The sequence below is a fragment of the Atractosteus spatula genome (genome assembly GCF_055471065.1).
Source record: "Atractosteus spatula isolate fAtrSpa1 chromosome 17 unlocalized genomic scaffold, fAtrSpa1.hap1 SUPER_17_unloc_5, whole genome shotgun sequence".
NCBI classification, from domain to species: domain Eukaryota; kingdom Metazoa; phylum Chordata; class Actinopteri; order Semionotiformes; family Lepisosteidae; genus Atractosteus; species Atractosteus spatula.
In genome coordinates, this window is record NW_028296637.1 from 8,566 (window position 1) to 80,654 (window position 72,089).

Below are 72,089 nucleotides of genomic sequence, written 5' to 3' on the forward strand. Positions count from 1 at the left end.
ACCCCCACACACCGCCCAGCGCCCACACACCCCCGAGAAACCCCACACACCGCCCAATGCCCACACCCCACAGCCCCCTAAACCCCCACACACCGCCCAACGCCCACACACCCCCGAGAACCCCCACACACCGCCCGGCGCCCACACACCACCGAGAACCCCCACACACCCCCCGGCGCCCACACACCCCCGAGAACCCCCACACACCGCCCAGCGCCCACAAACCCCACAGCCCCAAAAACCCCCACACACCGCCCAACGCCCACACACCCCCGAGAACCCCCACACACCGCCCAACGCCCACACACCCCCCAGAACCCCCACACACCGCCCAGAGCCCACACACCCCCGAGAACCCACACACACCGCCCAACGCCCACAAACCCCACAGCCCCCAAAACCCCCACACACCGCCCAACGCCCACACACCCCCGAGAACCCCCACACACCGCCCAACGCCCACACACCCCCCAGAACCCCCACACACCGCCCAGCTTCCACACACCCCCGAGAACCCCCACACACCGCCCAACGCCCACAAACCCCACAGCCCCCAAAACCCCCACACACCGCCCAACGCCCACAAACCCCACAGCCCCCAAAACCCCCACACACCGCCCAACGCCCACACAACCCCCAGAACCCCCATACACCGCCCAGCGCCCACACACCCCCCAGAACCCCCACACACCGCCCAACGCCCACACACCCCCCAGAACCCCCACACACCGCCTGGCGCCCACACACCCCCGAGAACCCCCACACACCGCCCGGCGCCCACACACCCCCGAGAACGCCCACACAACGCCCAACGCCCACAAACCCCACAACCCCCAAAACCCCCACACACCGCCCAACGCCCACACCCCACAGCCCCCAAAACCCCCATACACCGCCCAACGCCCACAGCCCCCAGAACCCCCACAGACCGCCCAATGCCCACACACCCCCCAGAACCCCCACACACCGCCCAACGCCCACAAACCCCACAGCCCCCAAAACCCCCACACACCGCCCAACGCCCACAAACCCCACAGCCCCCGAGAACCCCCACACACCGCCCAACGCCCACACACCCCCGAGAACCCCCACACACCGCCCAACGCCCACAAACCCCCCAGAACCCCCACACACCGCCCAGCGCCCACACACCCCCGAGAAACCCCACACACCGCCCAATGCCCACACCCCACAGCCCCCTAAACCCCCACACACCGCCCAACGCCCACACACCCCCGAGAACCCCCACACACCGCCCAACGCCCACACACCCCCAGAACCCCCACACACCGCCCGGCGCCCACACACCCCCGAGAACCCCCACACACCCCCCGGCGCCCACACACCCCCGAGAACCCCCACACACCGCCCAGCGCCAACAAACCCCACAGCCCCCAAAACCCCCACACACCGCCCAACGCCCACACACCCCCGAGAACCCCCACACACCGCCCAACGCCCACACACCCCCCAGAACCCCCACACACCGCCCAGAGCCCACACACCCCCGAGAACCCCCACACACCGCCCAACGCCCACAAACCCCACAGCCCCCGAGAACCCCCACACACCGCCCAACGCCCACACACCCCCCAGAACCCCCACACACCGCCCAACGCCCACACACCCCCCAGAACCCCCACACACCGCCCAGCTTCCACACACCCCCGAGAACCCCCACACACCGCCCAACGCCCACATCCCGCAGCCCCCTAAACCCCCACACACCGCCCAACGCCCACAAACCCCACAGCCCCCAAAACCCCAACACACCGCCCAACGCATACAAACCCCACACCCCCAAAACCTCCACACACCACCCAACGCCCACACCCCCCCCAAAACCCCAATACACCGCCCAACGCCCACACCCCACAGCCCCCAAAATCCCCACACACCGCCCAACGCCCACACAACCCCCCAACCCACACACACCGCCCAACGCCCGCACACCCCCCAGAACCCCCACACACCACCCAACGCCCACACACCCCCAAGAACCCCCACACACCGCCCAACGCCCACACACCCCCGAGAACCCCCATACACCGCCCAACGCCCACAAACCCCACAGCCCCCAAAACCCCCACACACCGCCCAACGCCCACACCCCACAGCCCCCAAAACCCCCATATACCGCCCAACGCCCACAGCCCCCAGAACCCCCACAGACCGCCCAATGCCCACACACCCCCCAGAACCCCCACACACCGCCCAACGCCCACAAACCCCACAGCCCCCAAAACCCCCACACACCGCCCAACGCCCACAAACCCCACAGCCCCCGAGAACCCCCACACACCTCCCAACGCCCACACACCCCCGAGAACCCCCACACACCGCCCAACGCCCACAAACCCCCCAGAACCCCCACACACCGCCCAGCGCCCACACACCCCCGAGAAACCCCACACACCGCCCAATGCCCACACCCCACAGCCCCCTAAACCCCCACACACCGCCCAACGCCCACACACCCCCGAGAACCCCCACACACCGCCCAACGCCCACACACCCCCCAGAACCCCCACACACCGCCCGGCGCCCACACACCCCCGAGAACCCCCACACACCCCCCGGCGCCCACACACCCCCGAGAACCCCCACACACCGCCCAGCGCCAACAAACCCCACAGCCCCCAAAACCCCCACACACCGCCCAACGCCCACACACCCCCGAGAACCCCCACACACCGCCCAACGCCCACACACCCCCCAGAACCCCCACACACCGCCCAGAGCCCACACACCCCCGAGAACCCCCACACACCTCCCAACGCCCACACACCCCCGAGAACCCCCACACACCGCCCAACGCCCACAAACCCCCCAGAACCCCCACACACCGCCCAGCGCCCACACACCCCCGAGAAACCCCACACACCGCCCAATGCCCACACCCCACAGCCCCCTAAACCCCCACACACCGCCCAACGCCCACACACCCCCGAGAACCCCCACACACCGCCCAACGCCCACACACCCCCCAGAACCCCCACACACCGCCCGGCGCCCACACACCCCCGAGAACCCCCACACACCCCCCGGCGCCCACACATCCCCGAGAACCCCCACACACCGCCCAGCGCCAACAAACCCCACAGCCCCCAAAACCCCCACACACCGCCCAACGCCCACACACCCCCGAGAACCCCCACACACCGCCCAACGCCCACACACCCCCCAGAACCCCCACACACCGCCCAGAGCCCACACACCCCCGAGAACCCCCACACACCGCCCAACGCCCACAAACCCCACAGCCCCCGAGAACCCCCACACACCGCCCAACGCCCACACACCCCCCAGAACCCCCACACACCGCCCAACGCCCACACACCCCCGAGAACCCCCACACACCGCCCAACGCCCACAAACCCCACAGCCCCCAAGACCCCCACACACCGCCCAACGCCCACAAACCCCACAGTCCCCAAAACCGCGCAACGCCCACACACCCCCCAGAACCCCCACACACCCCCCAATGCCCACAAACCCCCAGAACCCCCACATACCGCCCAACGCCCACACACCCCCAGAACCCCAATACACCGCCCAACGCCCACACCCCACAGCCCCCAAAATCCCCACACACCGCCCAACGCCCACACAACCCCCCAACCCACACACACCGCCCAACGCCCGCACACCCCCCAGAACCCCCACACACCACCCAACGCCCACACACCCCCAAGAACCCCCACACACCGCCCAACGCCCACACACCCCCGAGAACCCCCATACACCGCCCAACGCCCACAAACCCCACAGCCCCCAAAACCCCCACACACCGCCCAACGCCCACACCCCACAGCCCCCAAAACCCCCATATACCGCCCAACGCCCACAGCCCCCAGAACCCCCACAGACCGCCCAATGCCCACACACCCCCCAGAACCCCCACACACCGCCCAACGCCCACAAACCCCACAGCCCCCAAAACCCCCACACACCGCCCAACGCCCACAAACCCCACAGCCCCCGAGAACCCCCACACACCTCCCAACGCCCACACACCCCCGAGAACCCCCACACACCGCCCAACGCCCACAAACCCCCCAGAACCCCCACACACCGCCCAGCGCCCACACACCCCCGAGAAACCCCACACACCGCCCAATGCCCACACCCCACAGCCCCCTAAACCCCCACACACCGCCCAACGCCCACACACCCCCGAGAACCCCCACACACCGCCCAACGCCCACACACCCCCCAGAACCCCCACACACCGCCCGGCGCCCACACACCCCCGAGAACCCCCACACACCCCCCGGCGCCCACACACCCCCGAGAACCCCCACACACCGCCCAGCGCCAACAAACCCCACAGCCCCCAAAACCCCCACACACCGCCCAACGCCCACACACCCCCGAGAACCCCCACACACCGCCCAACGCCCACACACCCCCCAGAACCCCCACACACCGCCCAGAGCCCACACACCCCCGAGAACCCCCACACACCTCCCAACGCCCACACACCCCCGAGAACCCCCACACACCGCCCAACGCCCACAAACCCCCCAGAACCCCCACACACCGCCCAGCGCCCACACACCCCCGAGAAACCCCACACACCGCCCAATGCCCACACCCCACAGCCCCCTAAACCCCCACACACCGCCCAACGCCCACACACCCCCGAGAACCCCCACACACCGCCCAACGCCCACACACCCCCCAGAACCCCCACACACCGCCCGGCGCCCACACACCCCCGAGAACCCCCACACACCCCCCGGCGCCCACACATCCCCGAGAACCCCCACACACCGCCCAGCGCCAACAAACCCCACAGCCCCCAAAACCCCCACACACCGCCCAACGCCCACACACCCCCGAGAACCCCCACACACCGCCCAACGCCCACACACCCCCCAGAACCCCCACACACCGCCCAGAGCCCACACACCCCCGAGAACCCCCACACACCGCCCAACGCCCACAAACCCCACAGCCCCCGAGAACCCCCACACACCGCCCAACGCCCACACACCCCCCAGAACCCCCACACACCGCCCAACGCCCACACACCCCCGAGAACCCCCACACACCGCCCAACGCCCACAAACCCCACAGCCCCCAAGACCCCCACACACCGCCCAACGCCCACAAACCCCACAGTCCCCAAAACCGCGCAACGCCCACACACCCCCCAGAACCCCCACACACCCCCCAATGCCCACAAACCCCCAGAACCCCCACATACCGCCCAACGCCCACACACCCCCAGAACCCCCACATACCGCCCAACGCCCACACACCCCCGAGATCCCCCACACACCGCCCAACGCCCACACAACCCCGAGAACCCCCACACACCGCCCAACGCCCACACACCCCCCAGAACCCCCACACACCGCCCAACGCCCAAACACCCCCAAGAACCCCCACACACCCCACAGCCCCCAGAACCCCCACACACCGCCCAACGGCCACAGCCCCCAGAACCCCCACACACCGCCCAACGCCCACAGCCCCCAGAACCCCCACACACCGCCCAAACGCCCACACACCCCCGAGAACCCCCACACAACGCCCAACACCCACAAACCCCACAGCCCCCAAAACCCTGACACACCGCCCAATGCCCACAATCCCCCAGAACCCCCACACACTGCCCAACGCCCACAGCCCCCAGAGCCCCCACACACCGCCCAACGCCCACACACCCACCACACACCCCCACAGCCCCATCCGCACACACCCCATTCTGGTAAGACCCGGCCCGGGCTTGACTGCTGTGGAACTGGAGCCCAGTAGGCCCCGGCGCTGCTCAGAATCTGGTAAAGGAATTTCTTCACGATCGATCAGGAAGAGAGAATCCAACCACATCATTGCAGCACTGAGGCAAAGACAGAGGTGCCAGCCCCCTGCACAGCGCCAGACCAGAGCCCACACCCGTCGGGCCAGACCAAGCCAAGACCCGCCGGGTCAGACCACAGCCCACACCCGCCGGGCCAGACCACAGCCCACACCCACCGGGCCAGACCGGAGCCCAAACCCGCCGGGCCAGACCACAGTCCGAACCCACCGGGGCAGACCACAGCCCAGACCCGCCGGGCAGACAAGAGCCCAGACCCGCCGGGCCAGACCACAGTCCGAACCAGCCGTGAAAAACCACAGCATGAAACCGTCCCACCAGGCCAGACCACAGACAGGACCCGCCGGGCCGGGCCAGACCAGAGCCCCATCTGCACACCCCAACTCCCACACACACAACACCACACACCGCCCAACGCCGACACACCCCCCCGAACCCACACACATCGCTCAACGCCCACACACCCCCCAGAACCCCCACACACCGCCCAACGCCCACACACCCACCAGAACCCCCACACACCGCCCAAACGCCCACACACCCCCCAGAACCCCCACACACTGCCCAACGCCCACACACCCACCAGAACCCCCACACACCGCCCAACGCCCACACACCCCCAGAACCCCCACGTACCGCCCAACGCCCACAGCCCCCAGAACCCCCACGTACCGCCCAACGCCCAAACACCCCCCAGAACCCCCACACACCGCCCAATGCCCACACACCCCACAGCCCCCACACACCGCCAATGCCCACACACCCCACAGCCCCCACAAACCCATCACACACCCCCAAAGCCCACAAGCCCCCTCAAACCCATCCGCACACACCCTCACTGCCACACAGCCAACGCACCTCCCACGCCCAGCCACCACTGCGTCACACAGCTGCCGGCACACCTCGCCCTGCCCGGCCACCACTGTGTCACACCCCGCAGCTGCCAGCGCACCTCACTGTGCCCGGCCACAACTGCGTCACACCTCGCCAGGCCCGGCCACCACTGCGTCACACCCCGCAGCTGCCAGCGCACCTCACCGTGCCCGGCCACAACTGCGTCACACCTCGCCAGGCCCGGCCACCACTGCGTCACACCCTGCAGCTGCCGGCGCACCTCACTGCGCCCGGCCACCACTGCGTCACACCCTGCAGCTGCCGGCGCACCTCACCGTGCCCGGTCACAACTGCGTCACACCCTGCAGCTGCCGGCGCACCTCACCGCGCCCGGCCACCACTGCGTCACACCTCGCCAGGCCCGGCCACCACTGCGTCACACCTCGCAGCTGCTGGCGCACCTCACCGTGCCCGGCCACAACTGCGTCACACCCTGCAGCTGCCGGCGCACCTCACCGCGCCCGGCCACCACTGCGTCACACCCTGCAGCTGCCGGCGCACCTCACCGTGCCCGGCCACAACTGCGTCACACCTCGCCAGGCCCGGCCACCACTGCGTCACACCCTGCAGCTGCCGGCGCACCTCACCGTGCCCGGCCACAACTGCGTCACACCCTGCAGCTGCCAGCGCACCTCACCATGCCCGGCCACAACTGCGTCACACCTCGCCAGGCCCGGCCACCACTGCGTCACACCTCACAGCTGCCGGCGCACCTCACCGTGCCCGGTCACAACTGTGTCACTCCCTGCAGCTGCCAGCGCACCTCACCGTGCCCGGCCACAACTGCGTCACACCTCGCCAGGCCTGGCCACCACTGCGTCATAACCCCACAGCCCCCAGAACCCCCACACACTGCCCAACGCTAACACATCGCATAGAACCCCCACACACCGCAAAAGCCCACACACCCCAGAACCCCCACACAAGGCCCAACACCCCCACAGCCCCCAGAACCACCACACACCGCCCAACGCCCACAGCCCCCAGAACCCCCACACACCGCCCAACGCCCACAGCCCCCAGAACCCCCACACACCGCCCCAATGCCCACACACACCACAGCCCCGAGAACCCTCACACACCGCCCAACGCCCACACATACCACAGCCCCCAGAACCCCCACACACCACCCAACGCCCACACTCCCCAGAACCCCCACACACCGCCCAATACCCACACATACCACAGCCCCCAGAACCCCCACACACCGCCCAACGCCCACAGCCCCCAGAACCCCCACACACCGCCCCAATGCCCACACACACCACAGCCCCGAGAACCCTCACACACCACCCAACGCCCACACATACCACAGCCCCCAGAACCCCCACACACCACCCAACGCCCACACTCCCCAGGACCCCCACACACCGCCCAATGCCCACACATACCACAGCCCCCAGAACCCCCACACACCGCCCAACGCCCACACCCCACAGCCCCCAGAACCCCCACATACCGCCCAACGCTCACAGCACCCAGAATCCCCACACACCGCCCAACGCCAACACACCCCCCAGAACCCCCACACACCGCCCAACGCCCACACCCCACAGCCCCCAGAACCCCCACACACCGCCCAACGCTCACTGCACCCAGAACCCCCACACACCGCCCAACGCCAACACACCCCCCAGAACCCCCACACACCGCCCATCGCCCACACACTCCCCAGAACCCCCACACACTGCCCAACGCCCACAGCACCCAGGAGCCCCACACACCGCCCAACACCCACACACCCACCACACACCCCCACAGCCCCATCCGCACACACCCCATTCTGGTAAGACCCGGCCTGGACTCGACTGCTGTGGAACTAGAGCCCAGTAGGCCTCGGCGCTGCTCAGAAGGAATTTCTTCACGATCGATCAGGAAGAGAGAATCCAACCACATCATTGCAGCACTGAGGCAAAGACCGCAGTCCGAACCCGCCGGGCCGGACCGCAGTCCGAACCCGCCGGGCCGGTCCGCAGTCCAAATCCGCCGGGCCAGACCGGAGCCTGAACCCGCCGGGCCGGACCGCAGTCCGAACCCGCCGGGCCGGTCCGCAGTCTGAATTCGCCGGGCCAGACCGGAGCCTGAACCCGCCGGGCCGGACCGCAGTCCGAACCCGCCGGGCCGGTCCGCAGTCCGAATTCGCCGGGCCAGACCGGAGCCTGAACCCGCCGGACCAGACCGTAGTCCGAATCCGCCGGGCCGGTCCGCAGTCCGAATTCGCCGGGCCAGACCGGAGCCTGAACCCGCCGGACCAGACCGCAGTCTGAACCCGCCGGGCCGGTCCGCAGTCTGAATTCGCTGGGCCAGACCGGAGCCTGAACCCGCCGGGCCGGACCGCAGTCCGAACCCGCCGGGCCGGTCCGCAGTCCGAATTCGCCGGGCCAGACCGGAGCCTGAACCCGCCGGACCAGACCGCAGTCTGAACCCGCCGGGCCGGTCCGCAGTCTGAATTCGCCGGGCCAGACCGGAGCCTGAACCCGCCGGACCGGACCGCAGTCCAAACCCGCCGGGCCGGACCGTAGTCCGAACCCGCCGGGCCGGTCCGCAGTCCGAATCCGCCGGGCCGGACCGGAGCCCGAACCCGCCGGGCCGGACCGAAGTCCGAACCCGCCGGGCCAGACCGGAGCCTGAACCCGCCGGACCGGACCGCAGTCCGAACCCGCCGGGCCGGACCGCAGTCTGAACCCGCCGGGCCGGTCCGCAATCCGAATCCGCCGGGCCAGACCGGAGCCTGAACCCGCTGGGCCGGACCGCAGTCCGAACCCGCCGGGCCAGACCGCAGTCTGAACCCGCCGGGCCGGACCGCAGTCCGAACCCACCGAACCGGACCGCAGTCCGAACCCGCCGGGCCGGACCGCAGTCTGAACCCGCCGGGCCGGACCGCAGTCCGAACCCACCGAACCGGACCGCAGTCCGAACCCGCCGGGCCAGACCGGAGCCTGAACCCGCCGGGCCGGACCGCAGTCCGAACCCACCGAACCGGACCGCAGTCCGAACCCGCCGGGCCAGACCGCAGTCTGAACCCGCCGGGCCGGACCGCAGTCCGAACCCACCGAACCGGACCGCAGTCCGAACCCGCCGGGCCAGACCGGAGCCTGAACCCGCCGGGCCGGACCGCAGTCCGAACCCACCGGACCGGACCGCAGTCCGAACCCGCCGGGCCAGACCGCAGTCTGAACCCGCCGGGCCGGACCGCAGTCCGAACCCACCGAACCGGACCGCAGTCCGAACCCGCCGGGCCAGACCGGAGCCTGAACCCGCCGGGCCGGACCGCAGTCCGAACCCACCGGACCGGACCGCAGTCCGAACCCGCCGGGCCAGACCGCAGTCTGAACCCGCCGGGCCGGTCCGCAATCCGAATCCGCCGGGCCAGACCGGAGCCTGAACCCGCTGGGCCTGACCGCAGTCCGAACCCGCCGGGCCAGACCGCAGTCTGAACCCGCCGGGCCGGACCGCAGTCCGAACCCACCGAACCGGACCGCAGTCCGAACCCGCCGGGCCAGACCGCAGTCCGAACCCGCCGGTCCGGACCGCAGTCCGAACCCACCGAACCCACCGAACCGGACCGCAGTCCGAACCCGCCGGGCCAGACCGCAGTCCGAACCCGCCGGGCCGGACCGCAGTCCGAACCCACCGAACCGGACCGCAGTCCGAACCCGCCGGGCCAGACCGCAGTCCGAACCCGCCGGGCCGGTCCGCAGTCCGAATCCGCCGGGCCGGACCGGAGCCGAACCCGCCGGACCGGACCGCAGTCCGAACCCGCCGGGCCGGCCCGCAGTCCGAACCCGCCGGGCCGGACCGGAGCCCGAACCCGCCGGGCCGGACCGCAGCCAAGACCCACTAGGCCAGACCACAACCAGAGTCCTCCGGGCCAGACCAGAGTTAAGACTCGCCGATCCAGACCAGAGCCTGAACCCGCCGGGCCCCACAGTCCCATCCGCACACACCCCCACAGCCCCATCCGCACACACCCCCACAGTCCCATCCGCACACACCCCCACAGCCCCATCCGCACACACCCCCACAGCCCCACAGCCCCATCTGCACACCCCCCCACCCCAGGGCTCCTGCCGGCGGTGTTGGAGACGATGTCCACACAAGTCTGGGCCACGTTGAGCCAGAACAGGCCGAGAGTGCGGCGGGCACTGTCACTGTGGGTCTTGAAGGTCTCCCACATTCCTGACTGGTCCTCCTCCTTCTCCTGCTGCTGCTTCGTGGGGGGGGGAGGGGGGCAAGCGTTATCGAGGCGTCACTGACTGAGGAGCCCCAGAGCACCGGAACCTGGGACGCACAATCCCAGGATCCAGCAGGATCCGGACCAATCGAGTTTAAAGGATGCTGATCATGTTTCTATCACTTCTAGCTTTCTAATTCGGCTTTTCTGTATCCCTCAGAAATTAAACTCAAACGTAAAATATATTGCTTTTGTTTACTGCCTCGTTAAACAACAATCGAGCACGTGCTGCTCCAGTGCATTGTGGGATACTTGCCTTCTCTCCCACCTGTGCTCCGCCGTCCTGGGTCTCCGCTCCCTCCTCCTCCTTCTTCGTGTCACTGTAGCAACGAGATTCGGGGGGGGTGAGTGGTGTGAACGAGCGCTATGTACAAAGGGGGCGCCCCCTACGGGGCGGGTGGTTTCCTACAGGGAGGTGGTTTCCACAGCAACAGACAAGAGGCTTCACAGGAGGGAAAGCAGGGCAGCCAAACAGAACAGATACCCCCCCACCCTCTCGCCGTCCCGGGTCAGAGGTGCTGGCGAGTCCCACATGCAAGAAGGGACGTGAGGATCCGAACTGGGGTCCTGCCTGCGCGGGTCTTACTCACGGGTAAGCAGGTGGGTCACAGATCAGAACATCAGGAACCTCCATCTGGGGCCTCAGTGGCTTCAGCTCGTTGATCTTGATCCGGGTCATGTTGCCCTGTAGCCTGTACAGTTCCGGCAGCAGCTTCACCTGGGAGACACAGCATGGGTCAACCGCAGCAACCTCCGTCCACAACACTGACCTGGTCACCTGCCTCACCGGTCAGTTCCTCCTCAGTGACCTCTGCCCACTCGACACTGACCAGGTCACCCGCCCAGTGACCTCTGCCCCCCCCGGCACTGACACTGACCAGCTCAGCCCCGGCACTGGCTGGGGTGACCTGCTCCTCACCTTGTTGTTCTCGTTGAGCAGTTGCAGGGAGAGTCTGGAATCGCTGAGCTGCTGGGTGTCCAGTAGGGCTCTGTAGAGGGACTGGCCAGGCTGGACAGCCCACTGGCACCTGGGACAGAGGGACAGCGTGAGCACAGGCGCACGTACATGCACATGCACACACCAGAGAGTCTCACTGGGTGGTCGCAGAGACGACACTGGGGCTCTTTCTGCTGACCAGCTCAGACTGGTGTGAGGATCTCAGCAGAGGCAGGAGAATGGACGAGTTCACACTCACTTGCAGAAGGAGCTCTGCTTGCAGGTCTTGAAGTTAGTGCGATGCACAGCCTGTACCAGCTGGAGCCAGAGGGCTGAGAGAGTCAGTCCTGCCAGACAGAAACGCAGTATCCTGCAATAAAGGGAGAGAGACAGGGGACTGACCACACGGTCCCAGAGCCACACAGAGAGAGAGAGACAGGGGACTGACCCCACAGTCCCAGAGGCAACACTGATTGGACCCATCGGTCATGCTAATAAAGCACCTTGAACTGACGGGCGAATGCAGAAACACAGAGAGGAGATTGCTCCATATTTTAATCTATGTAAGATGACCAGGGGAAGGGTCATCCAGGACAGGTATCTACTCGACGTAGACCTGACCAAGATGGCCGCTAAGAGAAACCAGCTGACCCGCAGATGGAAAGGGCTCAGTCCGAAAAACAACAAGACACAGGTGTGTCTCATCAGGAAACAAAATATATATGCCCTGGAAACAGTGAACCAGTGCAGAAGCCAGTAGGTGAATTTGGTTGGTGTTGGTACAGATTTAAGCATAATGGATTTATGGAAGAAATAAAGGATTACAGTTTACGGTTTGTGATTTGGATATGGCGCGGATTTGTGGAACCTTACGGACTTTGGAACTCGGACTGAATAAGGATTGAGAGAACGGATTGTGGACTGGCTTGGAAGACGGAGGAACTGGAGAAATGGAGAAAAACTCCACGAAAATTAAAGAAGAGAGTGTAGTGTGAGTACTTTTGTCTCTATTATATAATCCTTTCCCCCGGAGGCACCACATCTGGGATTAAAGCACAGCGCAGCTGGAGGCTCGGCCCTGCGTGTCCCCGGGAGACGGGTGCTGTGCTGTGCGCTTATTTTCAGCAGCCATATCACCCTGCAATTCACAGCTGGCAGCCCACTGAAGCTCAGCAGGTGTGAGCCTGGTCAGTACCAGGATGGGAGACCTCCTGGGAAAAACTAAGGTTGCTGCTGGAAATGGTGTTAGTGGGGCCAGCAGGGGGCGCTCACCCTGTGGTCCACGTGGGTCCTAATCCCCCACTAGCGATGGGAACACTATACTGTAAACAGGCACCGTTCTTCGGCTGAGACGTAAAACCGAGGTCCTGACTTGGTCCTGACACCACAGCTGATGTGTGGTGAGCGTTCTGGTGCACTGTGGCTGATGTCGCATCGTCAAGTTCAAGTTTGTCATTATACTCATATACAGGTACAGTGGTGTGAAAAAGTGTTTTCCCCCTTCCCGATTTCTTATTTTTTTGCATGTTTGTCACACTGAAATGTTTCAGATCATCTAACAAATTGAAATATTAGACAAAGAGAACACAAGTAAACACAAAATGCAGTTTTTAAATGAAGGTTTTTATTATTAAGGGAAAAAAAAATCCAAACCTACATGGCCCTGTGTGAAAAAGTGATTGCCCCCTAAACCTAATAACTGGTTGGGCCACCCTTAACAGCAACAACTGCAATCAAGCGTTTGCGATAACTGGCAATGAGTCTTTTACAGCGCTGTGGAGGAATTTTGGCCCACTCATCTTTGCAGAATTGTTGTAATTCAGCCACATTGGAGGGTTTTCGAGCCTTAACCGCTTTTTTAAGGTCATGCCACAACATCTCAATCGGATTCAGGTCAGGACTTTGACTAGGGCACTCCAAAGTCTTCATTTTGTTTTTCTTAAGCCATTCAGAGGTGGACTTGCTGGTGTGTTTTGGATCATTGTCCTGCTGCAGAACCCAAGTGCGCTTCAGCTTGAGGTCACGAACAGATGGCCGGACATTCTCCTTCAGGATTTTTTGGTAGACAGCAGAATTCATGGTTCCATTTACCACAGCAAGTCTTCCAGGTCCTGAATCAGCAAAACAGCCCCAGACCATCACACTACCACCACCATATTTTACTGTTGGTATGATGTTCCTTTTCTGAAATGCTGTGTTACTTTTACGCCAGATGTAATGGGACACACACCTTCCAAAAAGTTCAACTTTTGTCTCGTCAGTCCACAGAGTATTTTCCCCAAAAGTCTTGGGGATCATCAAGATGTTTTCTGGCAAAACTGAGACGAGCCTTTATGTTCTTTTTGCTCAGCAGTGGTTTTCGTCTTGGAACTCTGCCATGCAGGCCATTTTTGCCCAGTCTCTTTCTTATGGTGGAGTCGTGAACACTGACCTTAACTGAGGCAAGTGAAGCCTGCAGTTCTTTGGATGTTGTTGTGGGGTTTTTTGTGACCTCTTGGATGAGTCGTCGCTGCGCTCTTGGGGTAATTTTGGTCGGCCGGCCACTCCTGGGAAGGTTCACCACTGTTCCATGTTTTCGCCATTTGTGGATAATGGCTCTCACTGTGGTTCACTGGAGTCCCAAAGCTTTAGAAATGGCTTTATAACCTTTTCCAGACTGATAAATCTCAATTACTGTTTCTCATTTGTTCCTGAATTTGTTTGGATCGCAGCATGATGTCTAGCTTTTGAGGATCTTTTGGTCTACTTCACTTTGTCAGGCAGGTCCTATTTAAGTGATTTCTTGATTGAGAACAGGTGTGGCAGTAATCAGGCCTGGGTGTGGCTAGAGAAATTGAACTCAGCTTTCCAAAGAGGTGATAAACCACAGTTGATTTATGTTTTAACAGGGGGGGCAATCACTTTTTCACACAGGGCCATGTAGGTTTGGATTTTTTTTCCCTTAATAATAAAAACCTTCATGTAAAAACTGCATTTTGTGTTTACTTGTGTTCTCTTTGTCTAATATTTCAATTTGTTTGATGATCTGAAACATTTCAGTGTGACAAACATGCAAAAAAATAAGAAATCAGGAAGGGGGCAAACACTTTTTCACACCACTGTATATGGTATAACAAAATGCTATTTAGCTAGCTCTCGGACAATAAGTAGTACAAAAAAACAATTCAATTGTTTAACATAAGAAAGACAGGGACAACAGGCAGTGTGCAAAACAACAAAGGTAACAGGTTATGTGCAAGAACATGCATTAACGGAATGAAATTATGGGGAGTGAGCTTTTGACATGTATGGTAGAGGTAGATTTTCAATGTGTGTTTAAGTTTTTGGTAAGAAAGAAGGTACTGTGAGGTTCAGATCATAGGTGAGAGTGAGAGAGGCTGGGAGTTTAATAGTTCGATAGTGCGGGGGTAAAAACTGTCTCCGAGTCTGGTAGTCCGGGCCCGAATGGTCCGGTATCATCCAGGTGGGGCTGCACATTGGGGGTGGTGGAGGGGAGTCCCTATTACCTGTAAAGTGCTTTAAGTGGAGTGTCCAGAAAAGCGCTATAGAAGTGTAAGCAATTATTATTTTCAGAGCCGGGAAGCCCGCCGAGACCCCGGGCTGCGTGATGCAACCAGGCCCAACCCGACCTCCCCCTCGCCGGCTGGCGTCGCATAACACTGGCCGGGCCAGCGAAACTAAACCCCTGATCTGCGGCCTAACCGCCTCCTCCATCCCCCCAGACCCGGCGCCCAGGAGCCCCTCCACCCGGCACCGCCGGCTCGGGGAACCCGCAGACCTTGGAGGACAGAGAGCAGCACCGCCAGCTTCCCTGCACACTCCGTGGTCGGACAGACCCCCAGCCGCCGCAGCCTCGTCTAATCCAGCACAGGAGGCAGGTAAACGAGCCGCCGGCGCCGCTACACCGTACCTCATAGAGTAAGTCGCCATCTTGATTCAAACCTGAGCTTTGCTCTCCCGATTCCTTTTCTGTATTCCGGCTTCTCGCGAGGTTACGTCAGCCTCCCCTGATTGGCCGGCTCGCAGCCTCGGCTCATGAATATGCATGAGCAAGGCTGAGGGAGGGGGGCGCACATGGCGGGACGCGATAGGTGGTTACGCGTACAGGTGTTTGTGTTCAAGACGGATCTCTGTCTTTACTGTTGCAAGAGCGAAGCTGCCTCAGGGCGCAGGGTGGCAGTGTAGGACGTGCCGAGGAAGTGGCGTAATTCTCGCTTGTTTTTTAGTTTCACTGCGTTAAAACTTAACCTATGTAGGTTGTTGATTTGTAGATTCCAAGTGCGCAGCAGTCCGATCCAGGCCAGGTGTTCCCTGCGGCAGGGGACTGTGGTCCAGTGTACTGACCCCCCTGGACACCTCAGGGCAGTGTGACCCCCAGCACTGACCCCGCTGGACACCATCTGTTAACACCTGAAGAAGGCTCCACGGTCGAAACGTAGGTTTATTCCATGCTGGGGAAAAAAGAAAGAAAACAATTACTTGTTCCTTTGCAGCCTACGCATGCTGACGCAGCTACCCACCTGAACTACCATTTGTTTGTCTGTCTTACCACAATAAGTACCAAAACTGAGATAATCCAGCGCTGTTTGAGCACCAATGCTGACATGTGACACATCAATTTTACTTTTTTTTTGGTTACATCTGACTTATTATGTATTAAACTGCTGAGTGCTTCACATTTGTTCATTAAAGTGAACCCAGTTTTTAATGCCATGGCTTTAACATCACAATTTTCTGAGCAACACAGAAACCCTACAGATTCAGTATCTCTGTCATTCTGTGTCATACCTACACAAAGTTAAGCTGCTCAGTGCAAGCATCGCACTCCACCTTTGTTTTTTTTGGCTGTTGGGTGATTTAGATGCATAACGGTTTCTGCCTTTTCAAAACAGTGCCAGTCATCCACTCTGTGTCTAAGAACTGTTTTTTTATTGTACGCTTACTCCCTGTCACAGCTATGGTTTTGGTCGCAATACTATGATCTTCAGTGTCAGCATTACTTTGGATGGGATCACGGTTGTTGTTGACACTTTTCCCTGCCCATCACTGCACGGTCCCAGTCTGGGAACAGCAAGTGGTCTTATAAACCCCAGCAGCTTTAGCAGAGACACTTATCTGAGAAAACCATGGTGATGTACTAAATTAGCTGAGGATCTGTAGAGTAGATCTGAAATATTTTTGAAGAGGCACACATTTTTGTTTGGCTGGGAGGGGAGTGAGACTGCTCCCTGCCCATCGCTGCACAGTCCCAGTCTGGGAATAGGAGGTGCTCTATAAACCCCAGCAGTTTTGACAGAGACACCTAGCTGCCAAAAACAAGGTGATTTACTATTAGCTGAGGGTCTGTGCAATAGATTCCATCCACCTGTGGAGAGGCACAAATTTTCCCCATCCAATTCTGCACTGCAGTTTTTCTAGAGGTGATCCACCCAGACCAAAAATATTAATAAAGACTTAAAAGGGAATGAAGAAGGGTGATTTGCTATTGGCTGACTGTCTTAACATTGTATGTCTCACCACTTTTGGTGGTGCAAAAAAAGTTTTTGTCCCTGGTTATAGTTTAAAAAAACGATTGAATTTAAATATAATAATTTGATTTAATAACACATTTCAGATACAGCTCCTTTAAAAGCTTGCATCTTAAAACCCTTTTCACTGAACAGAAAAAAAAAACATTTCTAGGAAAAATATAGCGATGACAATTTTTACAGTAGTATAAATGGAAGAAAGGTGCTGTAAAATTCATAAAAAATGAATCATCTTAGATTTGTCAAACGTGGAGATTAGTGGAGGCGATTTAAAATGAAAAAAGGACCCTCTCAAATTTTAGCTGAATGTTCAAGGAATTACAGTTAACCATGAAGAAATAACAAAGCAGGTGTTTCAGCTGCTTGTCACTTCGCTTAATGTTGCTATACTCCTCATATGCTACTGTGGCAGCTGAAAGTCTTCTACTTTGATTGAAATTCGGCTATTTGCATACACTTCCGGATCATTCGTGACGCTTAGTGTAGCATTTCCGGGTTACGGACGAAGCACCAAGAGACAGAAGAGGGTGAATCGTACTTTATCTCGAACTTGATTTATCTGTCAGCTTCGTTCATACACCGGTGTTGCAGTAAAGTGTAGGCACTGCTGCCGTCCAGCCCGATGAGTTGCCCTTCAACCCTCTTTTTGCTGTGTTTGGGACAGTGGGGTGGGAAATCGGATCTGACAGCCTCTGTAAACATCAAGACATCACGCACCGGCATTTGCGGAAACTCCGGGAAACGAGCAAAAGTTGTCTGGGCTGATAGCAGTAAAACGCCGGAAAAAAAGACGACATGCATCTAGCAAAAAAAAACTCCAAGAAAAAACAGGCTGTTTTTCTCTTTAATTTGCATTTGAGATCCGGGGGAGAAAATGTCTGGGTTTGATCGATTTTATTTTCTAAGTTATTAAAAATGATTGTACAACAACAGGGCATCACTCACTTTCGGTGCCTAGGGCGGCGGATATAAAGCCTATTTGAAAACTAGTTAAATATGGAAAACTTAAATAAAGATAACTAGTCTAGTATATAACTCGTCTCCTACAACGAGATCGCATACGGGCGGCGATTGGTGTAATCTTAGCTTCAGCTTTGTGCAGGTAATTTACAACGAAAATATATTTTTTGAAGAGTATTTTATATCTTCGATTTTCGAACTTTTAGGAATTTTCGTTGAAGTAACGATTATACGCGTTGCTGTCTTTGTTCGTTGATGACTTTTATTGCATTAAGAAAATTGCATTGCTGACACGTTTCCAGAGTGCTGCCACTATCCAGAGATGAAACCCTTATCAACACTGATGTGCGGAGGAAAGGCGTTCAGAGATCAGTGCGGGCAGCTTTCCTTCACTGATTTATGAAAAATATGACGCAGCAGGTTAATTTGTGAAATTCAAAGTACTTGTAAGAGAGTGACGTTCATCTTTAACCTGCTAGAATCTGGTGATTAAACGAATCCGGGATTTATTGGCAAGTAGGCCTACACCAAGGTGGAGTTTGAGTCGCTTTAGTTTTTTTTTTCTAAAACTCATCGCTTTTCCTGTAATAAATATTTTTTCATAATTTTTTTTATTAAACTTATAAAGAATTTACAAATACAAGTACAACCAGAGGATCAAAAACAGGTACAATAGAAAAAAACCCAAACAGAAAAAAAAACATTCAACCGCCAGAGGTAATGAAGTAAATTGTGTGATCAAATTGTATTTTTTACATATATCATATGTTTTCCTTGCTTTATTATTTCTCAAATTTTGTATAGAATTTAAATAGTGTTTCAGCTCCACCTCAAAAGTACTAAAAAGGGGATTATTAGACCATTTTGATTTATGGATGTGAAATGACTAATAAATTGACTATAAATAAATGCTCTTTTTCCAAATTTTCTATTAAACAGTACAATAAAATATCAAAATCCTTAAATCTAAAAAACACCTTTAACTGCCTGCAAACAAAACTCTGGAAGTCCGTCCAAAACAACTTCACAAACACACACCTTACAAATAAGTGCACAAAAGATTCCCTTTCAGCCCGACAAAAAACACACAGATCATCCTGCTCAGGTTTAAATTTAGAGAGCACTAATTTAACTGAATAAAACTTATGAACAATTTTAAACGATATCTCTAACTTTATTTGTAATACCTATCAAATAAATATCCCAATATCTATCAGGAGTTGTCCAAACTAACTTCCAGTTTATATTTTGAAATATTGCATTCCAAAAAGATAAACCAGAAGGGATAAGATGGGGTTTACAAAGATTCCTTATATGAGTATTGTTACATTTCTTGTCCTCTCTTCCTGTAAATCTGAGGCATCTAGCGAGCAAGGCATGACTTCAGGCTGTCCCGTGACGCAGGAATGCTCTAGGTATTGCCCTACTTATAGTACACTGTACGCTCAACATTTAAGCTTCCCATGTGTTACTTAACCCATAACCTGGTGTTTTTGTTCTGGATTTTAGTTTTGATTCAATTCAGTTTATTTATCTGAGGACAAAGCTTGCCACTTGTGAAACTACAGTTCGCTGTGACATTAACAAGCCGTGACCCCTGTTTCCAGGCCAGGAGGAATGTGGGCGGAACCCAGGGGAATTCACGTGGACCAGTCGGAGCTGCTGTGCAAAGATGGCTGTGGTTACTATGGCAACCCCGCGTGGCAGGGCTGCTGCTCCAAGTGCTGGCGAGAGAGGTCTCGCAGGGCGCAGGCCTGCAGGCAGCACAGCAGGTAGGGCCCACGGCGGACCGCACTGCCTGAGTACACGTCCCGGGGCCGTGTCCCCGAGCCCTGCCTTTAATAACTGCGTCGCACGACTCAAAAAGAGTCGTTTTCAGGAAGCTTTCAGTGGTGTATCACCGTCCTTCTTGCATGTTTCTGTGTTCTTGTGAAAACATTCTAAAGCTCGTGATCAAAAAAAATGCTGCTTTTCTTCAGCTGTGATGCTGTTGACCACCTGCAGCTGCTCCCAAATTCTTGGCACAATATGTGCACACGATGTGGACTAACTGAATTGTGCAGATGGTATTTGGTGGGATCTGTTCATTCTTCAGGGCTTGGCGATTGTTTTGAATGTACAAATGTTGGTTAAATACCGAGCTTAAGTGTTTCCTATGGAATTGCATCTCACATTCACTTAAAAAAAAAAGAAAAATAGGTCAATCGCAGTGAACTTGTAGATTTGTTACAGAGCTGCGTACTAAGTTGAGTATTACTGGTATGGTACAGTCTCGGCACCATCCCCAGCTGCACACTCAAGTGCAGCAAAAAAACCTGTGGAACAAGGTTGGAGACCAGCTGATCCCGTTCTTAGTACAGCATGAAGAAATAGAGAATAGTTGAATTATTCAGTCCAGTGAACTATTACGTGGGTCATCGTTAAGATATATTTATTACGGCCTCTCCCATATATAGCTGGACGGTCTTGGATATTTGATATTATCCCTGCTCCCCTCTAGGTTTTTAGTAAAGAAATGTACGCGTTTGTACGCTGAAATCCTCCAGATGAGAGCATGCAGCTACCTTTGCAATTTTTTATCAGTTTCATGGAGCCATGAAACCAGTACAGCAGCTCTGGGTTTAAATGTGATCATGTACTTTGCCACACTGGCTTACATTTTCATTTCTAAATGATATGGAAACACCTAAGGCACAGGAGAGAACACAGGGATATTTTTTTTGCGATAAGCTACATTTATGTGTAAGCAGTTCTTACTTGTCCTCTCCTAATTTTCCACCTGTGTTGACCCTACTTATCCCCAGAACAAGATTTTTGTGTTGACCTTTTCAAGTGTTTTTCAAGCACGTCTGTTAGCTTGTATATATCTTGAATGTACGTTTGGACGGCAGGGTGGTGCAGTGGTCAGCGTTGCTGCCTCGCAGAGCTGGGGCCCTGGGTTCGATTCAAGGAGAGTTTCTTTGTGGAGTTTGCCCTGCCTGCGTTCTTGTGGGTTTCCTCCAGCTGCTCCGGTTTCCTCCCACAGTCCAAAGACCTGCTGCTAGGACAAGCTGCTAGGCTTCTGGGAAAACGGGCCCTGGTGTGAGTGCGTGTTTGTGTCTGTGTGGTGGACTGGCGACCTGACTTGCATTTGTTGCTTGACAGGATAGGCTCCGGCTCCCCCTCAACCCTGTATTGGAGAAAGATGACATAATTCTGTATCCCTCCAGTGCCGTGTTCTTATAAGGAGTGTATTTATCTCTTGTGCATTAGAGAGATTGGGGTTCACGTGTGCACTAATTGATTGTGTGTACATGTGAGCTTCAGTGCGCAGCCTGTGTACATTTGAAGAAAGCATGTGCTTTTGGTACAAGGTGACAAGTGAAAAGAGACCATTGGGCTCATCATTTGTTTGGTTGCTAGTACAGCATTGAACATCATCTCATTCAACCCTTTTTTAAAAGATCCCAGGGAATCTGTTTCATGTATATGGCTAGGTTCTCTGTTCCAAATACCTTCCACCCTTTTTTCTTGTTCTCCGATACTTATTTTGCTGGTTTGGTTTGCCCTGAATTAGTTTCCTGCCTAGATCTTGCCAGTACTTTACAGGATGCGCTCGTTGCTTTCTGACTTCCCGTGGCCGGTGTGCCCTGGGGTGTGTAGATCTTCGCTCTGCGATGGCTAAGCGTGTGTGGGGTTGCTGTTTTGTGTCCACAGCCCTAGCCCCGGTGTGGAAGGGGGCTCAGCCATCACCTTCTCCAAGTTCGAGGAGAAGAAGAGCACAGAAAAGGGGCGACGAGTCAACACCATGAAGAGGCTTTTCTGGGGCCCTTCTTCCTCTCCGAAGAAACCCAACGGTGAGATGGTCCTCTACATAGCTCAAAACACAAAGGCGTCATTTTCTCAAAATGAGCCACAGGCTTTTAAATTCACCCATCACCTGACTAGTAAACTAAGGACAGTGTTTGTTTCACAGATTTCCTGTGAAATCTAGTTTGGCTCTGAAGTGAGTGTCAGTTGTGCTGTTCTGTTTTTATCAATGGGCGGCTCTCTGAGCCTGGGCTTTACCAGTCAAGCTCCTTCATCCCCTTGCAGGGTTTTTGGTTTTACTAATATCTGTCTCCTCTCTGTCCCCAGAGCCCACAGAGAGCCAGTCTGCTGCCCTAAAGGCGTTTCAGAGCCTCCAGCCTGGAGACTTTACTAATTTCCTCAAGCTGCTGTGCAAGCCGTTCTCCCAGAGCCTGTAGTCGCGCTGCACGGCCTTTGTCAACACCATGGAGGCCTACCATGTAATAGCCCCTCTCACCGACTACCTGTCTCTGTCCACGTCTCTGCCAGTCTCCCATCTGTATTTCTGCTCCCAGACTGCCTGTCACTCACAGCCTGTCTCCTGCCACCTCTCACCCTCCCCACTCTCTCCTTCCTCCTCTAGCCCACTGTGCCCCAGGTCTGCTAACGCTTTGTCCAGTGCCCTCTCACACTGCTTCTCTGAGAAGGTGAGGCAGCAGACCTCTTTCTAGTGTCACTGAGATGAAGAGCTTAGAACCTGGAAGAACTTGGCATTGGCTGATCCCCCGTCTGTCTCTTTGTAGGATCTGCTGGTACAGAAACAGTGGGATCTGGTGCAGGATTTTTATCAGAGTATCGCCGGACACTTCAGCAGTGAGTAAAAAGCAGTTGGAGGTGTATAATACAATTTTGTATGAACTTGTGTATCTTATGGTTGGCCCCCATTATTTAACTAAAGAACAACTGAATGGTCTCATGTGCTGTGTGTCTGACGGGACTGAATGGCCTTATGTATAAACTGTCTTGTTTGGTTGATTGTCAGTAGCGTAGTGACACAAGGGCCAGGTTTTGCAGCAAATTGGGCTGGATGTGTTGGATCCAGACCTTTGCTGAAACAGTTTGTTACACAGTTTTCGGTACAGTTGAGATCTGGGATTTGTTCTGGTCAAGAAAGGGATAGAAGTCTTTTTCGTGCTGTTCTAGTCTGCCGTGTTGCCTGTACCCATAGAGAGAGACTGACCGATTGAACCCAAAGGTTCTGTGGAGCACAGAACCGATACGTGTGAGAGGAATGCCTGTTGCACGCCTGAAAGAGCGCTTGGCTGTGGCTTGGTTGTGCACATGCAGTGAGCTGGAGGAAGGGTGTGGGATTCCCTCGGGCTCGAGCTGCTGCCCCCCCTCTGTCCTGCAGGCCTCTCCGAGGAGCAGACGGTGCAGATGATGGAGCACATTGAAAAGCTGATCATGACGCGTCTGCACAAGTGGGTGTTCTGCCACGACAGCTCTGACGATGAGCAGAAAGACCTGGCCCTGCAGAGGAGGATCCGGTGAGACTCGGACCACAGACCTGGAAGCCCGCTGAGTACAGCTCAGTAACAGTCATCCTTTTATAGGCTGTTGTTCATAACAGATGCTGAAAATCCCAGAATACATCACCAAGCGGACAGCTAATCCTCTGGAGGAAATTTACACAAATAGGCTGAAATTATTCCTTAAAGTCAAAATCTCATTCAGGCTTACAGGGTGTAGGAAGGCAAGATATCATTCCTTAAGCCATGTGGGTTAAAACAAAATTTGTATCTCAGATTGCATACCTGCTAAACCACTGAAGGTTAGGCCCAGAGTCCAGAAAATCACCACATGAGTTTTTCTAATGAAGTGGACTATAATTGGACAGAGGTCTTTCCTTCTGTATTAGGTTTAGGAATGTCTGAAGCAGCCTTTTACTATTACATCTACACTGCCTAACTAGTTACTAAGCTGATCTTTGCCACTGCTATTTCCACAGATCTCTCAGCTGGGTGACCCCTCAGATGCTTCATGTTCCCATTAAAGAGGAGAGGTTAGAGGTCAACAGTGACGCCCTCCTGCCTGCCATCACAGGTGAGTTTTTTTTTAAGAAGGTAACTTTTAATTTCTCACTGATTAATAACAGAATATGGCTCTGTTGTTGTGCACTGAAATGTATGTAGATGCTATGCCTTATGCTGTTCTGTCCTCACCATCTCCGTTCGATATCTTAGGCTTTTTTAATTATTTTGTTCAGCTGGTACGTTCCATTGTGCTATTTTGAATTTATTTTTACAGAACAACAGGGTAAAGTGCACACAAAACCAGACAGCTTTGTATAATAGTCTTTGATAGACGACCACTTGAAGGCCTGCACATTCATGGAACCCAGTGACCCCAGTGGCTCTCTACCAGTGTCAGACAGGATCAGGGCATCATGTCTGGCCAGGCCACTGAGCATGACTTTTCATTGAGCACATAAGCGATCTGTGCTCAAGAGTTCTGATTAAACTCACTTCCTGGAACGCCTTCAAATGTATCTATGCCTTGAATGTGTAATAGTCCTGAACACCAGGATCACCTGTCTTGTCAACACTTTGAGTAGCTGTCACTGTCCTACATGGGGCTGTAGCTAGTTAGCCACTCTTATACTCTACCAATGGTCAGCATTGCTGCGTCACAATGCTGGGGCCCTGGGTTCAATTACAGGCCTGGGGTGCTGTCTGTGTGGAGTGCCTGCCCATGCTCTCTTAGGTTTCCTCTGGGTGCTCCAGTTTCCTTCCACAGTCCAAAGACATACTGGCAGGTTAACGGGCTTCTGGGAATGCTGGCCCAGTTGTGAGTATGTGCGTGTCCGGTCCAGGCTGTATCTTGCCCTGTGCCTGTTCCTTGCTGGAATAGACTCCAGCTCCTCCTGTGACTCGGAATTGGAAGCAGCGATTAGAACATTAGTGGATGAAGAGAGATTCTGAAACTTCCCGAACCCCAGTGGCCGTACGATGAAGGCATTTCGCCCCCTGCTCTCGGCAGCGATAATCGAGATGGACGCCCGGCGAGCGCCGCAGGACAAGCTGGCCTGCGTCTCCAAGTGCAACCAGAGTGTCTTCCGGGTGCTGGCCTCCAGAAGCTCGGAGCCGGCGAGCGCCGACGACTTCTGTCCGGCATGATCCTGGTGGTGCTGAAGGCCAGCCCGCCCCGGCTGCACTCCAACACGCAGTACATCACCCGCTTCGGCCTGCCGCACAGCCTCATGGCCGGGGCGTCCGGCTACTATTTCACCAACCTGGTGAGTCCAGCTGCGGGACCGCGGGCCTCTGCGGCCCAGAGCTTCCCCAGAGCGTCCCCAGACTGGCGCACTCCCGCGACGACCTTCAGGAATCTCTTTTGAACGGGGCGTGGCGTGGCTCTGAGGGTCTGTATGGGTGGGGCTTCACTGGTGACGATGACGATGATGAACAGCTGAGTTTCTTTTACACCGAGCAGGGCTGATGCAAATAAGCCCCGGTTACTTAATCAAGTATTCACACAGACCGCCTTAGTTATGCCTTTTAGTTGAATTGATTGAACTAGGGGGGACTTTTACACACAGGGACACTAGAAGTTGGATGACTGTTCCTGAAATTAATGAAACAAGTACCAAATGTTGGTGTTATTTGTTCACTCAGACTGTCTGTATACATCATTAGGACCCACATGAAGCACTGTCAATATTCCATAGGAAGAAAATGCAGGAAGGGGTGAATGCTTTTCACGAGACTGTATATGCAAGAAGAAACTAAAAATTAATGAACCACATGTGTACTGTAAGCAAGTCCTGTAAAAATTAACCATTTGACGTTCCTTTTATCATCTTGTGTATCATATGTCTATGTCGCGTCCTGTCTGTTCACCCAGAAACTGTTTAAAACTGAAGCCAGGTCTCTGCTCTCCCGGCAGTGCTGCGCTGTGGCCTTCATCGAGAAGCTGGACGGCCCGGCCCTGAACCTGAGCGCTGAGGAGTTCGAGGGGTACATGCAGGGCAAGCGCGCGGCCCCGCGGGACGCGGAGACGGATTGCGAGGGGCTTCGGAGGGCCAGGAAGAACCGGCAGCTCCTGGCGGAGGTGGCGAGCCGGCAGGAGCAGCTGGCGGAGGGGGCGCAGGCCCTGCAGGCAGACCTGGCGCGGTGGGTGCAGGCAGTGCAGACGCAGGTGGAGGAAATCCAGGCCAAGGTCCCCCTGAACTTCACATGCACAGAGCCCCCGAGTCAGAGCTAGCTTCAGGGGCGTGGCCTGCCTGGGCGTCTGGATGTTCGCTTCTGAAACTTCAACCCCAGGTATTACTTTTGGTAAAATGGGTTTACAAATTACTGGGCTGAAGTTCAAGGCTTTGGTGTTTGAGACCTTATTGTAACAGTTCTGTGGAAAACAGGAAACCAAGTAACACGGTTTGATTTCTGGCTTCTGTCTCGAAGTGTTAGGTTTTGGCGACCAGCCCTTCAGCTGGGACTTTTGCAAACACCAGTGTTTTATCTTCAGTCCATTGCCAAGAACACAGCTATACCAGGGTGCAGGGTAACTCAATAGGTTTTCCTCATGAAGGGCCAGCGCAGGGGGATGCTTCTTGGATCGGGCAGGCACTCTGAAGCAGGCCTGAGGGGTCCTGCTACACTAGGGTAGCACTGTTCAGTAAACTCAGAGAGGTCTCATTGACAAATTTGTTTTCTCAGAGGCTGCATTTACTGCACGTTGAACATGTTTTAGTTAGGAAAGTGTCAGCTGTGAGGTACCAGTAGTTCATTCTACAGTTGTACCTGCCTGCTTGCTTTCTCTGTGACACACCAATAAAGATGAGTATTTTGTTTCCTACTTAGTTATGAATATTTAAGCGCTGGAAGTCTTAAACAATACTTAAGAGTGGTTACTACTCAGGTACCTACATCTTTGCACCTTTTTTCCTTTTTCTCTGAATTATCGTCAGTTGAATCCTACGTGATCTTAGCCACATATTTATTGTTTTTGTTTGTCGACTGTGAAGCACAGGAGTCTTTTGGCTGCTTAACCTAAACCGGCCTTTAAATAATCAGAATTGCTTCATTCCCAGGGCAGAGGGGAAGTAAAACATGCTCTGGGGAAAAAAAGGGTTTGCTTTGTAAACCCAGGTAATTGTACTGGTGCGACGATTCTAGATCTTTTGGAGTTATAGAGACAAGGGGAGTGGGTGTAGAAAAAAACCCTCTTTCAACAGCAGTCTGATACGTGTAGTGAAGTGCCATATTTATACAACGCAGAGCTTTAACCTGAGTTTGAAGTGCAGTATTCAAGAACTGTTATTTGATTGTAACCAAAAATAACCAATGCTTCCCTCTTGTGGTGGAATGCAAGTATTACAGCACTCAAGTAAAACTAAGAGACAGGTCTGTAATTTAAGGAACAGGTCATCAATTCTGCTAGTCTCATTTCAGCAGCCTCTTTCTTGTACTTTTTAAAATGAATCAGGGTGCTCAATAGAAGAACATGTCTAAATTATTTTGTTTGTAGTGGAGTAGAGAAAGTTTGACATTTCTGATTTTTTTTGTCTTTCCTCAAGCGCCTTTGCGTATAAATAATGAAGTCGGGACCTTCCACCTCGGTGCCTTTTCTTATGAAGCTGGTATTGGTATTAGACTGTGATGTCCTGTTAAAGTCTGTCTCTGAGTGTAAGCTCTGTGTTATTGGTGTTCCTTAACTTTATCCCACGTATGTACTCAAGTTATGTAACTTAACAGGCCCGACCGTGGGTGGGAAAATGATTATTTTATAACAATTTGGTAAGCGATCAGAGGACAATCGCCTACCCCACCTATGGGTCCCAGACTCCAGGGCCTCAAGAGCCTCTGGAATAAATGTAATGTTCTCGTGAAAACAGCCACTATCTCAACCCAAATTCATGACGATAGAGTGCTTGGCAGCACTGCCTGAAAACATAACTTCAGGCAGCTGGGACTCTAGCAACTATGAAATCTAGAAAGGAAAGCAGTGCATCACAACCCTTGTAACCATAGTGGTACAAGAACAAATAACTATTAACCAACTACTTGTATTTTGGAACAAGTTACAGTGTAAGCATACTAGTGCTTTCTGAATTAATCTCCAGCTGCCGCAGGCTGCTGTGTGCAGTTTCAGCAGGGCTAAAAAATGAGGAGGTATACGGAAGATACTCGTGGAACTTTCTGGGGGAGTGGGGGGTGGGTGAAGTGGGTTCACAATGATTGTGTTCAGTAAACAAAGCCACTAGCACAAGTCCTTGTGTTGTGTACAAGCAGTCTGCGTAGTGCTTGTGATGTTTACTGGTGACATGAAGTTTTGAATAAAGCACATGAAGAACCGATATGAATGTGTATTAACAATAAATTCTTATTCTCTCGTGCCGTGTCTTTTGGAATTGTCACCCTATACTTTAAAATGCTTGCATCAAATAATAGAAATACCTGTGCCTCTGAACTTTTTTTCATGCACATTTGAACTGTTTCACCATATTTATTTTATGTTGTTAAATGTTTTTTTGTTGTCATCCCTTTAATAATCATTCTAAATTGAGTTATGTTCTCAACTTCAGTACATTCCATGTCTGGAACATGTTTGCACATGGATAGAAGCTCCTTTCTGTTCCTTCTACAGTAGTTTTCCATGTGCATTTCATATCCAGAAACAGAATTACTGAAAATGTAAAGACTACCTTGCGCAGGACACATGCCCTCTGCTTTTGTTTTCAGAGCTGTAATTAAGATTTGTAAGATGCATAATCACTTGTAAAACAGAAACAGGTTCCTGCCAACCCTGAAGCTGTCTAAAATACCTCTGGTGCTCTGGCAGTCACCTTTCCTTTCTCATAAAAACTAAAGCCTATTTTTATCCAATAAAATGTCTTCTCAGAATGTACAGAGTTGTCTTTTTAAGGAAAATCATAAAACAATGAACATATTTAATTTTTAAAAGTGAAGCCAGGTGAGCTGTTATACTGAAACACTAAGAAATCACACATGAAACTGATTCTCCCTCCTTAGAGTTTTTAGGTTTAGGGTTTTAACTTTTACAGCTCAGTGTTTCCAATAATCTGTCCATCACAGTATCTCAAAAAAATCAATCCACCATTTTTAATAAACCACTTATTTCTTCTTTAACATTGTTAAAATAATTCTAAAAAAACCAAAACCTGTTGTTTCAGAGAAGGCAGAGGATCAGAAAAAATTGTATACTGAACTGTACGCACATTAGCCTGTTTCTGGGTAATCTGAAATTGAAATGATCCTCCTTCAATGTGTTGAACACAACCATGAGTTGGAATTTGGTGTATTAATCAGATTGGACTGAAATAAAAACATTATACTGATAATCCAGTAAACACTTTGGCTTGAGGGCATCCCTGTGGAGGTAGCCCACACTTTTGGTTGATAAACTGTATTTCTTTTGAAGGTGTTGAACTGTCCTCTCAACATGAACATGGACAGTTAACAGATCCCAGCAGGCAGACTGTTCAGGCTGCAAATCACAGAACCCAAGAAACGTATATGGGTCAATCAGGCTGGATTACAACGGTTAACAGGCTGTAATCAAAACTGAGAACAGGCAACAACAAAGATGGACTGTTAACACTAGTTATACAGTTTACACTTTACAGATAGTATTATTTCCTGACCTATTCATATACATGCTCTAATCTTGTTAAGGGAACAATTGTGGCACTATTTCTTGTGCCTTTAACAGACCCCAAAAGAGCAAAATCTGATCCTGCTGGGCTCAAACGTAGCTAGAAAAACTATAATTTAAAGCTGGGAAACTAACAATGATCCTTTCATCTGCAAGTGGATTTATAGCACAAAACTGTGTAGAAGTTTCCTGTATTAAACCCAGACTTCAATCCACCTGTTCACAGACATTTCCCCATCTAGATCGAAGGCTGCTTTCCGCAGTGAGGAGTAAAAGCTTCTGACAAACGGAAAACAGCAGTCAAAAAACCAGCGGGAAATTGCACCCTGCATTTAGTTAAAAGTTTGGATTTAATTTGGAGAACAGGTGACTGCATCAAGAATAAAAATCAGAGTACAGATGGTATTTCACAAGACGACAGCCTCAAAGAAACCCTGTTATCTTATGCACATCATCACAGTAGACTATGATGGCTAACATCCTTGAAATCAGCTACAGTTGGAAAAAATCCAGAATGATTAGTTCGCAGTTATTACCTGCTCTGTTTTTGTATGGCTATTTAAAAACCCTGTGGTATATACAAAGCAGTCTTACCTTACTTTGAAAATCTGTTTTTTTAACAGCAGATGCAACAATGGGAGTGCGATAGTGACTTTCTGACAATGGTCATTACTGGTTTAGCTTTAGTCTGAGCAAGACCTGACGTGAAGTTGTCACAGACAACAACAAACAGTCCAAAGAAAGCTTACGTTATTTTAGGTAAAATGTAGAAATTTTGAACTGTGATAACTAAAAATTAGGAATTTAAAAACCGTGGGGAAGGTGATGCGCTTTTCATAAACAGTCGTCCAACAGAAATATGTTAACAGACTGGAGCTCAGCTGTAAAAGTCACATTTTCCCTGGGTCCAGGAGAACACCACAGCCATCCAGGCAAGGTATCTTAGTTTCTTTGGAAGCAGAAGACGGTTCTCCCAGCTCAGCTCAATCTCCGTAGGCTACTTTGGTCCACAACCAAACAGCATCCTCCAGCCTCCTCTGCCCTTTCAATTGGCTGTCCTTAAAAGTTGAATGCAGTGTAGTTTTTGTTACCTTGGTACAATTAATGCCATTTAGCGTTATTCCTCCATCCCCGCTTAGCCACAGATTAGCGAAAGCAGATTCGCTTTCAGGCTCGGGGTGGGTTGGTGAGCACTGCCCACACAGGGAGGGTGGTGCCAGCCCTGTTCCCTGCAGGAGAGAGCTTCTGCAAAAAAAAAAGCAGTCTTTCTGCTCCTTTGCTTCCAAAGTGCTGCTGCAACCAGCCACTGACCCACCACTGCGATGCCCCCTTCTCCTGGACCCTCCAGTGCCACTGCCCACAAACGCCTTGGTCTCTAGGAATGCAGAACAATGTAAGAAAAGAACAGACGACTCCAGGAAGTGGAACAGGGTGAACGGGCCCAAGCCAGCTATGCTGTCTGTGATCAGTCCCTTTGGCTGACGTAAGAAGTAGGCGTCTCTTAATCTCCCTTAGTAAGCAGATCTTCAATGTAGGCGTCCAGCTCATCATCCGTGTTGATATCGATGTCCCGCAAGGTAGAGGATTAAATTAAGCCAAAGCTGTGGTGCCTGCTATTCGGCACAATGCAGCCAAAAATTATAGCGGAACTGCTGAAAATCTACATTTGAATTCGTAATGTGAAGTGAAAAGAGTCACTTCCAAACAAAAGTATCGGATCTGACAGTCAAGAGTACAGTCTGGTGCGTCTCGTAAAGGGAGAAAATACCCTTTAGGGATTTCAGAAACGTGTGCTTGCTAACAACATTCGATGAACAAAGAAAATAAAACTATTATTTACTTTAAAAGCAGTAGCATTTGCCCCAGCAAGGTAATTCAGCTGGACAGCCTGAAAGATATATCCAAGGTGCTTCACGCCAACTGAATAGGTCTAAACCTTGGATACAGTGGGTGCCACTTTCCCAGCAGTGGCCTGATAATTCTTACGAGCTGTCCCGTGTCCAGGCAGCGAGTGAACAGCGCGTGGGAGCCCAGCCCTGGCTGCAGCGCTGCTCTCACCTCCTGCACTTTCTGCAGCAGAGCCACGATGTTGCTGCGCAGTTTCTGCAGCTTCTCCTCCGTCTCGCGGAGCCTGGCTTCGGCGCTGTTGCTCTTCTCCACCACGGCCCGGGCCCGCGCGTCTGCGTGGCTCTGGTAGGAATTGCACAGCGTCTGCAGCCCCAGCTCGTACTGCTGGAAATACTCCTTCTGTGGAGGCAGGGCACGGCGCAGGCGTCAGCCCAGCTGCCCCACCCGAGACCGTCGCGTATTAAGATATAATATCTAACTTATGCTTACAATTTCCTCACAAACACAAATATTTATGTGTTAAATTCAACTTTCTAGAGTTTTCATATTTAGAATATGTAAGAAGGTGTAATAACCGCTAGTCAATTATATAACCAACAATGCTGTCTTCCAGTGTTCCCTGGTGAACCCTGGACGTCCCCCCATGCCCTGTTGATGAATGGTTATCTAACGGCAGCCTCGTGTCAGCAGGCTCTCTGCTCAATCCCAGAGTGCTCCCTACCATTGGGAAAGCCACCAGCTCCTCTGCAGTCATGGTGTTGACATCATCCTTAGGGATCTGGAAATCCGGAGGGAAAAAGTACCGTAGCAACATCCTGGAAGGATTAAGGCAAAGGGAAATATGTTACAGAATTGTGTCTGCAACCATAAGAATCTTTAAAGTACAGGAAAGATATTAATATGCTATGGAGAAGACTGAAGGAAAAGTACATAAACACTTGGTTCTCCGAACTTGGAATAATCAGAGCACTTTTCACTTGTCCATTGAAAAAATGTGGATTACCTGAGAACACGAGTCCCCAGTGGTCTCATTTGTAGGTGTATGAAATACCAAGGCTTCACAGAACAGTCTGCAGGGTAACTGTGTTTGAAGAGGCGAACTAACTTTGCAATCGCCCTGTACATCTCTATATATACGGGAGCCAGACACTCCTGCACAGCTGAACCGGTACAGAGAGATGCTCCGAGTGCAGACGATTCAGGCGTCGTGGTGAGGCGGAGAAGAATCTCTCCGCGGATCAGCGCCTCCAGCGATGGGAAGCTGCAAGCCGGCGGTGATGTTAGTCAGGGAGGCAATGTGCACTAGCCCTCTCCCTTAAGGCCCTGTGCCTCGTGCCACAAGGTGGCCCGCTCGAGGGACGAGCGCGTCAGAGGAACAAGCGTGTCCTTCCTCATGGGTCCTGCACAGTGCAGAAATTACTACTGGCACTTCCAAATCGGATGGGGATAAAAGTAATAAAAAACCGCTGAAGGGGCAGCATGGTTATCATTCTTTCAAGTAGGGTGCTACAACAGCATGCTTAGGCTGCAATGGATCAAGTAAAGAATGGAATAAACCTTTACTTGTTCCGTGGTTATCATTAGCATTGCTGCCCCGGTTTAATTCCTACAGTGCTGTCTGCGTGGAGTTTGTATGTTCTCCCAGTGTTTGCATGGTTTTCCTCCCGCAGTCCAGAGACATACTGGTAGGTCAACTGGCCCTGGTGTGAGTGTGTGTCTGTGTGTGTCCTGCGATGGACTGGGTCCAGACTGTACCCTACCTTTTGCCTGCTGCCTGCCAAAATAGGCCCCAGCTGCCCTGTGACCCTGATGATAAAGTGGTTAGAAAAGGGGAGGATGCCACAGAGGTCCGGAAGCCCCAGGATCGGTCGGATACCCTCTCCGCAGCCTGTTACTCAGCCCCTGGCCTACCTCATCCTCACAACCAGGCTCTCGATGACTTCCCGGCTGGCCGTGGGCTGGGTGGTGTCGGGCTCCATTCGGGTGGGGGCTCCTTCCTCCTTCTCCATGTCCTCCAAGGTGTTGGGACTCTGGGACTCGGGCGTTGGAGGACGCATCAGCCGCACATCATCACTGCCCTTCAGCACCCTGCCAGCAAGACCGTGAGAAGGGCAGCAGCATCACGGACAACATCCCTGGGCTCTGGAGGACTGGTAACCACTTCTTTTCTTTGGCTATTTCATACCCCGCTTTGGAAGGCAGGCAGCTCAAGTACATTCAAGACAGTTGTGCTGTTGCTGCCGCCAAGACACGTTCCGTTTTATTGAAAATTGTCTGTCCACCAATTGCACCTTGCCTTAGACAATTCCTAGTGAGCAGGCTCAGGGTTGCCGATCAACGCCTGGCGAGCAGGATCAGCTAGATCAGCGTTGCCTATCCTCAGGATCGTGGTTGCATATCTAGCCTCAACATGGCAGCATGTTTAAATCACTTTTCACGTACAGCTCATCTGTACACCACAGAAAACTAGAATATCAGGTTATTCTAAAACCTTTCCAACTGGATTAGTAATTGTTATGGACATATTACAGAAAGCACTGTGTTGCTTACATTACCCTTGTCAAAAAGACCTTGATTAATGTAACCAGCATGACTATTTTATAGAAATGGAAAGAATTCAATTATTCAAAGAAGCTCTTGCCCAAATGTGCAAAAAGGTCAAAGAAAGTGTGCCATGAGAATAAACTCCACACCATTGCCTGCTGCTTCTATTTGTGTGAAGTGACAATGCATTGCTTTGTGTGCGTGGCCTCCAAAACGTTCCGCAGCAGGGTTCAAATATTTCAGGGTTAACCTCGGAACAGGTCATTTTTTACCATTTCCCCTACTGTGAACCAGTGCTCTGCAGAAAAACCTTGAAGAAATCCCTGAAATCGGAGATGGCAATCCGACACCGTTATCCGTCTACCTGCTGGTTTACTCCAACCATATTGTAAGGAACTCGGGAAAGCCTTCCCGAAGGGAAAAGGATACTTACCACCTGCTACGAGGGGTGATGGCAGTGGGCACGTAGTCAAACTTCACTTTCCAGAGAACGCCCTGCTTGCCAGCTTGCACAGACGAGACGCGGCCGGTGAACCACTCCTTGTTCACCTTCACTTCCACTAGTAAGCCTCTATCAGCAGACAAAGGGGACACTGTAGGCGGCCTGAAAGAGCGACCCTGCAATGACTCGCGCCCTTCACCTCTGCGAGCACAATCACGCACGGTCCAAACGAGGATGCCGCAGTGGAGGCAGAATTCTTATATTACAGTACACCCTCAGCTCAGTGGGCTAATAAATGAGAAGAGGTGTCTGTTATTGCCAAATGTCTGCTTAATCATGAATGTTTTTTTTTCATTTTTTTCTCAAAATATGCTATGACAAAAAATACATATACAACACGCAACTAACACCCGTGTAAGCAACTGATGTAGAAGGGCTTTTATTTAACTAGGCTCTGTGTGCCCCTTTGCTGTATTCTAATCCCTCATTGTAGCTTGTGTAATTCTGCTTTTCCTCTCATTGTTTTTCTGTAAAGCGCTTTGACAAGCCAATTGTAAGGGAGTGATATAAAATAAAGTTTATTATTGTCATTAGGGCTCCATTGGTATTCCTGAATTTTAAATCTATGTAGTATTTATTTTTACCTTGTTTTATTATGTATGCATCTTACAGATTATTTTTTTACATGGTTAGCATTATTTTAGAATTTACTTTTTAAAACGTACGAGTATTAAAAAAAATTGTTAAAGCATCTGAAACACAAACAAGACCCACCATGAGCAATTTGCCCACCCTTTACCTGCTCCATTGCCATTCATGGCTTTTAAATCTATTTAAAAGTATGCTGTACAAGAACATGTTACACTATCTAATGTTCAGTTAAAGCAAAGGTTTACTGGTCTGAGTCACTCTGGCCAGGCTCTCCCACTGGCTGGGCTGCAGTGTCTTAACATTCCTCCTGTGGATTCCTACAGCTCTCTAGAGCTGCTCACCTTTCTTTGCTGCCTTGAGATCCACTCCTGCTTCTTCTTCCTCTTCATTGCTGTCCGTGATCTGCCAACACAAGAGACAAGCCTGGCATTAAGCACAGCAGGGTCTGGCTCTGGAAATGAAACCACTAGCTGATGTCTCAAACGCCAGAGCAAATCTTTCCCCACCGTAGCCCCAGAGCCTCCAGGTTTCCACTCCAGATGAGCTCTCCAGCTGCTTAACTGAACCCTAAGTGAAGGTAATAATTTGGTTCATCAGATCCTGTCGACTACGAGGAGAGGAGGGCTAAAAAATGCCTTTAAATGCACTCCAAATGGGTACAGGTTTCAAGTTACTTTTGTTTTTGTTCTTACCATCTTCCGACGTTCAAGAACAGAAATGCATCAAAAGCTTCAATTAGTTTAAACTTCAGGTTCAATTAAATAACCAAGAGCTCAGAGCTCGGATAGGACACCGCGTGCTAGAGAAAGCGAAAGCTGGCGTTCTCTCACCAGCACAAAGAATTCATCAAATTCTTTATCTAAATACACCACAATCTGGATACTCAGATGTATGAATACCAAGAACCTTTATCATATCTAGATAATTTATCAGGGCGCCGGATGCATGTGTAGTGCCGGATGTGTAGTATTTGGGATGTTTTGCTCCCCAAAACAATTGCCACAGCCAACTAGATCTTTTCTTTCTGGCTTTATGTTTTTTTTACTGCTGTATAGTACATCATTTTGGCAAAAGGCAGTGGTTCATCATAAGGAGTCATCATCACAAAGGAAAATTTGCGAAGCAAAGCTATAAAATGTCATCACCTCTAGACACGGAAAGTGTCAGGTGCACCAAGCTGTAACAGAAATGTTTTAGCTACCGACATCATTGCCAATCTTGGCTAAAAAACTGCGATAGCGCGTCCACGTTTCCAGTATCGCATGACGTCAGCTTGAGACCCACAGAACTGCAGAATTGCGGGCCTTGCCTGCCAGAGAGAGGGCTGCAGGACGAGCCACACGCCAGGCTCTGCTGCAGCGACTGAGACCAGACACCGCCGCCTGTCTGTGCTGGGGGAAGGAGGCTACCGCCTAGAGGGCTTTTCGGAACCGCGCCCCGTCGGGGGATCAGCGTACCTCCACCACCACACTGCTCTGGGCTCTCCGAGCGCTTGGCTCGGCCGCTGCTCTGAACACCTGGGGCGCAATTGCAGCCGCCAGCCTGTTTTTGCCAGAGCTTGGCCTTTTCTCTTCTTCCTCCTCCTCCTCCGTGCTCTCAGCAGGAGGGAGTGTCCTCCGTCTGGAGCCAGGCATCTGCTTCCCAGCGCTCTGCAGATTCAAGGACAGCACATCGCACGTGACTCCGGAGAAGGGGCAGTCCAGTACAACACCCGCCACCAGAACAGACAGGGGAGCTTAGGGATGTGCAGAAACCTCAGGCCCTCACCTTCCCCACGTTGATATAATATTATCATTATTCAAGGTCCAACTGCGACGCCTTTAACATTTCCATTGGTTAAGCACACCGCGCTGCAGGAAAGTCCATCGTTCAGATGAGATATTAAGCAGACATCCCGACGAGCTGGTCATTAAAGATGCAGAGGCACTGTGCTTAAAAGCAGGGATGCTACCCGTGATGTCCTAGCTAAATTTCACTCTGGCTTTCAACCATTTCCATAAATCCATCAGAATGAACAGTGAAACACACCTCAAAAGACACAGGTGAAAACTAAGCAAAAGTCCAGTTAAAACCAAACAACGACTGGGCTCCTTTGCCCAAAGTCTGTCATCTTGTGTTCTTAATTTAGTCTTTAGTCTTAAAACACCCCCTTAATGCCACAGAAGGGAGTTCTCATATCTCTACCTGATCTGCCGCATAGTGTTGAAAAAGGGCGAGAGGCATCACCCAAGAAGGTGCAGCACTTCAGTGGGTGATAAAGTGGGTTTCCTGGAAACATGTAAATCGCTATATAAATGCAATTATTGCTACTATCCATGCAGTCCTTCTCTCTGTTTGTAAATGTACCCAATTTCCCCAGCCTTTGTGATGCACAGGGTTTATTTTAGTTCAAAGGAATCCTGGGTCGTGGTTGTTTGCCTGTTGGCCACAGGGGGGCGCGTGTCTGCGGAGCAAGGGGGTGTGAGCAGAGTCGGGGAAGAGCGCAGTACACTCCCTCCACCACCACGCTGCCCTCCGCTGTCTGCGCCCTGAGCTCCGTCACTCTCCCACTCTTCTGATTCACCGCAGGCGCCGAGCCGGTCACCTTCGTCTTCTTGGGCTGCGGCTCCTCCTCCTCCTCGCTGTTCTCTGCCTGGGGGGGGCCTCTCTTGCGCTGGCTCCCTGCGGGCGTTGCCTGCTTTGCTGTGCTCTGTGCGGCGGAGGGAGAAGAGGGGAGAAGGGCTCATTCAAGGCTCATACCTCTTTGCTCGGGAGCCGACAGCAGCTGGCCGTCAGCGGGAACGCTCCCCCTCTGCATGAGCAGGCTCGTACTCAGCTTGTACGCCGCAGTGTGTCAGAGCCGTCACAATCACCTACAACACATACTTCTTACACACCCAAGGAGCACAGATCAGACCACATACTCACCTAGAAATAAAGAACCCCAAAATTATATTGGTGTCCTGTGCTGATTATTCTTTGCCAGGCTTCCCTGCTGCATAGTCAACGTCCCGGTGCCTATCAACCCTTCACCCCCTTGACTGCCTCCCTAAAAAGGACAGCACTTAAGTTTGCCATCATCTGGGAAAAGACTTCTGGAGTTAAGGAGATCGCATTACAGACAGACTTGGGTTCATGAAAAGGATTAGTGTGCACCCCAGCATTGGCCCTACGACTTCTGCGTGGAACAGGAGTAGGTACATTTACTACACGGTCACAAGGAGAGAAGCTGGTAGTAGGCTCAGCCCTAGAAGGCTCGGTGTCAGCCTCAGTCCTAACCTGCACAGCACCTGTAGATTCAGGAGCAGGTTCAAACCTAAGAGGCTCAGAGAACACTTCTGATTCACTACCACAGAGATCCTCATCACTAGCAACATCTAATGACTCAGGGAACACCTCCCGAGTTAATCTTGGAAGCGAAACCTCCTCCAACACTACAAACTCTGGCGGAGACTCTGAAAGGGTACTAACAGACGTTCCTGTGGGGGACTGGTTTCTAACACACCTGGGGGCTGGGACAGGGCCCACACATGGCCTTAAATTAACCCTGTGTACCCGCTTTATAGGACCACCTTCCAATGGTTCCACTGCGTGTGTCGTACCCTGCACCTCTACCACCCTATACACAGTAGGTCCCCAAGCATCCTGTATCTTATTTCTGCCCAACGGTCTGTGTCTCAGATAAACCAGCTGACCTACACTGACTGGGGGAAAGAACACTTTGTCTTCTTGCAGTGCAACTCTTTCCGCAGCTTTTTGTTCTGCGTACTCTTTAGCTCGGGCATGTGCTTCGTTCAACCGTTCCTGGTGGACCACCAGCCAATCATGTCTTTTATCCAGCACCTCCTCCTGGCCCAGTAACGCATCAACAGGTAAGTGAGGATGCACTCCGTACAGAAGGAAGTAAGGCGAATATCCCGTACTAGCGTGAGGTGTCACATTGTAGGCATAGACTAACTCCGGCAGATGTTCTGGCCAACGGCGCTTCTTCTCAGGAGGCAACGTGCGTAAAAGGTCATGTAGGGTCCTGTTGAACCGTTCACAGTGTGGGTTTCCTTGAGGATGGAAAGGACTGGTGCGTGTTTTCTTCACTCCGTAAAGTTTACACAGCTCTGCAACTACCTGACTCTCAAAGGTTTTTCCCTGGTCACGATGCAACCTTTCAGGGCATACAAATTTCATAAACCATTCTTTCAGGAGGACTTTTGCTGTAGTGTCTGCCTTCTGATCACGAGTCGGGAAAGCCTGTGTAAACTTGGTAAACACGTCAGTAACTACCAACACGTTCTCCCGCCCATCAGAGGCTGGCTCGAGGACCGTGTAGTCGACAGCGACAACCTCTAAAGGCCTAGTAGCTATAAATGGTTTGATGGGTGCCTGGATTTTTGGCTGTGGCATTTTGGTCAGGATACACCATTGACACTTCTTGACCCACTGTTCCACATCATTATACATGCCCACCCAAAAGCATCTCTGTCTCAACAGATTCTGAGTGCGTTCAATTCCTTGATGACCCATCTGGTCATGTACACTTTCCAATATTTGATCTTTCATACAATCAGGCAGGAGGAGTTGGAAACATTCACCAACATGAGGATCTTCGATCACCCTGTACAATAGCCCATCAAGCTCTCGCACCCGGTGCCACTGTTTCAACAAAGACAAGGTAGATTTAGGCAACTTTGATCTCTCCTTATTCCCTGGTTTTCTCTACTTATTCCAGAACATCCGGAAAGCACTGAGAGAGGGATCAGCATCTTGAAACCGACGGAGCTCCTTCTTTGTATACCCTGGGAAAGTTTGGGTGTTACTCTGTGACTTGTTCAAGTTATCACAATCCACTCCCGCTTCCAAAACACGGATCTGTCTTATTTTGCAGCATTTCATACCGGCTGCCACCAAATCTGGCTCCAGGGGTGTGCCTCTGCTGACAACATTACAGATAGCCACACAATCATCATATTCGACATCATCAGGGTCAGGTTCAGGCTCCCCTGCAAATGGCTGCCTAGAGAGGGCATCAGCAGCAGTGTTGCAGCGTCCTGGGCGATAGAGATAAATCCCTAACCCCCTCTATGAACTGATCTCGGATAGCTCGCTTCTCATCCGACACTACATCAGGCGATACCTTTAACACAGCGCCGAGCATGCGAGAGAGAGAATGAGAGTAATTGCAAAGATCTTCCCCCTCCCTTTGCTTACAGCCATAAAAGGCTTGCAACAGTTGGGAAACACTGCGCTTCTCCCTGAAAGCATGTCTGAGGTAACTGAATATATCACTGACCTGTCTAGATTCACCACCCATACGTAAACGTACTTCTTCTAGGGCCGGACCCTTCAACAATGATAACACAAGGTCATACTGCTCAGCAGGAGTCTGTTCCCTGGCTCTGATTACTCGTTCAACTTCTTCGATAAACTCGTCAACGGAGCAACCATCTTTAGTTATATCACCACTAAAAGGCTGTACATTACGTTCTCTAGGTACATACACATATGAACGTTTTGGTTCAGGACCCAGTGCAGCAATAGTGGCCATGGCTTGGTCATATTTTCTAACTAGGTCTTCTACTTGAGACCTCAAGTCATGGAGGTTGTCACCATTACCATTCTCCGTAACTACACGACCATCAACTGCTGCACCATCATCCCTGTCATCACCTGACATTTTGGGAACTGTTCACAAACACAGTCTCTGTGCAAACATCAATCTTGGAATACCACAGTTCAGCAGATGAGTCTGAAGAGACAAGAAGACGTCCTCCACTGGCCGTTGGTGTCGTCTGGTTCCCAGCACACTGGCCACTGGACCTCTGGACCTGGCCTTCTCCGTCCGTTATCAGCCTCCTTGGACAGCTGTCTTCACCACTACCGTATTTTATGCACCACCGCTTTACTGTGAGAGTCAGAACCCCCAGACTATCAGAAACCCCACTCCTGGTACCAAAATTGTGTAGCCTGGCAAAGAATAATCAGCACAGGACACCAATATAATTTTGGGGTTCTTTATTTCTAGGTGAGTATGTGGTCTGATCTGTTCTTAGTTTAAAAAACAAAAATAAAATAACAAAAGAAATGACATATAACAATATTTTTATATACACACAATACGGCAGTGGTTCTTTCACGCAGAGGGGAAAACAAAGAAAACATGTTTAGTTTTACAGTTTTTTACATTCCATCTGACCATTACAGAAACGCATCTACACTGAACAACAAAAAAATAAATAAATTACATCACAGTTGAAGTTCAAACAACTCACCACGCAGCGCGGGCAGAAATAAGCCGCTCCCAGGCTGCGCGGGTCACCTCTCAGCCCTCCCTGAGAACTACATTACGACCATAATTAGTATCATACTTACAATTGCGTACACTTAACAAACGGTGCTAAACATAAATCTCTGTAAAGAACGAAGGAACAGAAAATACAAGGAGCATGTGAAACCCATTACTTACAAATCAATAAACAGATATCCCCAGCCCGAGTAGTTGTCTAAAAACTGGCTACCGCCTCAGTGTACTCCGTTAAAATCTAATATCCATCTCGCTACTCTTGTCTCAATCCTATGAAGTGCCCCTTTATACTCATTTAGGGGGTAAATAGGGCAACAACACCGTATTTACCGTTACAACTCCCTAGTAATTTCGGGGTCTTTTAACGGTAACTCACTGCTTCTGAGTCCCTACTGCCCATGCGCAGAACGCTGAACTCACCTGACAGGAGCCGCCAGCTAAGAGGTAGCGCCATCTAGTGGATTTGGCATAACAGGCCGCTATTCACCCTGGGTCACATACAAAATACCGAATATGTCAAAAACAGCTCTGGATAATCGAAACCGCAAAAGCACATCAGATTTACTGAGTGCTCCTTGGGTGTGTAAGAAGTATGTGTTGTAGGTGATTGTGACGGCTCTGACACACTGCGGCGTACAAGCTGAGTACGAGCCTGCTCATGCAGAGGGGGAGCGTTCCCGCTGACGGCCAGCTGCTGTCGGCTCCCGAGCAAAGAGGTATGAGCCTTGAATGAGCCCTTCTCCCCTCTTCTCCCTCCGCCGCACAGAGCACAGCAAAGCAGGCAACGCCCGCAGGGAGCCAGCGCAAGAGAGCCCCCCCCCCCAGGCAGAGAACAGCGAGGAGGAGGAGGAGGAGGAGCCGCAGCCCAAGAAGACGAAGGTGACCGGCTCGGCGCCTGCGGTGAAGCAGAAGAGTGGGAGAGTGACGGAGCTCAGGGCGCAGACAGCGGAGGGCAGCGTGGTGGTGGAGGGAGTGTACTGCGCTCTTCCCCGACTCTGCTCACACCCCCTTGCTCCGCAGACACGCGCCCCCCTGTGGCCAACAGGCAAACAACCACGACCCAGGATTCCTTTGAACTAAAATAAACCCTGTGCATCACAAAGGCTGGGGAAATTGGGTACATTTACAAACAGAGAGAAGGACTGCATGGATAGTAGCAATAATTGCATTTATATAGCGGGTATTTAGGGTGTAAATAGGGCAACAACACCGTATATACCGTTACAACTCCCTAGTAATTTCGGGTTCTTTTAACGGTAACTCACCGCTGGGTCACATGTATAAAGACAACTCAGTCTTTCAATGAACTGACAAAACACAACATTGCAACCGAAAACGAATGCGGCAAACCTCACAAGAGAAATGAGCATGTGGCATGTTTCCACCTATCCCCCCCTTTTCTAACCGATCTATCCAGTACAGGGTCAGAGAGGAGCCGGAGTCTATCCCAGCAAGCAGCGGGTGCAAGACAAGGCACACCCTGGACAGGTCGCCAGTCCATCACAGGACACTCACACACACTCATGCCAAGCGACAATTCTCCCAGAATCCAATGAATCCACCAGCATGTCTTTGGACTGTGGGAGGAAAATGGAGCACCCAGAGGAAACCCACGTGCTATGAGGCATCAATACTAAAAACTGCGTCACTGGGATATCCATGACATATTTGAATATGGAACAAGTAAAGGTTTATTTGCTGACGCAGCTACTTACTTGAACATATTTGTATATGTGCAGATTTTCATACAATTAACATCCATTATGAATGCTGACAGGTAACTGTTTTACACACAAACAGAGGATTAAATCCACAGCAAGGCTTGTACTCACTGGGGTCCATTCCAGTCCCATCGTCAAGGAAACACAGCATGAACCCACCACGCAGCTCCGGCTTCTTCTCTGGAGAGGAGAGGACAGAAAGTGGGCCAGAGAGATAACACCGCCCTGCTCTACAGAGACAGACACTTACTCCTGACAGCATGAGGAGCTTACGGATGAGGCTTACCCACTTTTGACATACACGTACCGAAAATGACCTACGATTCTGGCCTTTTATGTGAACTTGCTTGTTTTAGCCAGTTCAGCTACTCAGAAGGTGAGCACCTAGCAATTTAAAATACGTTACCCACTTTCGAAAACTCGTAAGATAGATGCATTAAGACTTGCAAATTAAATATTTTCATAAAATTAGAGCTATGAACCCTCTGCCTCATTTGGAAACGGGGATGAATCTCTCCAAACGTGATTAACTGGAGCAATATATACAGAACAAAAGTCAACAGGTGACTTCAAAGTCAGTTTAAAATAAAACATAGAAGCACCCCACAATCTGGCCAGAACAATAAAACGATTGGCAAGAGCAAAATTGGATTTAAAATCCATTGAGAGTGAGAGTGAGAGTTTTAATTTGCTAAGGTATGCACAGCAAAAACATAAACCTACCAAATTGCTAAGGTTCAAGACTGTGAGCCGCTGAGCTTTATATTTCTAAATTAACCTGATGAAATGAGGCATGAAGAAGATGGTGACAGCAACAGGCGATTCCACATTACAAACAGATGGAGGCTTATGTCCTGACAACATACTTTCCATTTATTAGTCAGAACCCTTCCTACTGCTTGCTAAGATAAGTGGCCACAAACTTAAAAGAGGCATAGAAGAAACTTTTTTTCGAAATATTTTCGACAAAAAATCTGCAAATACGGTTTTCGCTCTCAGGGCTCCTGTACTTCTGCAGCTGTTCCCTTTGCTGAGAGCTCTTTCATGAACACATCACATTACTCTGCTCTTTCTGCAAGCAGCGGCGGTCCTCATAATAACTACAGCACAGCCAGCGCCTGAGGAAACATAAAAACACCAAAACACCTTCCTCTCGGTTCAGATCACAAGTCAGAGTAACCGCCATACTCAGCTGTCAGACAAACAGACCATACTGTTTGAAGACACAGTACCAGAAACAGATGGTTGAGCGCAGTATGTGAAAACTACCTGTGTAGATGTCTATTCTTTTAGCATCCGCATCCCTGCAAAGACAAAACAACATTAGATATGCTCTGTGGGAAGTGGAAGAGGCAGCAGATAGATATTCTGTGGTTACAAATGACAGTTTCTGCACTACCTCAACTGATTTATGAACGGAACTAAACTTAACTAAGCTTAACATACCAACCTTCCCTTTGAGAACCTTGCGCTAAGCTGAACATCTACACAAACAGCGAGCCAGGATGAAAGGAAGAAAGCAGGCTAGAAAGAGGATTTGTACCTTGCGTTGTTCACAAGCTCAGCTAGGGCTCCAAACAGGAACTCGTGAGTGGTCCTGAAAGAGTGAAAAGAAATGACTGACTCAAATTATGCGACAACGATACTGAGTTTTTTAAAATAATAACTTGTCTTAGATAGATAGATACTTTATTGATCCCGTGAGGGAAATTGCAGTGCAACAGCAGCTTAACACACACAACACAGCCACAGTGTAACGAAATATATAATAATAGTACAATACATACAATACAGTACAAGAGTTACTCACAGTCCGGACGCACAAGAACAAACTAGAACAGAACAGTACACAGAAAATCGTATCACACATATGAATATAAATATAGATGTAACTATAGATATAAATATAAATGTATTGCACAGGTCCCTGGCATATATTGCACAAAAAGTGGTTGTAAACGGGAAAAAGAAAAAGAAAAAGAAAGAGAACAGATGTAGCAGTAGATGTGTAGATGCGTTTAGTCCAGAAACAGGTCACTGTCGATGTTGCCTCTGCCAAGACGCAAGGTGGATGCGTTGTACAGTCTTATGGCAGACGGCAAGAATGAATGTTCCACCAAGACTTGGCGGCAAGAACGGCAAGTCTTGGTGGAACAGCAAACTGCATTAGCCGAACAGGGGGCAGCCAAGGCCCACTGTAACTGCACTGACACTGGGGGCTGTGCAGGAGACATCTTGATAGTCCAGACAACCACATGGTCATTTTCGGGACCGTTTATACCAATACAGGACCACGATGCAGTGTGGTCCTGTAGTGGTATAGATAATGTGTAGATAATGGATGGGATACACATTCACTCAGGCAGAGGACGGACCATTTAGAGTTACCCGGTAGCCTCAGACAACATTCCTACATTCCACTACGGAAGGTAACTGGAGCACCTCACTCACTGACTGTACTGACTGTATTGTATGTATTGTATTATTATTGTATCATTCGTTACACTATGCTGTGTTGACTGCATGAAGCTGCTGTTCCACTGCAATTTCCCTCACGGGATCAATAAAGTATCTATCTATCACCTGGAGCTTCCACATGGCCAAGAGAAAAAAACTGTAAATGCTACACGGAGAGCACGTCAAGACAGAATCAAACTCGAGACACTAGAGTCGAGAAGTGCAGTGTGTTCCAGTCCCAAGTCAGCCAAACAGGAAGCCATTCAGCCTGACTGGATCCACAGCAAATTTCAGGTTTTGCCAAAAACGCATAAAACGTGTGAGTGTATGCACCAACCCCCGACAGCTTTAGGACAGGAATTCAGCCACCCGCTGCTCTTAGAAGGAATTAAGGAGAGCAAGACCTCAAAGCGCCAACCACAGACATCACTGAATGTGCTGAATGACTCACATTGTCCAAAAACTCAGAGGTCACCGTTCTACTGCTTCATCGGCAGCACCGTCACCCGCCACTTCAACAACCTCCGCAAGGAGGACCAGAAGAAGCAGCGGCTGCTCAAGATCATCACCACCCTGGTGGCGGTCTTTGCCCTCTGCTGGACCCCCTTCCACGTGCTGAAGAGCCTGGATGCCTTCATCTACCTGAAGGTGCTTCCCCAGACCTGCGCCCTGCTGAGCGTCCTGCTGCACGCCCACCCGTACACCACCTGCCTGGCCTACGTCAACAGCTGCCTCAACCCCTTCCTCTACGCCTTCTTCGACCTGCGCTTCCGCTCGCAGTGCCTGTGCCTGCTCAACCTGAAGAAGGCCATGCACGGCCAGATGAGCTCGCTGTCGTCCACCCTCAGCACGCAGACCCAGAAGTCCGAGGTGCAGTCGCTGGCCACCAAGGTGTAGGGAGCCCCGCTCCTGGGGGCGACAGACTGTGTGCACGGAGCCGGCGCGCAGAAAAAAGCACGCGGTTCCCGGACTGAGATCACCTTCCCCCCATTGTGGGAGAAAGGGACTTTGAAAAACTGAAAACCCGGTCTGTTCGCTGGGCTGTAACACTTGGAAAACCCAATGTGTGGACTTGTTCTGTTATTGGGGTAAGCCCACGCGCTTATACCTGGGCTATGAGGGGTTCCCCCAACAAACAACGCTGGGGCCAGCTGGCTGTGCCTCCAGCCGCTTGCGTTGTACACATTTTTGAAAGAGGTAAATGTGTTTCAAAGACTTATTTTTTTCTGGCTTGCCTTTTTTTTAAAAAGAGTACATGCTGTAAATTGCCGTAAAGAATTCAACCAGGGCTGAATTCTGGACAGGAGGAGTGAGATGAGAGGGAGGTCATAAGTTGTTGGCAGTGAAGTTTCAGCCTGGTCACACTGGGAAAGAAAAATGTACCGAGTGTTTTCCAGGTTTTTTTGTGCTCTGTTGCTGTCGTACTGTTTCCTTAGCACTTGTTTTAAAGAAGAAAGATTGTGCAGCCCAGTCTCCACTTTTGCTAATCTGTGCTAATGAAGGAAAGGGGCCAGGGGCTGGTGAGTGTGATTAGAAGGAAGGTGTTGCAGTTGAATTAACATGTCGGACGACAGAGGTGGTCGGGCAGGCAGATGGCTGTTGCCAAATGTTTTTCTGGGAGGGGGAGCAGAGGTCTAGGAGATGATGGCTACGAATTGACTTGAATGCACTGTTGTTACATGACTTTGGAGCTGGGGTGACTTATCATCTGTAAGTGGCTTTTGCTGTGAATGTCTCAGAAATTAAGGATTTGTATTATGGATTGTATGTTTTTGCCTATAACTAACTACTGTATCTGGATGCTTTTTAGCATTTCCTATTTGTAAATAAAAAGTGTTTTTAAAATATTCCTCTTAACTTTCTTCAATCCCTGCTGGCCGTGTGAATGTCACCCTGCCTTTAGTGCTGCTGTGTCTCTTCCCACACTTGCTCATTTGTGCAGTTGTTTCAGTTTTTGAAGACGAGAGGAACCGAGCAGCCTGCTGCTTTAAAAAAAAGCACAGGGAAAATAATGACTGCAGTTCTTTTGGGATATTGAGCTTTTCCAGGAAATTCTTTTTCTTGGCTGAGTTAAAGCAAGGGTGTCTCAGCAAGCCCGCCAGGCATGTTGAAAATGCACTATAAAGGAATTAGAAAAAGAAGCAGAGTCTGGTCTCTAACTTTTAAACATCTGCCTGCAGCAATGTGGTCAAGCAGATGTCAATAATTCCCCAGACACGATGTATTTTTTGTGTTGTTTTTTGCCAGAATATGAATAAAGTGACAGGTGGGCTTGAATCTTAAGGTAAAATAGTTCACTTAATACTGGAAAAATGGGGCAGAGTTCACATTACTGTTAGAGTGGAAAGTTATAGGACCCTTTAATAGATATTACATCACTTCATGTGCATCTACTCAAACAAGAAAACTCCCAGGAACTAACCACCATTCACATATAGCATGAATACATCATTCTTGTGCCTTATTAGGATGCTACAGGGAAGCACAAATTCAGAAAATGATGTACTACACAAGCGCTGAGAAAGACTGGTCTTACTATTGAGTTAATTGATTCATACTACAGTCAGAGGTAAAAAAGTCTTTTCACAGCATTTCTATGCAATAAGAGTTTTCATCCCAACCTTACAAAGTATATTAGTTCATAAACACTGCAACAATTTAACACAAATTAAACAATCATATATTATACAACAGACTTCTGTAATTAATAATAATAATAATTAATAATTGCTTACATTTATATAGCGCTTTTTTCTGGACACTCCACTCAAAGCGCTTTACAGGTAATGGGGACTCCCCCTCACCACCACCAGTGTGCAGCCCCACCTGGATGATAATTATGCTGGGTGATATGAAATGTTGTTACTGTAGAATTGTGTACAAAAGCTCTCTGCTCCATTGACTTTATGTAACTTGGTGCCCTTAAAAAAATGAAGCAGTCCACTACAACGTACTGTATGTAAGCTTTCATTCATGTGTCTTTAATCCTGACCATTACTATTAATACTTAACAAGACTTGCAGTTCTATTAGGATTATATGCACTTGTGTATTTTAACAATATTAAGCTTGCGTTCCACAAAAAAAAGTTTGTACATTTGAAAATGCACCCTGAGTGAGTGATGTATTGAGGTGTGTTCTCCTAAGACAAACATAATTTCATGTCAGCAATCCGATAGCAAACTTCAGAATGTGCATACAAGAAAGAATCTTAAATTAAGTGTGTTAATTGCTACATTCCAGAAGAATCCATGGGGCTTTTACCTGCAGTAGTAAGGACCATGTCTAAGTTGAAGAACATGATAGAAACGACCTCTATTGTTAGGGATATGCTGCCTTGGAGTCACCAGAAATTCTGGCTTTACAGACACAAAAAAGCCTGACAAGTGCTGTCAGATCTTAAGTTACAAGATTCATGTCCTAGCAGGTGTGCAGTGAATTTCTTTTGAACTTTAAGGCCACTGTATTACATTTAAGAACTGTCAGCCAGTGGTAAACCACACATGAAATCTCACAGGACATACAAACCACAACACGTTCTACATGACATCAGGACAAAACGAGTGCTGAGTTAAGCCCCTTCATTCTGTATGAATGAAGTAACTTGCAGGCCAACCAGAGTGTTCGGAGACAAGAAAACTGATGATTTGTCATTTGCATTCCCAAGTAACCACTAAAACAATCTGTTGAGCTTGCTAGAGGATTAAGGTATGTGTTTCCCTCAGCCGTCATTATGTATGGCATTTGACTGTGAGCACTTGTTGTAAGACCTGTAGAATATTACCAGATGAATACAGATGATGAAAGATGACTAACATCTTACTAACAGTTGAACTGCACAGGTGATTATTTGGTTATCAGAATGTGTGCTTTATAAGATGTTTAAAAATGGTTGATTCAGGAAGTTGTGAATCGATTCCTCTGGCAGCCAGCTTATTGAGTCAGGCAATCAAGTAAAATTACAACCTGAATTAAAAGCATTTAGGCCTTGGAGAAATATTAGAGACATGTGGCTGAAAACACAAGCAGGTCTGAAGATCTTAATTATTTCCCCCTATTTTCACCTGAACTATTCATTTAATTTCTTCCTGCAAAGTGCTGATCAATTGGTAGTAAAAATCTTACCGTGTAATTGTTCATGCTGTGTAATTGAAGAGCATCCGTTCTTCAATTTGGTGTTAACCTTCCTTCTGGCTTTGTCCTAATTCTGTCTGGATAATCCAGTAATAATGTCTGGCAGCAGTAAGTGACGATTCAGTTTTTTTGAAAACTTGTTTCACTTCCATACTGCTGTTTTTTCCTTCCGTGAGGTTTTATTGAAAAGGAACGCTCAATAAAACCTCAAGAAACTAAACTCAACACTGAATAATGAACTATTATTCAGTCCGTGGTTTTCCTTTAATGAGCTCAGTTGGACACAGTCTCATTTGTAATCCTTTGACAATTGTTGCCAATCAGCTCTGAAAACAGGCCAATGTTTGTGCTGAGTGTTGAGGTGGCTGATAAACTCAAGTCCACTGATGTGTGGGGTGTGGGGTTCAAGATGAACTTTTTGTGGCTCACCTCTTTCTTTTAATCCACATATTCAAATTATTAAATTATTTGTAGTCAAGTATTACATAGTTTAATAATTTTAATAATAATCTTGGCATGAATTCCTGTAGGAAGCTAAGGGCTTAAAAATAGAAATTTGTTTCATGAAGGTGTAAGATTTAAATCCTTTACTGAGGTTCCTTATAGCTAAAACAGAATTTAAAACATTTTCTTCAAATAAGAAATATTGTGATCACTCCTATTAACAGAAATAAATCTAGACTGGAAGTGTTTGATTTTGAAACCTGCAGTCTTTAACCTTAATTCAGAAAAAATCTGAATTTTATTGCATTTTGAAGTGAGGATCAAAAGTGAAAGATGTGTAGAAATGTGTCTTTTCCTTCCTTATCTAACTCTTCTTGGGCTCCATAAAATGTTATTGCAATACTCTCCTCACTGTAGAAAGTGACAGTCAGAATTAGGAACATTTTTTGGCTTTTGTTTTGGCATTGGAGACGTATTCAGAGCTTTAGGCAATCTCTACATGGAGCTGCACAAGACAGAATACAAGTGAACACTATTTTTTTGCCATCTATAGATCTCCTGATCTCCTTTACTCAGATAAAGTGTGACTATCAATGGCTGTTTCTTAGACACTTAGATATTTTCGTCCTCCTACAGTCCAAAAACAAGCAGGTAGGTTAACTGGCTTCTGGGAAAATTGTCCCTGGTGTGCGTATGTGTGTGTGTCTGTCCTACAATGGACTGTTATCCTGTCCAGGGTGTACCCTGTCCTGCACCCTTTGCTTGCTGGGATCGACTCCGGCTCCCCTGTGACCCTGAATTGGAATTGAAGTGGAACAGAAAATGGGCGGATGGTGTTTTATGTGTGTCATTGTTAATCCCATGTAACACATATGTCATTATGATTATGTCTATCTATCTCTCTGTCTGTTGATATATATGAAACACTACTGTCACTTTTCCACAGTACGTGGTGACAGAAGCAAGCTAACTTTGAGCAGTGACACTTTAGGCTGTGTTGTGTTTTAAAAAAGGGCAAAAAATTCATACTGCTCTTAAATCAACCATAAACATGAAAGTTGACCCTGGAACAAGATGTATATATGGACATTTTGCAGGTTCAAGTTAGCTGTACCTGGACCAATCCTACCAATCCTATATGAATTAAAGAATCAGCAGAGAGGTGGGCTGGTTTAGCATGCGGTTAACTTGTAAGAATAACTAAAAGAGACAGTGAGATGAGCATAATGTAGAGCATAATGGGTTATAGATTGGATAATGTGCCTCACTTATTGATGTTGTACTGTAATAAAAAAACACAAAGTCAAGTCTGTCCTAAATAACTGAATTCCAGAGAACAGCATGGCCACATTTATTCACATCTCTAAGTATTGCTTTAAATCAAATTCAGCAAAGACACATCTCCAGGAACACTCTGTTCTTTGGAACCGCAGTGGAAGCCCACGAGACTGTATAGACGCCTCTGAAGGCTTCCTGCTTCCCTGGGGTACAAAAGGAGGTAAGACGCAAAAACATTCAGCAGCTGCAGCCTCATGATGGTTAAAGCCAGAGAGCTCTTCACTGCAGACAGATGATCATGGGCTTCCAGATGTTGGGGGATGGCTATAACAGAATCCACAAACAGCTGCATTAACCCCTTTCCACTGTGGTGTCCAGTATTAGACATTTAAGGCTACTGGTATAGTGGTCACCCTGTGTGGAAGAGGACACAAGTGTATCTTGCCACCATGGGCTGTGAAGAGGTTTGGGACAAAGGTAACACCTGGATACCCAATGCACACTGGCTTCTTCAGGATACATAGTGTCGAAAACTACCGTGTGAAGCTGCCAGCATGAATGTAGTATTCACAGCTGGGCTGGAAGAAAGAAGTGAATGACAAAAAGACCATTTGAATGACGATTGAAACAAATGTCTCGTGGTCAGATGAAATGAAACTTGAGCTTTTTGGCTCATCTGCGTTATGTCTGGTGTAAAACTAGACGAAGCTGGTGTAAGAGAAAACACTCTTGACCACTCTTATGTTCTGGGAGTCCTGGAGCCCTAGACAAGACAGGGGAAATGGACTCCAACACAGACCTGGACATACTGGCCTGACACCTGGCTCTTCTGCCAGGAGTACTCTTGTGTGGCCAAAACTGGAGATTCCAGCATGACAGCGATCCAGAGCTCACATCCAGATTGAAAAAGAAAGGTTAATCACACACAGAACAGACACTCTCGCCTGCCCATCCCGATCCCCAGAGCTCAATCCAGCTGAAGCTCTGTGATTCCGATTCAGGATGGCAGCTCAGTGAGGGAAACCAAAGGGTCTGAAGGGGTGTGAGCAAGTCTGCATGAAGGACTGGTCATACGGTGGTCCTGTGAAGTGCCAGGACCTCAGAGCTCACTGTAGGAGGTCTCATCACTAGAATTCCTGCCAGATGAATACTAACAACAAGGGGGTGAAGAAATGTAACCTTTGTCTTTTGAAACTTAAATTATTAATAGCAAATATGAACGTGCTGTGTGCAATGCTGTTACAATTACCGTGTAACTCTTGAGGAATTTTTAATGCAAGAAGCATGATCCAATCTGTAAATCTTTCTGTTATTTGGTGATACAGTGTTATCCGATCCCCTGATGGGATAAGAGCTTATCTGAACAATAAGTCGAAATAAATCTGGATCATTTCAAAGGAACTCTATGTATGTGACTACAGCACAAAATCCCACAACATTGTGACTTTCAATTCATTCTTATTCCTATAATTATAGCCTAAAATCGAATTGAATTTAGTCACAGCAAATCACAATGCCAGCACTGCTCTAAGACAAGAAGAGTTGCAAATGAATTTGGTAGAGGGATGTGAATTTCAGCTCCCGCGTTCTCTCAGTGACCTCGTCCTTTGATATGGCTTCCTCAGCCTGTGGTCTAGTGTGCCACACATGGGGGAGTCAGACAGGTTCCTTTGAGGATCTCAGGACGAAGGCTGGGGAGGGGTGCGAGTGTGCGAGAGGGTTACCTGCCACTGTCCCCTCGCAGCTGTCGCCCCTACTGGGACACAAAAGCACCACCCAAGTGAAAAAACGACCGGCTCACAGGTGGCTCTGCTCTGGCCCGTCTCCCAGCAGACCGAGCAGAGGGGACAGCTCCCCTAGAAAGGACACCTGAAAACACAGACTAACATATCTCACCCAGTCTTTCATCTTGGGACATGCTCCAACCTGTTGTCCCTGTCAGTCCTAGCAGAGAGACACACTGAGGGTATGCAGCTACAACTTGTATTTGCTTACTCTCTGCATAGAACTCCGTAGAGCACAAATGTATTTGATTTGTGTCTCCATACATCAGGCTTAAATACCTTCCAGAATTTATCCATCTTAAGTATATAAATGAGCTTAATTTGACTTTTTTTGAACAGGTGTAATAGCTTTAACCAGAGATCCCACAGATTCTGCTGATCCACCTGGGAATTCAACTTCAGTCACATTTGTTTTTTACAGTGTCACCTGTCTGTTAGTCCGATCCTGTGACCATTGGTGAGAAAATTCCATCCTGCCAGGGTTCTGTGCGTAGTTTGAAGAAATGTCTTACAACACCCAACGCCGACACCCCCCCGAGAACCCCCACACACCGCCCAACGCCCACAAACCCCACAGACCCCAAAACCCCCACACACCCCGCAGAACCCCCACACACCGCCCAACACCCACACACCCCACAGCCCCCAAAACCCCCACACACTCCCCAGAACCCCCACACACCACCCAACGCCCACAAACCCCACAGCCCCCAAAACCCTGACACACCGCCCAACGCCCACATACCCCCTAGAACCCCCACACACCGCCCAACGCCCACAGTCCCCAGAGCCCCCACACACCGCCAAACGCCCACAGTCCCCAGAGCCCCCACACACCGCCCAACGCCCACACACTCCCCAGAACCCCCACACACCGCCCAACGCCCACACACCCCCAAGAACCCCCACACACCGCCCAACGCCCACACACCCACCACACACCCCCACAGCCCCATCCGCACACACCCCATTCTGGTAAGACCCGGCCCGGACTTGACTGCTGTGGAACTGAAGCCCAGTAGGCCTCGGCGCTGCTCAGAATCTGGTGAAGGAATTTCTTCACGATCGATCAGGAAGAGAGAATCCAACCACATCATTGCAGCACTGAGGCAAAGACAGAGGTGCCAGCCCCCTGCACAGCGCCAGACCAGAGCCCACACCCGCCGGGCCAGACCGAGCCAAGACCCGCCGGGTCAGACCACAGCCCACACCCGCCGGGCCAGACCGGAGCCCAAACCCGCCGGGCCAGACCGGAGCCCAAACCCGCCGGGCCAGACCACAGTCCGAACCCACCGGGGCAGACCACAGCCCAGACCCGCCGGGCAGACCAGAGCCCAGACCCGCCGGGCCAGACCACAGTCCGAACCAGCCGTGAAAAACCACAGCCTGAAACCGTCCCACCAGGCCAGACCACAGACAGGACCCGCCGGCCCTGGCCAGACCAGAGCCCCATCCGCACACCCCAACTCCCACACACACAACACCACACACCGCCCAACGCCGACACACCCCCCCGAACCCACACACATCGCTCAACGCCCACACACCCCCCAGAACCCCCACACACCGCCCAACGCCCACACACCCCACAGCCCCCACACACCGCCCAACGCCCACACACCCCCCCGAACCCACACACATCGCCCAACGCCCACACACCCACCAGAACCCCCGCACACCGCCCAACGCCCACACACCCCCCAGAAACCCCACACACCACCCAACGCCCACACACCCCCCGAACCCCCACACACCGCCCAACGCCCACAGCCCCCAGAACCCCCACACACCGCCCAACGCCCACACACCCCCCAGAAACCCCACACACCGCCCAACGCCCACAGCCCCCAGAACCCCCACACACCGCCCAACGCCCACAGCCCCCAGAACCCCCGCACACCGCCCAAACGCCCACACACCCCCCTGGAACCCCACACACCGCCAACGCCCACACACCCCCGAGAACCCCCACACACCGCCCAACGCCCAGAAACCCCACAACCCCCAAAACCCCCACACGCCGCCCAACGCCCACAAACCCCACAGCCCCCAGAACCCCCACACACCGCCCAACGCCCACACACCCCCGAGAACCCCCACACACCGCCCAAATGCCCACACACCCCCCTGAAACCCCACACACCGCCCAACGCCCACACACCCCCCGAACCCCCACACACCGCCCAACGCCCACAGCCCCCAGAACCCACACACACCATCCAACGCCCACAGCCCCCAGAACCCCCACACACCGCCCAACGCCCACACACCCCCCGAACCCCCACACACCGCCCAACGCCCACAGCCCCCAGAACCCCCACACACCGCCCAAACGCCCACACACCCCCCTGAAACCCCACAAACCGCCCAACGCCCACACACTCCCCAGAACCCCCACACACCGCCCAACGCCCACACACCCACCACACACCCCCACAGCCCCATCCGCACACACCCCATTCTGGTAAGACCCGGCCCGGACTTGACTGCTGTGGAACTGAAGCCCAGTAGGCCTCGGCGCTGCTCAGAATCTGGTGAAGGAATTTCTTCACGATCGATCAGGAAGAGAGAATCCAACCACATCATTGCAGCACTGAGGCAAAGACAGAGGTGCCAGCCCCCTGCACAGCGCCAGACCAGAGCCCACACCCGTCGGGCCAGACCAAGCCAAGACCCGCCGGGTCAGACCACAGCCCACACCCGCTGGGCCAGACCGGAGCCCAAACCCGCCGGGCCAGACCGGAGCCCAAACCCGCCGGGCCAGACCACAGTCCGAACCCACCGGGGCAGACCACAGCCCAGACCCGCCGGGCAGACCAGAGCCCAGACCCGCCGGGCCAGACCACAGTCTGAACCAGCCGTGAAAAACCACAGCCTGAAACCGTCCCACCAGGCCAGACCACAGACAGGACCCGCCGGGCCGGGCCAGACCAGAGCCCCATCCGCACACCCCAACTCCCACACACACAACACCACACACCGCCCAACGCCGACACACCCCCCCGAACCCACACACATCGCTCAACGCCCACACACCCCCCAGAACCCCCACACACCGCCCAACGCCCACACACCCCACAGCCCCCACACACCGCCCAACGCCCACACACCCCCCCGAACCCACACACATCGCCCAACGCCCACACACCCACCAGAACCCCCGCACACCGCCCAAACGCCCACACACCCCCCAGAAACCCCACACACCACCCAACGCCTACACACCCCCGAACCCCCACACACCGCCCAACGCCCACAGCCCCCAGAACCCCCACACACCGCCCAACGCCCACAGCCCCCAGAACCCCCACACACCACCCAACGCCCACAGGCCCCAGAACCCCCACGTACCGCCCAACGCCCACACACCCCCCAGAACCCCGACACACCGACCAACGCACACACACCCCTCAGAACCCCCATGTACCGCCCAACGCCCACACACCCCCCAGAACCCCCAAACACCGCCCAATGCCCACACACCCCCCAGAACCCCCACAAACCCCACAGCCCCAACACACCGCCCAATGCCCACACACCCAACAGCCCCCAGAACCCCCACACACTACCCAACGCCCACAGCAGCCAGAACTCCCGCGCACCCCACAGCCCCCACAAACCCATCACACACCCCCAAAGCCCACAAACCCCCTCAAACCCATCCGCACACACCCTCACTGCCACACAGCCAACGCACCTCCCACGCCCAGCCACCACTGCGTCACACAGCTGCCGGCACACCTCGCCCTGCCCGGCCACCACTGTGTCACACCCTGCAGCTGCCAGCGCACCACACTGCGCCCGGCCACCACTGCGTCACACCCTGCAGCTGCCGGCGCACCTCACCGTGCCCGGCCACAACTGCGTCACATCTCGCTAGGCCCGGCCACCACTGCGTCACACCCTGCAGCTGCCGGCGCACCTCACCGTGCCCGGCCACAACTGCGTCACACCTCACCAGGCCCGGCCACCACTGCGTCACACCCTACAGCTGCCGGCGCACCACACTGCGCCCGGCCACCACTGCGTCACACCCTACAGCTGCCGGCGCACCACACTGCGCCCGGCCACCACTGCGTCACACCCTGCAGCTGCCAGCGCACCTCACCGTGCCCGGCCACAACTGCGTCACACCTGGCCAAGCCCGGCCACCACTGCGTCACACCCTGCAGCTGCCGGCGCACCTCACCGTGCCCGGCCACAACTGCGTCACACCCTGCAGCTGCCAGCGCACCTCACCGTGCCCGGCCACAACTGCGTCACATCTCGCCAGGCCCAGCCACCACTGCGTCACACCCTGCAGCTGCCGGTGCACCTCACCGTGCCCGGCCACAACTGCGTCACATCTCGCTAGGCCCGGCCACCACTGCGTCATAACCCCACAGCCCCCAGAACCCCCAGACACTGCCAACGCTAACACACCCCACAGAATACCCCACACACCGCAAAAGCCCACACACCACAGAACCCCCAAACAAGGCCCAACACCCCCACAGCCCCCAGAACCACCACACACCGCCCAACGCCCACAGCCCCCAGAACCCCCACACAACAACCAACGCCCACAGCCCCCAGAACCCCCACACACCGCCCAACGCCCACACTCCCCAGAACCCCCACACACCGCCCAATGCCCACACATACCACAGCCCCCAGAACCCCCACACACCGCCCAATGCACACACATACCACAGCCCCCAGAACCCCCACACACCGCCCAACGCCCACAGCACCCAGAACCCCCACACACCGCCCAACGCCCACACACCCCCCAGAACCCCCACACACCGCCCAACGCCCACACACCCCCCAAAACCCCCACACACCGCTCAAACGCCCACACACCCCCCAGAACCCTGACACACCACCCAACGCCCACACACCCCCGAGAACCCCCACACACCGCCCAACGCCCACACCCCACAGCCCCCAAAACCCCCACACACCCCCCAGAACTCCCACACACCGCCCAACGCCCACACACCCCCAAGAACCCCCACACACCGCCCAACGCCCACACACCCCCCAGAACCCCCACACACGCCCTGAGAACCCCCACACACCGCCCAACGCCCACAAACCCCAGAGCCCCCAAAACCCCCACACACCGCCCAACGCCCACAAACCCCACAGCCCCCACACACCGCCCAACGCCCACAAACGCCGCAGAACCCCCACACACCGCCCAACGCCCACACACCCCCCAAAACCCCCAAACACCTCCCAACGACCACACACCCCACAGCAACCACACACCGCCCAACGCCCACACACCCCAAAGCACCCCCACACACCGCCCAACGCCCACAGCACCCAGAACCCCCACACACCGCCCAACGCCCACACACCCCCAGAACCCCCACACACCGCCCAACGCCCATACACCCCCCCTAAACCTCACACACCGCCCAGCGCCAACACACCCCCGAGAACCCCCACACACCGCCCAATGTCCACAAACCCCACAGCCCCCAAAACCCCCACACACCGCCCAACGCCCACAAACCCCACAGCCCCCAAAAACCCCACACACCGCCCAACGCCCACACACGCCCCAGAACCCCCACACACCGCCCAACGCCCACAAACTCCACAGCCCCAAAAACCCCCACACACCCCCCAGAACCCCCACACACCACCCAACGCCCACAAACCCCCAAGAACCCCCACACACCGCCCAACGCCCACACACCCCCGAGAACCCCCACACACCGCCCAACACCCACACACCCCCAAGAACCCCCACACACCGCCCAGCGCCCACACACCCCCCAAAACCCCCACACACCGCCCAACGCCCACACCCCACAGCCCCCAAAACCCCCACACACCGCCCAGCGCCCACACACCCCCGAGAACCCCCACACACCGCCCAACGCCCACACCCCACAGCCCCCAAAACCCCCACACACCGCCCAACGCCCACAGCCCCCAGAACCCCCACAGACCGCCCAATGCCCACACACCCCCCAGAACCCCCACACACCGCCCAACGCCCAGAAACCCCACAGCCCCCAAAACCCCCACACACCGCCCAACGCCCACAAACCCCACAGCCCCCGAGAACCCCCACAGACCTCCCAACGCCCACACACCCCCGAGAACCCCCACACACCGCCCACCGCCCACAAACCCCCAAGAACCCCCACACACCGCCCAGCGCCCACACACCCCCCAGAAACTCCACACACCGCCCAGCGCCCACACACCCCCGAGAAACCCCACACACCGCCCAACGCCCACACCCCACAGACCCCTAAACCCCCACACACCGCCCAACGCCCACACACCCCCGAGAACCCCCACACACCGCCCAACGCCCACACACCCCCGAGAACCCCCACACACCCCCCGGCGCCCACACACCCCCGAAAACCCCCACACACCGCCCAGCGCCCACAATCCCCACAGCCCCCAAAACCCCCACACACCGCCCAACGCCCACACACCCCCGAGAACCCCCACACACCCCCCAACGCCCACACACCCCCCAAAACCCCCACACACCGCCCAACGCCCACACACCCCCGAGAACCCCCACACACCGCCCAACGCCCACACACCCCCCAGAATCCCCACACACCGCCCAGCGCCCACACACCCCCGAGAACCCCCACACACCGCCCAACGCCCACACCCCGCAGCCCCCTAAACCCCCACACACCGCCCAACGCCCACAAACCCCACAGCCCCCAAAACCCCCACACACCGCCCAACGCCCACAAACCCCACAGCCCCCAAAACCCCAACACACCGCCCAACGCATACAAACCCCACACCCCCAAAACCCCCACACACCGCCCAACGCCCACACCCCCCCCAAAACCCCAATACACCGCCCAACGCCCACACCCCACAGCCCCCAAAATCCCCACACACCGCCCAACGCCCACACACCCCCCCGAACCCACACACACCGCCCAACGCCCACACACCCCCCAGAACCCCCACACACCACCCAACGCCCACACACCCCCAAGAACCCCCACACACCGCCCAACGCCCACACACCCCCCTGAACCCCCACACAGCGCCCAACGCCCACACACCCCCGAGAACCCCCACACACCGCCCAACGCCAACACACCCCCGAGAACCCCCACACACCGCCCAACGCCCACAAACCCCACAGCCCCCAAAACCCCCACACACCGCCCAACGCCCACACACCCCCCAGAACCCCCACACACCGCCCAACGCCCACACAACCCCCAGAACCCCCATACACCGCCCAGCGCCCACACACCCCCCAGAACCCCCACACACCGCCCAACGCCCACACACCCCCCAGAACCCCCACACACCGCCCGGCGCCCACACACCCCCGAGAACCCCCACACACCGCCCGGCGCCCACACACCCCCGAGAACCCCCACACACCGCCCAACGCCCACAAACCCCACAGCCCCCAAAACCCCCACACACCGCCCAACGCCCACACCCCACAGCCCCCAAAACCCCCACACACCGCCCAACGCCCACAGCTCCCAGAACCCCCACAGACCGCCCAATGCCCACACACCCCCCAGAACCCCCACACACCGCCCAATGCCCACAAACCCCACAGCCCCCAAAACCCCCACACACCGCCCAACGCCCACAAACCCCACAGCCCCCGAGAACCCCCACACACCTCCCAACGCCCACACACCCCCGAGAACCCCCACACACCGCCCAACGCCCACAAACCCCCAAGAACCCCCACACACCGCCCAGCGACCACACACCCCCGAGAAACCCCACACACCGCCCAATGCCCACACCCCACAGCCCCCTACACCCCCACACACCGCCCAACGCTCACACACCCCCGAGAACCCCCACACACCGCCCAACGCCCACACACCCCCGAGAATCCCCACACACCGCCCAACGCCCACACCCCGCAGCCCCCTAAACCCCCACACACCGCCCAACGCCCACAAACCCCACAGCCCCCAAAACCCCCACACACCTCCCAACGCCCACAAACCACACAGCCCCCAAAACCCCAACACACCGCCCAACGCATACAAACCCCACACCCCCAAAACCCCCACACACCGCCCAACGCCCACACACCCCCAAAACCCCAATACACCGCCCAACGCCCACACCCCACAGCCCCCAAAATCCCCACACACCGCCCAACGCCCACACACCCCCCCGAACCCACACACACCGCCCAACGCCCACACACCCCCCAGAACCCCCACACACCACCCAACGCCCACACACCCCCAAGAACCCCCACACACCGCCCAACGTCCACACACCCCCCTGAACCCCCACACACCGCCCAACGCCCACACACCCCCGAGAACCCCCACACACCGCCCAACGCCCACAAACCCCACAGCCCCCAAAACCCCCACACACCGCCCAACGCCCACAAACCCCACAGCCCCCAAAACCCCCACACACCGCCCAACGCCCACACACCCCCCAGAATCCCCACACACCGCCCAGCGCCCACACACCCCCGAGAACCCCCACACACCGCCCAACGCCCACACCCCGCAGCCCCCTAAACCCCCACACACCGCCCAACGCCCACAAACCCCACAGCCCCCAAAACCCCCACACACCGCCCAACGCCCACAAACCCCACAGCCCCCAAAACCCCAACACACCGCCCAACGCATACAAACCCCACACCCCCAAAACCCCCACACACCGCCCAACGCCCACACCCCCCCCAAAACCCCAATACACCGCCCAACGCCCACACCCCACAGCCCCCAAAATCCCCACACACCGCCCAACGCCCACACACCCCCCCGAACCCACACACACCACCCAACGCCCACACACCCCCAAGAACCCCCACACACCGCCCAACGCCCACACACCCCCCTGAACCCCCACACACCGCCCAACGCCCACACACCCCCGAGAACCCCCACACACCGCCCAACGCCAACACACCCCCGAGAACCCCCACACACCGCCCAACGCCCACAAACCCCACAGCCCCCAAAACCCCCACACACCGCCCAACGCCCACACACCCCCCAGAACCCACACACACCGCCCAACGCCCACACACCCCCCAGAACCCCCACACACCACCCAACGCCCACACACCCCCAAGAACCCCCACACACCGCCCAACGCCCACACACCCCCCTGAACCCCCACACACCGCCCAACGCCCACACACCCCCGAGAACCCCCACACACCGCCCAACGCCCACACACCCCCGAGAACCCCCACACACCGCCCAACGCCCACACACCCCCCAGAATCCCCACACACCGCCCAACGCCCACACCCCACAGCCCCCAAAACCCCCACACACCGCCCAACGCCCACAGCTCCCAGAACCCCCACAGACCGCCCAATGCCCACACACCCCCCAGAACCCCCACACACCGCCCAATGCCCACAAACCCCACAGCCCCCAAAACCCCCACACACCGCCCAACGCCCACAAACCCCACAGCCCCCGAGAACCCCCACACACCTCCCAACGCCCACACACCCCCGAGAACCCCCACACACCGCCCAACGCCCACAAACCCCCAAGAACCCCCACACACCGCCCAGCGACCACACACCCCCGAGAAACCCCACACACCGCCCAATGCCCACACCCCACAGCCCCCTACACCCCCACACACCGCCCAACGCTCACACACCCCCGAGAACCCCCACACACCGCCCAACGCCCACACACCCCCCAGAATCCCCACACACCGCCCAGCACCCACACACCCCCGAGAATCCCCACACACCGCCCAACGCCCACACCCCGCAGCCCCCTAAACCCCCACACACCGCCCAACGCCCACAAACCCCACAGCCCCCAAAACCCCCACACACCTCCCAACGCCCACAAACCACACAGCCCCCAAAACCCCAACACACCGCCCAACGCATACAAACCCCACACCCCCAAAACCCCCACACACCGCCCAACGCCCACACACCCCCAAAACCCCAATACACCGCCCAACGCCCACACCCCACAGCCCCCAAAATCCCCACACACCGCCCAACGCCCACACACCCCCCCGAACCCACACACACCGCCCAACGCCCACACACCCCCCAGAACCCCCACACACCACCCAACGCCCACACACCCCCAAGAACCCCCACACACCGCCCAACGTCCACACACCCCCCTGAACCCCCACACACCGCCCAACGCCCACACACCCCCGAGAACCCCCACACACCGCCCAACGCCCACAAACCCCACAGCCCCCAAAACCCCCACACACCGCCCAACGCCCACAAACCCCACAGCCCCCAAAACCCCCACACACCGCCCAACGCCCACACACCCCCCAGAACCCCCACACACCGCCCAACGCCCACACAACCCCCAGAACCCCCATACACCGCCCAGCGCCCACACACCCCCCAGAACCCCCACACACCGCCCAACGCCCACACACCCCCCAGAACCCCCACACACCGCCCGGCGCCCACACACCCCCGAGAACCCCCACACACCCCCGAGAACGCCCACACACCGCCCAACGCCCACAAACCCCACAACCCCCAAAACCCCCACACACCGCCCAACGCCCACACCCCACAGCCCCCAAAACCCCCACACACCGCCCAACGCCCACAGCCCCCAGAACCCCCACAGACCGCCCAATGCCCACACACCCCCCAGAACCCCCACACACCGCCCAACGCCCACAAACCCCACAGCCCCCAAAACCCCCACACACCGCCCAACGCCCACAAACCCCACAGCCCCCGAGAACCCCCACACACCTCCCAACGCCCACACACCCCCGAGAACCCCCACACACCGCCCAACGCCCACAAACCCCCAAGAACCCCCACACACCGCCCAGCGCCCACACACCCCCCAGAACCCCCACACACCGCCCAGCGCCCACACACCCCCGAGAAACCCCACACACCGCCCAATGCCCACACCCCACAGCCCCCTAAACCCCCACACACCGCCCAACGCCCATACACCCCCGGGAACCCCCACACACCGCCCGGCGCCCACACACCCCCGAGAACCCCCACACACCGCCCAGCGCCCACAAACCCCACAGCCCCCAAAACCCCCACACACCGCCCAACGCCCACACACCCCCGAGAACCCCCACACACCGCCCAACGCCCACACACACCCCCCAGAACCCCCACACACCGCCCAGAGCCCACACACCCCCGAGAACCCCCACACACCGCCCAACGCCCACAAACCCCACAGCCCCCAAAACCCCCACACACCGCCCAACGCCCACACACCCCCGAGAACCCCCACACACCGCCCAACGCCCACACACCCCCCAGAACCCCCACACACCGCCCAGCTTCCACACACCCCCGAGAACCCCCACACACCGCCCAACGCCCACAAACCCCACAGCCCCCAAAACCCCCACACACTGCCCAACGCCCACAAACCCCACAGCCCCCAAAACCCCCACACACCGCGCAACGCCCACACACCCCCCAGAACCCCCACACACCGCCCAACGCCCACACAACCCCCAGAACCCCCATACACCGCCCAGCGCCCACACACCCCCCAGAACCCCCACACACCGCCCAACGCCCACACACCCCCCAGAACCCCCACACACCGCCCGGCGCCCACACACCCCCGAGAACCCCCACACACCGCCCGGCGCCCACACACCCCCGAGAACGCCCACACACCGCCCAACGCCCACAAACCCCACAACCCCCAAAACCCCCACACACCGCCCAACGCCCACACCCCACAGCCCCCAAAACCCCCACACACCGCCCAACGCCCACAGCCCCCAGAACCCCCACAGACCGCCCAATGCCCACACACCCCCCAGAACCCCCACACACCGCCCAACGCCCACAAACCCCACAGCCCCCAAAACCCCCACACACCACCCAACGCCCACAAACCCCACAGCCCCCGAGAACCCCCACACACCTCCCAACGCCCACACACCCCCGAGAACCCCCACACACCGCCCAACGCCCACAAACCCCCCAGAACCCCCACACACCGCCCAGCGCCCACACACCCCCGAGAAACCCCACACACCGCCCAATGCCCACACCCCACAGCCCCCTAAACCCCCACACACCGCCCAACGCCCACACACCCCCGAGAACCCCCACACACCGCCCAACGCCCACACACCCCCCAGAACCCCCACACACCGCCCGGCGCCCACACACCCCCGAGAACCCCCACACACCCCCCGGCGCCCACACACCCCCGAGAACCCCCACACACCGCCCAGCGCCAACAAACCCCACAGCCCCCAAAACCCCCACACACCACCCAACGCCCACACACCCCCGAGAACCCCCACACACCTCCCAACGCCCACACACCCCCGAGAACCCCCACACACCGCCCAACGCCCACAAACCCCCAAGAACCCCCACACACCGCCCAGCGCCCACACACCCCCCAGAACCCCCACACACCGCCCAGCGCCCACACACCCCCGAGAAACCCCACACACCGCCCAATGCCCACACCCCACAGCCCCCTAAACCCCCACACACCGCCCAACGCCCACACACCCCCGAGAACCCCCACACACCGCCCGGCGCCCACACACCCCCGAGAACCCCCACACACCGCCCAGCGCCCACACACCCCCCAGAACCCCCACACACCGCCCAGCGCCCACACCCCACAGCCCCCTAAACCCCCACACACCGCCCAACGCCCACACACCCCCCAGAACCCCCACACACCGCCCGGCGCCCACACACCCCCGAGAACCCCCACACACCCCCCGGCGCCCACACACCCCCGAGAACCCCCACACACCGCCCAGCACAAACAAACCCCACAGCCCCCAAAACCCCCACACACCGCCCAACGCCCACACACCCCCGAGAACCCCCACACACCGCCCAACGCCCACACACCCCCCAGAACCCCCACACACCGCCCAGAGCCCACACACCCCCGAGAACCCCCACACACCGCCCAACGCCCACAAACCCCACAGCCCCCAAAACCCCCACACACCGCCCAACGCCCACACACCCCCGAGAACCCCCACACACCGCCCAACGCCCACACACCCCCCAGAACCCCCACACACCGCCCAGATTCCACACACCCCCGAGAACCCCCACACACCGCCCAACGCCCACATCCCGCAGCCCCCTAAACCCCCACACACCGCCCAACACCCACAAACCCCACAGCCCCCAAAACCCCAACACACCGCCCAACGCATACAAACCCCACACCCCCAAAACCCCCACACACCACCCAACGCCCACACCCCCCCCAAAACCCCAATACACCGCCCAACGCCCACACCCCACAGCCCCCAAAATCCCCACACACCGCCCAACGCCCACACAACCCCCCAACCCACACACACCGCCCAACGCCCGCACACCCCCCAGAACCCCCACACACCACCCAACGCCCACACACCCCCAAGAACCCCCACACACCGCCCAACGCCCACACACCCCCCTGAACCCCCACACACCGCCCAACGCCCACACACCCCCGAGAACCCCCACACACCGCCCAACGCCCACAAACCCCACAGCCCCCAAAACCCCCACACACCGCCCAACGCCCACACCCCACAGCCCCCAAAACCCCCATACACCGCCCAACGCCCACAGCCCCCAGAACCCCCACAGACCGCCCAATGCCCACACACCCCCCAGAACCCCCACACACCGCCCAACGCCCACAAACCCCACAGCCCCCGAGAACCCCCACACACCTCCCAACGCCCACACACCCCCGAGAACCCCCACACACCGCCCAACGCCCACAAACCCCCCAGAACCCCCACACACCGCCCAGCGCCCACACACCCCCGAGAAACCCCACACACCGCCCAATGCCCACACCCCACAGCCCCCTAAACCCCCACACACCGCCCAACGCCCACACACCCCCGAGAACCCCCACACACCGCCCAACGCCCACACACCCCCCAGAACCCCCACACACCGCCCGGCGCCCACACACCCCCGAGAACCCCCACACACCCCCCGGCGCCCACACACCCCCGAGAACCCCCACACACCGCCCAGCGCCAACAAACCCCACAGCCCCCAAAACCCCCACACACCGCCCAACGCCCACACACCCCCGAGAACCCCCACACACCGCCCAACGCCCACACACCCCCCAGAACCCCCACACACCGCCCAGAGCCCACACACCCCCGAGAACCCCCACACACCGCCCAGAGCCCACACACCCCCGAGAACCCCCACACACCGCCCAACGCCCACACACCCCCGAGAACCCCCACACACCGCCCAACGCCCACACACCCCCCAGAACCCCCACACACCGCCCAGCTTCCACACACCCCCGCGAACCCCCACACACCGCCCAACGCCCACATCCCGCAGCCCCCTAAACCCCCACACACCGCCCAACGCCCACACACCCCCGAGAACCCCCACACACCGCCCAACGCCCACACACCCCCCAGAACCCCCACACACCGCCCAGCTTCCACACACCCCCGCGAACCCCCACACACCGCCCAACGCCCACATCCCGCAGCCCCCTAAACCCCCACACACCGCCCAACGCCCACAAACCCCACAGCCCCCAAAACCCCAACACACCGCCCAACGCATACAAACCCCACACCCCCAAAACCCCCACACACCACCCAACGCCCACACCCCCCCCAAAACCCCAATACACCGCCCAACGCCCACACCCCACAGCCCCCAAAATCCCCACACACCGCCCAACGCCCACACAACCCCCCAACCCACACACACCGCCCAACGCCCGCACACCCCCCAGAACCCCCACACACCACCCAACGCCCACACACCCCCAAGAACCCCCACACACCGCCCAATGCCCACACACCCCCCTGAACCCCCACACACCGCCCAACGCCCACACACCCCCGAGAACCCCCACACACCGCCCAACGCCCACAAACCCCACAGCCCCCAAAACCCCCACACACTGCCCAACGCCCACACACCCCCCAGAACCCCCACACACCGCAAAACGCCCACACAACCCCCAGAACCCCCATACACCGCCCAGCGCCCACACACCCCCCAGAACCCCCACACACCGCCCAACGCCCACACACCCCCCAGAACCCCCACACACCGCCCAGCGCCCACACACCCCCGAGAACCCCCACACACCGCCCGGCGCCCACACACCCCCGAGAACCCCCACACACCGCCCAGCGCCCACAAACCCCACAGCCCCCAAAACCCCCACACACCGCCCAACGCCCACACACCCCCCCGAACCCACACACACCGCCCAACGCCCACACACCCCCCAGAACCCCCACACACCACCCAACGCCCACACACCCCCAAGAACCCCCACACACCGCCCAACGCCCACACACCCCCCTGAACCCCCACACACCGCCCAACGCCCACACACCCCCGAGAACCCCCACACACCGCCCAACGCCCACACACCCCCGAGAACCCCCACACACCGCCCAACGCCCACAAACCCCACAGCCCCCAAAACCCCCACACACCGCCCAACGCCCACAAACCCCACAGCCCCCAAAACCCCCACACATCGCCCAACGCCCACACACCCCCCAGAACCCCCACACACCGCCCAACGCCCACACAACCCCCAGAACCCCCATACACCGCCCAGCGCCCACACACCCCCCAGAACCCCCACATACCGCCCAACGCCCACACACCCCCCAGAACCCCCACACACCGCCCGGCGCCCACACACCCCCGAGAACCCCCACACACCGCCCAACGCCCACAAACCCCACAGCCCCCAAAACCCCCACACACCGCCCAACGCCCACACCCCACAGCCCCCAAAACCCCCACACACCGCCCAACGCCCACAAACACCACAGCCCCCGAGAACCCCCACACACCGCCCAATGCCCACACACCCCCCAGAACCCCCACACACCGCCCAACGACCAAAAACCCCACAGCAACCAAAACCCACACACACCCCCCAAAACCCCCACAACCCCGAGAACCCCACACACCGCCCAACACCCACAAACCCCACAGCCCCCAAAACCCCCACACACCGCCCAACGCATACAACCCCACAGCCCCCAAAACCCCAACACACCGCCCAACGCCCACACACCCCACAGCCCCCAAAACCCCCACACACCCCACAAAACCCCCACACACCGCCCAACGCCCACACCCCACTGCCCCCAAAACACCCACACACCGCCCAACGCCCACACACCCCCAAGAACCCCCACACACCGCCCAACGCCCACACACCCCACAGCCCCAAAAACCCCCACAAACCACCCAACGCCCACAAACCCCACAGCCCCCAAAACCCCCACACACCACCCAACCCCCACACATCCCCGAGAACCCCCACACACCGCCAAGCTCCCACAAACCCCACAGCCCCCAAAACCCCCACACACCGCCCAACGCCCACACACCCCCCAAAACCCCCACACACCGCCCAACGCCCACACACCCCCGAGAACCCCCACACACCGCCCAACGCCCACAAACCCAACAGCCCTCAAAACCCCCACACACCGCCCAACGCCCACACACCCCCCAGAACCCCCACACACCGCCCAACGCCCACACACCCCCGAGAACCCCCACACACCGCCAAGCGCCCACAAACCCCACAGCCCCCAAAACCCCCACACACCGCCCAACGCCCACACACCCCCCAGAACCCCCACACACCACCCAACGCCCACACACCCCCGAGAACCCCCACACACCGCCCAACGCCCACAAACCCCACAGTCCCCAAAACCGCCCAACGCCCACACACCCCCCAGAACCCCCACACACCGCCCAGCGCCCACACACCCCCGAGAACCCCCACACACCGCCCAACGCCCACAAACCCCACAGCCCCCAAAACCCCCACACACCGCCCAACGCACACACACCCCCGAGAACCCTCATACACCGCCCAACGCCCACAAACCCCACAGCCCCCAGAACCCCCACACACCGCCCAAATCCCACACATCCCCGAGAACCCCCACACACCGCCCAACACCCACAAACCCCACAGCCCCCAAAACCCCCACACACCGCCCAACGCCCACACACCCCCCAGAACCCCCACACACCGCCAAGCGCCCACAGACCCCCGAGAACCCCCACACACCGCCCAACGCCCACAAACCCCACAGTCCCCAAGACCCCCACACACCGCCCAACGCCCACAAACCCCACAGTCCCCAAAACCGCCCAATGCCCACACACCCCCCAGAACCCCCACACACCCCCCAATGCCCACAAACCCCCAGAACCCCCACATACCGCCCAACGCCCACACACCCCCAGAACCCCCACATACCGCCCAACGCCCACACACCCCCGAGATCCCCCACACACCGCCCAACGCCCACACAACCCCGAGAACCCCCACACACCGCCCAACGCCCACACACCCCCCAGAACCCCCACACACCGCCCAACGCCCACACACCCCCAAGAACCCCCACACACCCCACAGCCCCCAGAACCCCCACACACCGCCCAACGGCCACAGCCCCCAGAACCCCCACACACCGCCCAACGCCCACAGCCCCCAGAACCCCCACACACCGCCCAAACGCCCACACACCCCCGAGAACCCCCACACAACGCCCAACACCCACAAACCCCACAGCCCCCAAAACCCTGACACACCGCCCAATGCCCACAATCCCCCAGAACCCCCACACACTGCCCAACGCCCACAGCCCCCAGAGCCCCCACACACCGCCCAACGCCCACACACCCACCACACACCCCCACAGCCCCATCCGCACACACCCCATTCTGGTAAGACCCGGCCCGGGCTTGACTGCTGTGGAACTGGAGCCCAGTAGGCCCCGGCGCTGCTCAGAATCTGGTAAAGGAATTTCTTCACGATCGATCAGGAAGAGAGAATCCAACCACATCATTGCAGCACTGAGGCAAAGACAGAGGTGCCAGCCCCCTGCACAGCGCCAGACCAGAGCCCACACCCGTCGGGCCAGACCAAGCCAAGACCCGCCGGGTCAGACCACAGCCCACACCCGCCGGGCCAGACCACAGCCCACACCCACCGGGCCAGACCGGAGCCCAAACCCGCCGGGCCAGACCACAGTCCGAACCCACCGGGGCAGACCACAGCCCAGACCCACCGGGCAGACCAGAGCCCAGACCCGCCGGGCCAGACCACAGTCCAAACCAGCCGTGAAAAACCACAGCCTGAAACCGTCCCACCAGGCCAGACCACAGACAGGACCCGCCGGGCCGGGCCAGACCAGAGCCCCATCCGCACACCCCAACTCCCACACACACAACACCACACACCGCCCAACGCCGACACACCCCCCCGAACCCACACACACCCCCCAATGCCCACAAACCCACAGAACCCCCACATACCGCCCAACGCCCACACACCCCCAGAACCCCCACATACCGCCCAAACGCCCACACACCCCCCAGAACCCCCACACACCGCCCAACGCCCACACACCCACCAAAACCCCCACACACCGCCCAACGCCCACACACCCCCCAGAAACCCCACACACCGCCCAACGCCCACACACCCCCAGAACCCCCACAAACCGCCCAACGCTCACAGCCCCCAGAACCCCCACACACCGCCCAAACGCCCACACACCCCCCTGAAACCCCACAAACCGCCCAACGCCCACACACTCCCCAGAACCCCCACACACCGCCCAACGCCCACACACCCACCACACACCCCCACAGCCCCATCCGCACACACCCCATTCTGGTAAGACCCGGCCCGGACTTGACTGC

The 72,089-nt window shown here is 55.0% G+C and overlaps 3 protein-coding genes, 1 long non-coding RNA gene and 1 pseudogene across 14 annotated transcripts; 2 read left to right on the forward strand and 3 right to left on the reverse strand.

Moving 5' to 3' along the window:
• Nucleotides 1-10,590: 10,590 nt before the first annotated feature.
• Nucleotides 10,591-15,905, reverse strand: LOC148810794 (neutral alpha-glucosidase AB-like). The gene is made up of 5 exons (XM_088908906.1): nt 15,803-15,905; nt 12,152-12,262; nt 11,875-11,983; nt 11,546-11,673; nt 10,591-11,275 (listed from the first exon to the last, which is right to left on the reverse strand). Exons 1-5 carry the CDS (start codon nt 15,820-15,822, stop codon nt 11,125-11,127), a joined length of 519 nt encoding a protein of 172 aa, XP_088765032.1. The 5' UTR covers nt 15,823-15,905; the 3' UTR covers nt 10,591-11,124.
• Nucleotides 15,906-17,898: 1,993 nt separating this feature from the next.
• Nucleotides 17,899-29,054, forward strand: LOC148810795 (rab5 GDP/GTP exchange factor-like; annotated as a pseudogene). Its single transcript, XR_016086590.1, has 9 exons — nt 17,899-18,522; nt 19,988-20,152; nt 22,077-22,216; nt 22,497-22,648; nt 22,952-23,021; nt 23,560-23,695; nt 24,157-24,251; nt 25,188-25,443; nt 26,094-29,054. The product of XR_016086590.1 is annotated as a rab5 GDP/GTP exchange factor-like (transcript).
• A 1,099-nt stretch (nt 29,055-30,153) lies between these two features.
• LOC148810796 (ATPase MORC2A-like) lies at nt 30,154-41,990 on the reverse strand. 10 transcript variants are annotated; one of them, XM_088908897.1, is made up of 7 exons: nt 41,744-41,990; nt 41,550-41,616; nt 37,892-37,996; nt 35,649-35,709; nt 33,582-34,785; nt 32,392-32,485; nt 30,154-32,069 (listed from the first exon to the last, which is right to left on the reverse strand). In XM_088908897.1, the coding sequence occupies exons 5-7, from the start codon at nt 33,725-33,727 to the stop codon at nt 31,734-31,736; spliced, it is 576 nt and encodes a 191-aa protein (XP_088765023.1). In that variant the 5' UTR covers nt 33,728-34,785; nt 35,649-35,709; nt 37,892-37,996; nt 41,550-41,616; nt 41,744-41,990; the 3' UTR covers nt 30,154-31,733. The 10 variants fall into 10 exon arrangements, with proteins under 10 accessions (XP_088765023.1, XP_088765024.1, XP_088765018.1 ...); XM_088908898.1 differs by lacking the exon at nt 41,550-41,616; XM_088908892.1 differs by having other exon boundaries at nt 41,008-41,990.
• Nucleotides 41,991-43,458: 1,468 nt separating this feature from the next.
• On the reverse strand, nt 43,459-44,901 carry LOC148810797 (uncharacterized). The gene is made up of 3 exons (XR_016086592.1): nt 44,846-44,901; nt 44,572-44,606; nt 43,459-43,482 (listed from the first exon to the last, which is right to left on the reverse strand). It is a non-coding gene; the product is annotated as an uncharacterized LOC148810797 (long non-coding RNA).
• Nucleotides 44,902-45,406: 505 nt separating this feature from the next.
• Nucleotides 45,407-46,656, forward strand: LOC148810798 (apelin receptor A-like). The gene is made up of 2 exons (XM_088908890.1): nt 45,407-45,440; nt 46,106-46,656. Exons 1-2 carry the CDS (start codon nt 45,407-45,409, stop codon nt 46,654-46,656), a joined length of 585 nt encoding a protein of 194 aa, XP_088765016.1.
• The last annotated feature ends 25,433 nt before the right edge of the window (nt 46,657-72,089 follow it).

What these genes read in the sequence shown, in the direction of transcription:
- LOC148810798 (XM_088908890.1), top strand. Translation starts at nt 45,407, where the DNA reads ATGAATGTTCCACCAAGACTTGGCGGCAAGAACG. An exon ending in AAGACTTGGCGGCAAGAACG is followed by an intron (nt 45,441 to 46,105) that starts GCAAGTCTTGGT and finishes AACCCCCGACAG; the next exon opens with CTTTAGGACAGGAATTCAGC.
- LOC148810794 (XM_088908906.1), bottom strand. Translation starts at nt 15,822, where the DNA reads ATGGCGACTTACTCTATGAG. An exon ending in TGCTCAACGAGAACAACAAG is followed by an intron (nt 11,674 to 11,874) that starts GTGAGGAGCAGG and finishes TGTGTCTCCCAG; the next exon opens with GTGAAGCTGCTGCCGGAACT. An exon ending in TGTGACCCACCTGCTTACCC is followed by an intron (nt 11,276 to 11,545) that starts GTGAGTAAGACC and finishes TCGTTGCTACAG; the next exon opens with TGACACGAAGAAGGAGGAGG.
- LOC148810796 (XM_088908898.1), bottom strand. Translation starts at nt 33,727, where the DNA reads ATGCGTCCTCCAACGCCCGAGTCCCAGAGTCCCAACACCTTGGAGGAC. An exon ending in AGCCTGGTTGTGAGGATGAG is followed by an intron (nt 32,486 to 33,581) that starts GTAGGCCAGGGG and finishes TAATCCTTCCAG; the next exon opens with GATGTTGCTACGGTACTTTT. An exon ending in AGCTGGTGGCTTTCCCAATG is followed by an intron (nt 32,070 to 32,391) that starts GTAGGGAGCACT and finishes CTGCCTCCACAG; the next exon opens with AAGGAGTATTTCCAGCAGTA.